Source organism: Pinus tabuliformis, chromosome 8 (genome assembly GCF_031772625.1).
Source record: "Pinus tabuliformis cultivar Carrire ecotype Pingquan chromosome 8, CPIR1, whole genome shotgun sequence".
NCBI lineage: Eukaryota > Viridiplantae > Streptophyta > Pinopsida > Pinales > Pinaceae > Pinus > Pinus tabuliformis.
In genome coordinates, this window is record NC_142294.1 from 1,777,993,325 (window position 1) to 1,778,065,413 (window position 72,089).

Consider the following 72,089-nt stretch of genomic DNA (forward strand, 5'->3'; position numbering starts at 1 on the left):
GCAAACGCAATTAATGGCCATTCAAAAATGATTCAAGGAATCTGACACCCAGTTCATTAGGAAATAGGTGGCCACCTCCCTGTGAGGCGTTACCCAGTGATGATGACGCAGAACAGAGGAATTCAAATCGACAGAGGTAAGGAACCAGAAGGTCGGGAAGTGGAAACAAACAGTCAAAAGAACAGACTGGCTTTAAAGCCATGACTTGACAGAAGTAGGGATGCAACACAAGAAGGCAGATAGCTAAGAGCAAAAAATAGAGAGTAGAAGCCGAGCTGACCTGAAGGCAACATCGAGACAGATAGAGCAAGAGAGGCTCAAAGAGTCTGTGTACTCCATAGAAGGCTTGAGAGGTTCAAGAAAACTCCTCAGCATAGGCCTGTCATACTACTGTGACCATCAGAGGTCAAATTTCAGTAAGGAGAGTCTGTGCACTCCATTCCTACTAACTTTTATCTATTTAGTGAGACTCGAATTGAGCTCACTGTTGTAAAAAATCTGCTTGAAAACATAATAGAGAGGCCACCACTGAGAGTTGGACCAGGAGACGTAGCCCAAGAGCGTTGGGTGAACTCCTTATTAAACTTGTTGTCTTACATGTTTTCCTGTTATGTTTTCTCTAACTACCTCAGTGTCTGTGTGTTTTGCAATCTTATCAATCCATTACATAAAGTAACATAGGCACATCCATGCACATGAGTCGGTAATAGCTTTAATTCTTTGTCCTGGATAAATTCTAGATCAAGTGATATCAGAGCTCTAGGTTACTAAGGTTAGACAAGCTTGTGTTGGATTTTGTTGTTGAATGCTAACTAGATCAAAGCTTAAATTAGGAGAAGGAGAGTTGGTTGAAACTAACCCAGAAATTGGAAGAGTCTATTCTCGGAGGAAAATGTCAGAAGTAAGTCCCTTGGAATCCGACCCCCAGTTCATGGATAGTTTTATGACCATGAGATCCATGGTGGAGGAAATGTATAGGGAATTTAAGAAAAATAGAGATGAAGATTCATCAAACTCCAAACAAGACAAAGGAGTAGAAGAATCTCTCCTCCATGACCACTCTAAAGGCAAAGGGAAAGAAGAAAAATTTATCACACCTCCTAATAGCCCTAAAAATAAAAAGAAGACATCTTTGATTAAATTAGATGTTAAATTTGATTTACCAATATATGATGGAGAGTTGAATGCAGAGAAGCTGGATAATTGGATCAGACAGATTGATGTTTATTGCAGAGTGCAGAGCATTGATTCAGACAAGAGTAAGATTCAGCTGGCCAGCCTACGCCTTGGAGGCACTGCCTTGGTATGGTGGGAAGGTAGGACACAAGCTGACATGAAGAAACATGGTAAGATTCTTTTTGTCTGGAGTGAATTTGTTTCTGCAATTAAAAAGCAATTCTATCCACTAGCCTACATGCAGCAAGCCATGATGAGCTGGCAAACTCTTCGACAACTAAAAGGGCAAAGTGTACAAGTTTACACCGAAGAATTTAGGAAAAGAAAATTGATTCTAGGAATTTCTTTAGACTCACCTGAGACTCTACTGAAGTATATAGGTGGTCTACACAGCTACATGAAGCATGCTATCCTCATGTTTAATCCCACTAGCATAGATGAGGTATCCGTTTAGGCTACGCATCTAGAAGCTAGAGGTAAGAATGGGAACCTAGAAGTTGGGGGATCATCCAAACCCATTGCAAGCAAAAATAAAGAGAAAAGAAAATAGAAATGAAAAGAGAGGAAGACAAAAACTGTACAGAAAAGCAAGTCTTCATGCACTCACTATAAGAAGGATGGGCATGATGATGAACACTGCTGGATTCTGCATTTGGAGCTGAAACCTAAGAAGTTCGAGGGCAAGAAGAAGAAGACTGTTGTAGCTATTCAAAAGGATTTGGGATCAGACTCAGGAGATGAAGCAACAATCACAACCACAGGTATAAAAGGTAAGAATTCTGAAGCATCTACTAGTAATTTTGCACATAATGAAGAAAATGAGAGGAAAAGGCATCAGCTTTTTCATATTCGAGTTATTTCCAATCATCAAAAGATTGATACTTTGTTTGATAGTGGCTCACAAGTAAATTTAATTTTTGAAGAAATTGTAAAGAAGTTGGGATTACTAACCACACCTCACAAGAAACCATATTCATTAGGTTGGTTATGTGATAAAGCAAAGCTACAAGTGACTAGACAATGTAAACTTAAGTTTTCTTTTGGGTCAGCATTTGTAGATGAGGTTGAGTGAGATATAGTTCCTTTGGATATATGTGGAATTGTTTTAGGAAGTCCTTACTTGTATGATAGAAAAGCTATTTTCTATAGAGTTGAGAACAAGTATCTACTTGTTAAAGATGGAATCAAATATATTGTAAGAGGTCATAAGCTCAAGAATAATTATACTCTCATAAACTCAGGGCAGATGAAACGAATTGTAAATTCATGCAAACAATTTTTACTGATGGTTGTAAAGGAAAAGAAACTTGATAAAACTAATGTATTTGAAGGTTGTGATGCTAAACAGCAAGCTGATTTAGAAAAAGTTGTTTCAGAATATGATATATTGTTTCAAGAACCTAAAGGTCTGCCGCCCAAAAAGGAAATAGTGCATGATATTAATTTGCAGTAAGATGCTCCATTGCCTAACATTGGAATGTATAGGTTGTCCACTTTAGAGAATGAAGAAATCAAGAAGCAGGTACAAGAGCTGCTCAAGAAGGGGTTCATCAGGCCTAGCACATCACCATGTGGGTCTCCAATTGTTTTGGTGAGAAAGAAAGATGGCTCATGGAGAATGTGTATTGATTACCGAGCACTGAATAAGATAACGATAAAAAATCGTTATCCCCTTCCTCACATAGATGATCTATTAGATCAGTTGAGAGAAACTGTTTATTTTTCCAAGTTAGACTTGCATAGTGGCTATCATCAGGTCAGAGTTGCAGAGCAAGATGCATGGAAGACTGCTTTCAAAACAAAGCAGGGATTGCATGAATGGCTGGTTATGCCTTTTGGCTTAACTAATGCTCCTGCTACTTTCATGAGAGTAATGAATGATGTACTCAAACCTTTTCTTGATGATTTTGTTATTGTATATTTGGATGACATTCTTATATTCAACAAAATGTGGGAAGAAAATTTAAAGCATGTTAAGCAGACTCTAGATGTTTTGAAAAGAGAAAATATTTATGTTAAACTCTCAAAATGTGAATTTGGCAAAACATCTTTGAATTATTTGGGACATATAGTAGGGGGTGGTGAATTGAAGATAGATCCCTCTAAGGTCGCAGTCATTGTAAACTGGCCTAAACCCAAATCTGCTATAGAAGTTAGAAGCTTCTTAGGAGCAGCACAATATTGGAGAAAGTTTATTTCTAACTTTTCCTTAATTGTAGCTCCCTTACGTGCTTTAACAGGATTGAACAAGGTGTTTCAGTGGCGAGGCAAACAACAAAAAGCCTTCGACACGTTGAAAGAAAAGACTAGTACAACACTAGTACTAGCACTGCCCGATCTTCAAAGACCATTTGAGATTGAAACAGATGCCAATGACTATGCCATGGGAGCAGTGTTGATGTAGCATGGTAAACCCATATGTTATCATTCTGAGACATTTAATTCTGTAGTAGTTAACTATCCCACATATGATAAAGAATTGTATGCATTAGTACAGAGTGTGAAAAATTGGAAACATTACTTAATGGGTAAAGAGACAGTTATACACACTGATCATCAACCACTTCAATATCTACACTCCCAAACTAAGTTGCAGCAATCAAGACACTATAGATGGATGGGTTTTCTACAACAGTTTCATTTAGTCATCAGATATAAAAAGGGCATACACAATAAAGTTGCAGATATGTTGTCTAGACCAATTATAAATGCATCTACGATACTTAAGCATAATTCAGTATTGCATGAGAGCTACATTGAACAATGTGCTCAAGATATAGATTTTAAAGATGTATATGCAACTTTAAGTCAAGGCAAACAGGTAGAAGAATTGGAATATCATGTTAAGGACCAACTCTTGTATCATTTTGGGAAGCTATGCATTCCACAAACTGAAAGAGTAAAGATAATTCGAGAAGCACAAACTTCTCTAATATCAGGTCACTTTGGTGTAAGTAAAACAGTTGCAAAGATTTTGTTATTGGCCAAAAATGAAGGTGTACCATGTGTGCTAAAAGTAAGCCCAGCAATAGAAAACTAGGCTTGTACACTCCACTACCATTTCCTTCTCATCCTTGGGAAAGTGTTTCCATGGACTTTGTTGGAGGACTGCCTAAATCTAGGAAAGGTCATGACTATTTATATGTTGCTGTGGATAGGTTCAGCAAAATGTGTATTTTAATACCTTGTAACAAACACATTACAGCTGAACAAACTGCAAAGTTGTTTTTTCAGCATGTATGGGTTCATTTTGGATTACCCACTTCCATAATATCTTATCGAGATACCTGATTTGTTGAGAAATTTTGGTCAAGTTTGTGGGAATTGATGGACACCAGGCTGAAGAAGAGCACAACTTTTCACCCGCAAACAGATGGCCAAACAGAAGTTGTCAACATGAAATTGATCCAGTTGCTCAGAGGCTATTGCAGCAAGCATTCCAAACTTTGGGATGAACATTTATGTTATGTGCAGCATGCTTACAACCGAGCTAAACTTTCTTCTACACAGAGATCTCCTTTTGAGATCTGTTTTGGTTTCACACCAAGGTCTCCCTTGGATTTTGTCTTTGGTAAAGAAATAACAGTTGATGGACGCAATGATGTGGACAATGCAACCACATTGAACAAATCCCAGAGATTCATTAGGCAGTACAAGAACAGCTGGAAAAGAACCAAGCCAAGTACAAGGCAAGGCATGACAAGCATCGGATGGAGCATAGTTTCCAAGTTGGCAATCAAGTCTGGCTATATATCAGCAAAGATAGAATGCAAGGTGAAGGTAAGAAGCTAAAGCCAATAACATATGGACCTTTCAAGATACTTGAGAAAATTGGTGAGAATGCTTTTCGCCTTGATCTACCAGCTTATATGCACATCTACTCAGTTGTTAATGCAGACAACTTGAGACTATTTGAACCTTCATTAATTGAAGATCCCGAAGAGCAGAGTCAATTTCCTTCTATTGATGATCTGTTTCCTGAATATCTTAATGAATTGTAGGAAGATACAGTTCTGGATAGGAAGGTAAGAACTAAGTGCAGAGGGGATGTTGAATACCTCAGGATTGGACTCAAAGGTTCAAAGCCAGGTAGTACGAAATGGATAGAAATTGAGCAAGCGAGGAATCAATACCCTCACTTGATTGATGCTTAAAAGAAAACCAACTTTTGGTGGTCCAAAAGCTTTTTCAGTGGGAAGGCTGTGATCCGAATCGGATCCTAAACACTCTCTAAGTTTTCATGATTGTTTCAAATTATGCCAAAAGATTCAAGTCTTAGAAAGATCAAAGCTATCAAAAGGAATCCTCATAACAGTTACAGTTATGGCCAGAGCAGAGAAACGAGGACCCTCGGTTGAGCGTGTAGATCGTTGGCCCATGGTAACGCGCATTGGCACAAACTGGCAAAACCGGAGGCCAAATCAAGAAATGGGGGTGGTTTCTGATATGCGATTAGCACTAATCGTGTATCGCAGGGCATCCCCCTTAGTGAAGGAAAGCCCCGAAGCACCCGGACCTGAAAACGCTATGAAATGCGAAAAAGTAATGCATTTGGTTCCGTAGCACGGGATTTCACAAACCGGCAGGATATCGGAAGGCCTTTAGGCGGTAAGCAGTTTTGATTGAGTCCCACCCGATGCCACACATCGAGCAACATGCATTCGGTGGATGAGAGAGAAAACCACCCGCATCAGACAAGTAAACGTCATGCAACTTGCTTTCCCGATATGAAGGACGACCGTAGGATCTGGGGGGCCCAGATCAACGGCGGAGGTACGTCCCGATAAATGACCGGATTTGACAAGTCAAAAAGCAAGATTACAGGGGATTTGAAGTTTGACGTGGATGATGATTTGGCAAACGATTCATGTTTCGCGGGCAATCTTGAAGCAAACGGAATTAACAGCCATTCAAAAATGATTCAAGGAATTTGACACCCAATGATGATGATGCAGAGCAAAGGAATTCGAACAGACAGAGGTAAGGAAACCAGAAGGTTGGGAAGTGGAAACGAATAGTTAAAAGAACAGACTGGCCTTAAAGCCATGACCTGATAGAAGCAGGGCAGCAACACAAGAAGGCAGATAGCTAAGAGCAGAAAGCAGAGAGTAGAATCTGAGCTGACCTGAAGGCAGCATCGAGCGAGACAAAGCCAGATAGGGTCAGAGAGCCTGTGTACTCCATAGAAGGCTTGAGAGGTTCAAGCAAACTCCTTGGCATAGGCCTATCATACTACTGTGACCATCAGAGGTCGAATTTCAGTAAGGAGAGTCTGTGCACTCCATTCCTACTGAATTTTATCTATTTAGTGAGACTCGAATTGAGCTCACTATTGTAAAAACTCTACTTGAAAACATAATAGAGAGGCCACCACTGAGAGCTGGACCAGGAGACGTAGCCCAGGAGCATTGGGTGAAATCCTTATTAAAATTGTTGTCTTACATGTTTTCCTGTTATGTTTTCTCTAATTGCCTTAGTGTCTGTCTATTTTGCAATCTTATCGATCCATTGCATAAAGTAACATAGGAACATCCATGCACATGAGTATTTAATACCTTTAATTCTTTGTCCTGGATAAATTCTAGATCATCGACCCTGTAAGCCTTTTAGACCATCTTCTCCATAACTAGAAAGTTGTTTTTAATTTGGTTTGTTTGCTTGTTGATTTGTCATCTTTCCACTTGATTTCTTGGGTCATTGGATGGTTAGTGGCACTAGGGCATCTAGATTGTCATCCATTCATCTAATTATGAACTCAGCTAGTCGATTTGTTGGTGCATTTACTCCTTGCTTTCCGTTTATGGTCCTTCTACGACTTTGACCTCCATTACACAAGTTTGAAAAGTTTTCGTTTGCTTGTCTAAATGTTTCTTTTCTGTCATGGATCACATTGCTTGTCTTGTTTTTGGTAAATTCATTGTTTCATTAGTTTGAAAGAGATTCTCTTTTCATTTTTTTCATTTTCTTGAAGAGCTAATTGTCTCAAAAACTTTTCCATTGAAGTGTTTTATGAGAAAATTCATTTCGTCATTTCGTGAAAAGTATAAAATTCTAGTTTGTTGCATCAGTATGCTACGGTAGTTAGCATCATTGAAGACTAGGATTGCATTGGCATTTGAAAAGAAAAAGAACTCTCTTTGTTTTTTAAAGTACTGTTAAGAATGTACTTGTCAGGAAATTAGGAATTGGAATGTATTTTTCATTAGTTTATTTTCTCAAAAAGTGAAGTAGTGAAAAATCATTTTTCTTTTGGTTGCTTGGTTGTTTGCATTCAATTGTGTGTTTTCTACCCTCTCTAGTGTAGACAATTCATCGAATTGAAAGGGTCTTGTCTCATTTAGTTGCATTTAGGGTTTTTCGAGTCACATCGCTAAGGCCTGAAAACTGAGACATAACTCAAGATAAACTTTAAAATGAACTCAATTAACCTAAGGCATATTTGAAATCTAACGATCACATTGATCCAGGTGGATATTGGTGGCCACCTGCCAGGTCCACCTGGACCCCCACCATTGTCTTTCTCAGCATTTTCAGTTTCCTTAATTGTAGCACAGTTTACTATTTTTAGCAGTTTTTCGGGTCCTGAACTTCCGGAGCCGTTTTGAGGCCCTAAACGACGTTTTTTTGGAATTCTGGGGCGACTAAGCCCTATTGTTGCCTCCCAAAGTGGTAGTACTCGGATAGATCTTTCTAACGAGCTATCGTACGCGTCAAACGGAGATCGTATGCCAAAGTTACGACCCCGGGAAATTGATGTACCAATTTACCCAAACGGGGCCCACAATTTGGCGTTTCATCTTCTAGGGTTAGGTTTCGGTATGTGAAGGGTTTTCCATTGTTTCTCAACAATAAATAGGCCTTCGAGCCTCATTGTAATACAGTTCAGAACAGTTCAGAGGCATGTAGCCATCACATCTCTTCTCAGAGATAAGCTACCATCGCCCTAGCTAGTTTATTGCCATTTCTGTTTGTAAGCATATGTCAGTATTTTCCATTAATGAAATGAAGTATTATTTCCGCTGCATCTTTGTGTATATGGTTATCTCTGTAATTTGTTGCGTTCCTGTTTAAATCTGGATCAGTGGTATCAGAGCGGTCTGCTTTTTCTCTGTTTTTCTTTGCATGTCCCCAACAAGGTCGGGATATAAGGAGTTAGGGCTTGAACTGGTTGAACCTTTGCAAGACCAGCCTCGCAAATCCCGACGGCCTCCCATGGCGGACGAGAAGAAAGACGAGGGGGCAGGAGATCCCATCAAAATCTTGCTCGAAGAAGCGCTCGAGCGACAACGGAACGCGATGATGGACAGCTTTGCGCAGATCCTTCAGCGGCTACCCAGAAGCGGCGCATCGGCTTCCAGCAGCTCCTCTGGAAACGCCACACCCTTTAAGGTACAAGTTAATTTTGAAATCCCCATATTCGAGGGTCAGATAGACGCCGATGCCGTAGATAAATGGTTAAATCTGCTAGAGGGTTATTTTTCTGTTCATGAATTTTCGAGTCGGGAAAAGATTGTTTTTGCTCTTCTCAAAGCAGCCCCCCACGTCAAGGACTGGTGGGAAACCTACTGCGAGCAGAAGGATGAAAGTACTGGCTCACTATTTTCAGCCGCACCCACCTGGGATTCGTTCCGGGATGCCATCAAGGAGCAGTACTACCCTGTCGGAAGCTATGAGGATGAATACATAAAGTGGACCACGCTGCGGCAGGGAAGGGACCAAGATGTGCCGGAGTTCACCAATCTTTTCCATACCCTTCGCACAAAGTTGGGTATCAAGGATTCGGAGCAACATTTGATACTCAAATACCGTGGCTGCCTGCACAAGTACATCCAGGAAGAAATACAGTTCCTAAACATCCCCTCGCTCGGCGCAGCATACCGGTATGCCGTCAAAGTCGAGCAGAAGTTTAAACAAAAGAAGCGAGACTTTGGATCTGCGAATCCAAAGCAGGGGAAAGGTGCCCCTAAACCACAGAACAAAGGACAAAGCCAAGGCGGGACAGCCCAAGACAACCAGCTGAAGCTGCAAGCAAAGAGCAACGCCGCGAAGCCGAGAAAGGACACTGGAAAATGGTGCGAGTTCCATAAGAGCTCCACTCACAACACAAGTGAGTGTCGGGCCAAACAGTCACTGGTGGCTGAGCTAAAGGTTTCAGAATCAGATGCATGTTCCGACTCTGAGTCAGAACCCGATAAGGGGTATGAAAAAGGGAAGCAGATCATTGATGCGGATCCCAGCGCCACTGTTGCTACCGCAAAGATCCAGAAAAATGAACCCGAAGATCCAGAGGAGGAGGAGCGTCTCTTCCACTCCCAGATGTGGGTCAAGGGCTCCCCGATACAGTTCATTGTTGATAGCGGGAGTCAAAAGAACCTCATTTCGGCAGAGGTCGTGAAGCGGTTGGGCTTACCGACCACAGCACATCCACAACCATACACCATTGGGTGGCTTTACCAAGGGCGAGATCTTCGCGTGAGCCAGCAGTGTCGCCTTCCATACAACATCAAGCCCTTCACGGATGAGGTATTGTGTGACATTGCTCCCCTTGAAGTTTGTGATGTATTACTAGGACAACCATACTTGTGGAAGCGACATGCTGTGTATGAATCAAGGCCCCGTGCTGTTATTATTACATTGGGAAATAAGTTGTTCAGGATACCAGAGGTAGCACCACCTGCCGCCATCTCTTTGATTACTGCAAAACAATGCAGTAAGATCATTTCCAAAACCAGGAAATTTGTTTTCCTGATGATACGCCCTCAAGGGAAGAAGAAGACAGTGGCCGCGGCCTCCAAACGAGGTCCCTCTGCACGGCAGCTACAAATGGACAAGATTGTGGAGGAGTACAAAGACATCTTCACCTCCCCGGCAGGGGTTCCTCTGCACTGTCAAGTCAAGCACTCCATTGATCTGACCCCAGGTGCGCCGCTACCCAATGGACCAATTTATCGGCGCTCCGTTCTGGAGAACAATGAAATCAAGAGGCAGATTCAGGAGCTCCTACAGAAAGGTCACATCCGTCCGAGTTCTTCGCCCTGTGGGAGCCCGATAGTGTTGGTACAGAAGAAGGATGGGACGTGGAGACTCTGTATTGACTATCGGGCGCTGAACAAGATCACTGTCCGTAATAGGTACCCGATCCCGCGGATTGATGACCTCCTAGACCAACTAAAGGGGGCGAAATATTTCAGCAAGATCGATCTGAAGTCAGGATATCACCAGGTACCAATTGAACCCTCAGATGTGTGGAAGACTGCCTTCAAATCCAAGGAGGGCCTCTTCGAATGGTTGGTCATGCCTTTCGGATTGACGAATGCTCCTGCAACCTTTATGAGGCTAATGGATGACATCTTGCGGCCATTCACCAACTCCTTTGTAGTAGTATACTTGGATGACATTCTGATCTTCAGCCAGAGTTGGGAAGAGCACCTCCACCACATCCGACAGGTTCTCCAAACACTGCGGCAACACAAGCTATGTGCCAATTTGGAGAAATGCACTTTTGGCATGACCGAGGTCCAGTATCTGGGATACATCATTGATGAACAGGGGGTGCATGTCGATCCAGCCAAGGTCCAAGTCATTCGGGATTGGCCCTCTCCAACCACTCTAACAGAGCTCCGCAGCTTTCTAGGTCTTGCCAACTTCTACCGCAGGTTTGTGTTGGGATTTTCTCATATTTCTTGGCCCTTGAGTCAAGTCACCAAGGGCGGGGCGAAAGCAAAATTCTTTTGGTCTGAATCTCAACAGAAGGCATTCAGGGAGTTGAAGGATCGCCTCTGCACGGCACCAGTGCTCGCGTTACCAGATTTACAACAACCATTTGAGGTCGAGACAGATGCCTCTGACTATGCTATTGGGGCAGTCCTTACTCAACATGGACATCCAGTGGCATATCACAGTGAAACACTTTCAGACACAGTCCGGAAGTACCCCACTTATGATAAAGAGATGTATTCCATTGTACAGGCCTGCCGACAATGGAAGCATTACATTTTGGGGAAGGAAACGGTCATCCACACAGACCACCGACCTCTGCAATTCATACAGACCCAAGGGAAATTGCAGAATGATCGCCATCAGAAGTGGTCTACATACCTGCAACAGTTTCACTTGAATATCAAGTATAAAAAGGGCAGCACCAATAATGTTGCAGATTGCCTCAGTCGACCACCGATCATGGCGCTAACCACCGTGCTCAACTCTTGCGGGCACGAGACTTCTGATTGGCCACTTCTCTACAAAAGCGACCCAGAATTCGGCCACACATACCAGACACTCTTGGAGGGTCGGCAGGTTGCAGATTTTCACCTCCAGGATGCCCTATTATGCCACCTCGGTCACCTTTGTGTTCCTTCAAGCGAGCGTGCCAAGATGATTTGGGAAGCACACTACAGTCGGGCTGCTGGGCATTTCGGGGTCGAGAAAACAGTGGCAGTACTGCAAAACTATTTCTATTGGCCGAATCTTCGACAGGATGTTGGGAAGTACATCCGATCATGTACTGCCTGTGCCATTGCCAAACCGACCATTAAGAAGCAAGGCCTCTATACCCCGTTGCCTACCCCTAGTCGACCTTGGGAATCCATCTCCATGGATTACATGTCAGGCCTTCCTTCCACTAAGCATGGAAATGACTGTGTTTTTGTGGTCGTCGACAGGTTCTCAAAGATGGCCATTATGATGGCCTGCAAGAAGAATATCACAGCAGAAGCCACTGCTAAACTCTTCTTTGAACGAGTGTGGGTGCACTTTGGGATCCCACAGTCTATCATCTCAGATCGGGACAGTCGGTTTCTCAGCACATTTTGGTCCAGTCTCTGGTCAATGCTGGACACCAAACTCACGAAGTCCACAGCCTTCCATCCTCAAACTGATGGCCAGACAGAGGTTGTCAACAGGATGATTGTGCACATTCTGCGCATGTATAACTCAAAGCATCCACGCACATGGGACGAGAGCCTCCCCTATGTTCAGCACAGCTACAACCGAGCTCTTCACAGCTCCACTGGCCATAGCCCTTTTCAGGTGGGTTTAGGATTCCAGCCACTATGCCCCATTGATGTGGCCATGCCACTTGCAGCTACTCACATGAATTCAGCTCATGTCCAGTCCGAAACAGATAAGGCCACCAGCTTCATTGAGCGCATCCAACATATTCGCCAGCAGGTCCATGACATTCTTGAGAAATCAAATGCCAAGTACAAGCAGCGACATGATCAACACCGGGTGCCACACAAGTTTCAGGTGGGCGACAAAGTCTGGTTGCATTTGCAAAAGGAACGCCTTACTGGAGCCTATCGGAAATTGAGACCACTTCGATATGGTCCTTACACCATTACTAAGGCTATGGGAGACAATGCATTTGAGCTCAGCATTCCCCCATTCCTTGGCCTGCACCCAGTGTTCAATGTGGACCGCCTTCGGCCATACTTTCCACCATTGCTAGACACATCCGACATTGCAGAACAGCTCAAACCCACAGAATTAAATCCAGATTGCATGGAACAAGCTGCAACTGATCGGATCATGGACACACAGATCAAGAACACTCGCCAACAGCATATCCAACTGTATCGAGTTGTCAAAGCAGGCCAACTCCTTCAGCAGGGCAAGTGGCTCACCAGGGAACAAGTTCAGCAGAGGTTTCCTCATCTCATGGAGGAGCTCAACGCAATGGGGACCATTGCTTCCTAAGGGGGGAGGAATGATCCAGGTGGATATTGGTGGCCACCTGCCAGGTCCACCTGGACCCCCACCATTGTCTTTCTCAGCATTTTCAGTTTCCTTAATTGTAGCACAGTTTACTATTTTTAGCAGTTTTTCGGGTCCTGAACTTCCGGAGCCGTTTTGAGGCCCTAAACGACGTTTTTTTGGAATTCTGGGGCGACCGAGCCCTATTGTTGCCTCCCAAAGTGGTAGTACTCGGATAGATCTTTCTAACGAGCTATCGTACGCGTCAAACGGAGATCGTATGCCAAAGTTACGACCCCGGGAAATTGATGTACCAATTTACCCAAACGGGGCCCACAATTTGGCGTTTCATCTTCTAGGGTTAGGTTTCGGTATGTGAAGGGTTTTCCATTGTTTCTCAACAATAAATAGGCCTTCGAGCCTCATTGTAATACAGTTCAGAACAGTTCAGAGGCATGTAGCCATCACATCTCTTCTCAGAGATAAGCTACCATCGCCCTAGCTAGTTTATTGCCATTTCTGTTTGTAAGCATATGTCAGTATTTTCCATTAATGAAATGAAGTATTATTTCCGCTGCATCTTTGTGTATATGGTTATCTCTGTAATTTGTTGCGTTCCTGTTTAAATCTGGATCAGTGGTATCAGAGCGGTCTGCTTTTTCTCTGTTTTTCTTTGCATGTCCCCAACAAGGTCGGGATATAAGGAGTTAGGGCTTGAACTGGTTGAACCTTTGCAAGACCAGCCTCGCAAATCCCGACGGCCTCCCATGGCGGACGAGAAGAAAGACGAGGGGGCAGGAGATCCCATCAAAATCTTGCTCGAAGAAGCGCTCGAGCGACAACGGAACGCGATGATGGACAGCTTTGCGCAGATCCTTCAGCGGCTACCCAGAAGCGGCGCATCGGCTTCCAGCAGCTCCTCTGGAAACGCCACACCCTTTAAGGTACAAGTTAATTTTGAAATCCCCATATTCGAGGGTCAGATAGACGCCGATGCCGTAGATAAATGGTTAAATCTGCTAGAGGGTTATTTTTCTGTTCATGAATTTTCGAGTCGGGAAAAGATTGTTTTTGCTCTTCTCAAAGCAGCCCCCCACGTCAAGGACTGGTGGGAAACCTACTGCGAGCAGAAGGATGAAAGTACTGGCTCACTATTTTCAGCCGCACCCACCTGGGATTCGTTCCGGGATGCCATCAAGGAGCAGTACTACCCTGTCGGAAGCTATGAGGATGAATACATAAAGTGGACCACGCTGCGGCAGGGAAGGGACCAAGATGTGCCGGAGTTCACCAATCTTTTCCATACCCTTCGCACAAAGTTGGGTATCAAGGATTCGGAGCAACATTTGATACTCAAATACCGTGGCTGCCTGCACAAGTACATCCAGGAAGAAATACAGTTCCTAAACATCCCCTCGCTCGGCGCAGCATACCGGTATGCCGTCAAAGTCGAGCAGAAGTTTAAACAAAAGAAGCGAGACTTTGGATCTGCGAATCCAAAGCAGGGGAAAGGTGCCCCTAAACCACAGAACAAAGGACAAAGCCAAGGCGGGACAGCCCAAGACAACCAGCTGAAGCTGCAAGCAAAGAGCAACGCCGCGAAGCCGAGAAAGGACACTGGAAAATGGTGCGAGTTCCATAAGAGCTCCACTCACAACACAAGTGAGTGTCGGGCCAAACAGTCACTGGTGGCTGAGCTAAAGGTTTCAGAATCAGATGCATGTTCCGACTCTGAGTCAGAACCCGATAAGGGGTATGAAAAAGGGAAGCAGATCATTGATGCGGATCCCAGCGCCACTGTTGCTACCGCAAAGATCCAGAAAAATGAACCCGAAGATCCAGAGGAGGAGGAGCGTCTCTTCCACTCCCAGATGTGGGTCAAGGGCTCCCCGATACAGTTCATTGTTGATAGCGGGAGTCAAAAGAACCTCATTTCGGCAGAGGTCGTGAAGCGGTTGGGCTTACCGACCACAGCACATCCACAACCATACACCATTGGGTGGCTTTACCAAGGGCGAGATCTTCGCGTGAGCCAGCAGTGTCGCCTTCCATACAACATCAAGCCCTTCACGGATGAGGTATTGTGTGACATTGCTCCCCTTGAAGTTTGTGATGTATTACTAGGACAACCATACTTGTGGAAGCGACATGCTGTGTATGAATCAAGGCCCCGTGCTGTTATTATTACATTGGGAAATAAGTTGTTCAGGATACCAGAGGTAGCACCACCTGCCGCCATCTCTTTGATTACTGCAAAACAATGCAGTAAGATCATTTCCAAAACCAGGAAATTTGTTTTCCTGATGATACGCCCTCAAGGGAAGAAGAAGACAGTGGCCGCGGCCTCCAAACGAGGTCCCTCTGCACGGCAGCTACAAATGGACAAGATTGTGGAGGAGTACAAAGACATCTTCACCTCCCCGGCAGGGGTTCCTCTGCACTGTCAAGTCAAGCACTCCATTGATCTGACCCCAGGTGCGCCGCTACCCAATGGACCAATTTATCGGCGCTCCGTTCTGGAGAACAATGAAATCAAGAGGCAGATTCAGGAGCTCCTACAGAAAGGTCACATCCGTCCGAGTTCTTCGCCCTGTGGGAGCCCGATAGTGTTGGTACAGAAGAAGGATGGGACGTGGAGACTCTGTATTGACTATCGGGCGCTGAACAAGATCACTGTCCGTAATAGGTACCCGATCCCGCGGATTGATGACCTCCTAGACCAACTAAAGGGGGCGAAATATTTCAGCAAGATCGATCTGAAGTCAGGATATCACCAGGTACCAATTGAACCCTCAGATGTGTGGAAGACTGCCTTCAAATCCAAGGAGGGCCTCTTCGAATGGTTGGTCATGCCTTTCGGATTGACGAATGCTCCTGCAACCTTTATGAGGCTAATGGATGACATCTTGCGGCCATTCACCAACTCCTTTGTAGTAGTATACTTGGATGACATTCTGATCTTCAGCCAGAGTTGGGAAGAGCACCTCCACCACATCCGACAGGTTCTCCAAACACTGCGGCAACACAAGCTATGTGCCAATTTGGAGAAATGCACTTTTGGCATGACCGAGGTCCAGTATCTGGGATACATCATTGATGAACAGGGGGTGCATGTCGATCCAGCCAAGGTCCAAGTCATTCGGGATTGGCCCTCTCCAACCACTCTAACAGAGCTCCGCAGCTTTCTAGGTCTTGCCAACTTCTACCGCAGGTTTGTGTTGGGATTTTCTCATATTTCTTGGCCCTTGAGTCAAGTCACCAAGGGCGGGGCGAAAGCAAAATTCTTTTGGTCTGAATCTCAACAGAAGGCATTCAGGGAGTTGAAGGATCGCCTCTGCACGGCACCAGTGCTCGCGTTACCAGATTTACAACAACCATTTGAGGTCGAGACAGATGCCTCTGACTATGCTATTGGGGCAGTCCTTACTCAACATGGACATCCAGTGGCATATCACAGTGAAACACTTTCAGACACAGTCCGGAAGTACCCCACTTATGATAAAGAGATGTATTCCATTGTACAGGCCTGCCGACAATGGAAGCATTACATTTTGGGGAAGGAAACGGTCATCCACACAGACCACCGACCTCTGCAATTCATACAGACCCAAGGGAAATTGCAGAATGATCGCCATCAGAAGTGGTCTACATACCTGCAACAGTTTCACTTGAATATCAAGTATAAAAAGGGCAGCACCAATAATGTTGCAGATTGCCTCAGTCGACCACCGATCATGGCGCTAACCACCGTGCTCAACTCTTGCGGGCACGAGACTTCTGATTGGCCACTTCTCTACAAAAGCGACCCAGAATTCGGCCACACATACCAGACACTCTTGGAGGGTCGGCAGGTTGCAGATTTTCACCTCCAGGATGCCCTATTATGCCACCTCGGTCACCTTTGTGTTCCTTCAAGCGAGCGTGCCAAGATGATTTGGGAAGCACACTACAGTCGGGCTGCTGGGCATTTCGGGGTCGAGAAAACAGTGGCAGTACTGCAAAACTATTTCTATTGGCCGAATCTTCGACAGGATGTTGGGAAGTACATCCGATCATGTACTGCCTGTGCCATTGCCAAACCGACCATTAAGAAGCAAGGCCTCTATACCCCGTTGCCTACCCCTAGTCGACCTTGGGAATCCATCTCCATGGATTACATGTCAGGCCTTCCTTCCACTAAGCATGGAAATGACTGTGTTTTTGTGGTCGTCGACAGGTTCTCAAAGATGGCCATTATGATGGCCTGCAAGAAGAATATCACAGCAGAAGCCACTGCTAAACTCTTCTTTGAACGAGTGTGGGTGCACTTTGGGATCCCACAGTCTATCATCTCAGATCGGGACAGTCGGTTTCTCAGCACATTTTGGTCCAGTCTCTGGTCAATGCTGGACACCAAACTCACGAAGTCCACAGCCTTCCATCCTCAAACTGATGGCCAGACAGAGGTTGTCAACAGGATGATTGTGCACATTCTGCGCATGTATAACTCAAAGCATCCACGCACATGGGACGAGAGCCTCCCCTATGTTCAGCACAGCTACAACCGAGCTCTTCACAGCTCCACTGGCCATAGCCCTTTTCAGGTGGGTTTAGGATTCCAGCCACTATGCCCCATTGATGTGGCCATGCCACTTGCAGCTACTCACATGAATTCAGCTCATGTCCAGTCCGAAACAGATAAGGCCACCAGCTTCATTGAGCGCATCCAACATATTCGCCAGCAGGTCCATGACATTCTTGAGAAATCAAATGCCAAGTACAAGCAGCGACATGATCAACACCGGGTGCCACACAAGTTTCAGGTGGGCGACAAAGTCTGGTTGCATTTGCAAAAGGAACGCCTTACTGGAGCCTATCGGAAATTGAGACCACTTCGATATGGTCCTTACACCATTACTAAGGCTATGGGAGACAATGCATTTGAGCTCAGCATTCCCCCATTCCTTGGCCTGCACCCAGTGTTCAATGTGGACCGCCTTCGGCCATACTTTCCACCATTGCTAGACACATCCGACATTGCAGAACAGCTCAAACCCACAGAATTAAATCCAGATTGCATGGAACAAGCTGCAACTGATCGGATCATGGACACACAGATCAAGAACACTCGCCAACAGCATATCCAACTGTATCGAGTTGTCAAAGCAGGCCAACTCCTTCAGCAGGGCAAGTGGCTCACCAGGGAACAAGTTCAGCAGAGGTTTCCTCATCTCATGGAGGAGCTCAACGCAATGGGGACCATTGCTTCCTAAGGGGGGAGGAATGATCCAGGTGGATATTGGTGGCCACCTGCCAGGTCCACCTGGACCCCCACCATTGTCTTTCTCAGCATTTTCAGTTTCCTTAATTGTAGCACAGTTTACTATTTTTAGCAGTTTTTCGGGTCCTGAACTTCCGGAGCCGTTTTGAGGCCCTAAACGACGTTTTTTTGGAATTCTGGGGCGACCGAGCCCTATGTTGCCTCCCAAAGTGGTAGTACTCGGATAGATCTTTCTAACGAGCTATCGTACGCGTCAAACGGAGATCGTATGCCAAAGTTACGACCCCGGGAAATTGATGTACCAATTTACCCAAACGGGGCCCACAATTTGGCGTTTCATCTTCTAGGGTTAGGTTTCGGTATGTGAAGGGTTTTCCATTGTTTCTCAACAATAAATAGGCCTTCGAGCCTCATTGTAATACAGTTCAGAACAGTTCAGAGGCATGTAGCCATCACATCTCTTCTCAGAGATAAGCTACCATCGCCCTAGCTAGTTTATTGCCATTTCTGTTTGTAAGCATATGTCAGTATTTTCCATTAATGAAATGAAGTATTATTTCCGCTGCATCTTTGTGTATATGGTTATCTCTGTAATTTGTTGCGTTCCTGTTTAAATCTGGATCAGTGGTATCAGAGCGGTCTGCTTTTTCTCTGTTTTTCTTTGCATGTCCCCAACAAGGTCGGGATATAAGGAGTTAGGGCTTGAACTGGTTGAACCTTTGCAAGACCAGCCTCGCAAATCCCGACGGCCTCCCATGGCGGACGAGAAGAAAGACGAGGGGGCAGGAGATCCCATCAAAATCTTGCTCGAAGAAGCGCTCGAGCGACAACGGAACGCGATGATGGACAGCTTTGCGCAGATCCTTCAGCGGCTACCCAGAAGCGGCGCATCGGCTTCCAGCAGCTCCTCTGGAAACGCCACACCCTTTAAGGTACAAGTTAATTTTGAAATCCCCATATTCGAGGGTCAGATAGACGCCGATGCCGTAGATAAATGGTTAAATCTGCTAGAGGGTTATTTTTCTGTTCATGAATTTTCGAGTCGGGAAAAGATTGTTTTTGCTCTTCTCAAAGCAGCCCCCCACGTCAAGGACTGGTGGGAAACCTACTGCGAGCAGAAGGATGAAAGTACTGGCTCACTATTTTCAGCCGCACCCACCTGGGATTCGTTCCGGGATGCCATCAAGGAGCAGTACTACCCTGTCGGAAGCTATGAGGATGAATACATAAAGTGGACCACGCTGCGGCAGGGAAGGGACCAAGATGTGCCGGAGTTCACCAATCTTTTCCATACCCTTCGCACAAAGTTGGGTATCAAGGATTCGGAGCAACATTTGATACTCAAATACCGTGGCTGCCTGCACAAGTACATCCAGGAAGAAATACAGTTCCTAAACATCCCCTCGCTCGGCGCAGCATACCGGTATGCCGTCAAAGTCGAGCAGAAGTTTAAACAAAAGAAGCGAGACTTTGGATCTGCGAATCCAAAGCAGGGGAAAGGTGCCCCTAAACCACAGAACAAAGGACAAAGCCAAGGCGGGACAGCCCAAGACAACCAGCTGAAGCTGCAAGCAAAGAGCAACGCCGCGAAGCCGAGAAAGGACACTGGAAAATGGTGCGAGTTCCATAAGAGCTCCACTCACAACACAAGTGAGTGTCGGGCCAAACAGTCACTGGTGGCTGAGCTAAAGGTTTCAGAATCAGATGCATGTTCCGACTCTGAGTCAGAACCCGATAAGGGGTATGAAAAAGGGAAGCAGATCATTGATGCGGATCCCAGCGCCACTGTTGCTACCGCAAAGATCCAGAAAAATGAACCCGAAGATCCAGAGGAGGAGGAGCGTCTCTTCCACTCCCAGATGTGGGTCAAGGGCTCCCCGATACAGTTCATTGTTGATAGCGGGAGTCAAAAGAACCTCATTTCGGCAGAGGTCGTGAAGCGGTTGGGCTTACCGACCACAGCACATCCACAACCATACACCATTGGGTGGCTTTACCAAGGGCGAGATCTTCGCGTGAGCCAGCAGTGTCGCCTTCCATACAACATCAAGCCCTTCACGGATGAGGTATTGTGTGACATTGCTCCCCTTGAAGTTTGTGATGTATTACTAGGACAACCATACTTGTGGAAGCGACATGCTGTGTATGAATCAAGGCCCCGTGCTGTTATTATTACATTGGGAAATAAGTTGTTCAGGATACCAGAGGTAGCACCACCTGCCGCCATCTCTTTGATTACTGCAAAACAATGCAGTAAGATCATTTCCAAAACCAGGAAATTTGTTTTCCTGATGATACGCCCTCAAGGGAAGAAGAAGACAGTGGCCGCGGCCTCCAAACGAGGTCCCTCTGCACGGCAGCTACAAATGGACAAGATTGTGGAGGAGTACAAAGACATCTTCACCTCCCCGGCAGGGGTTCCTCTGCACTGTCAAGTCAAGCACTCCATTGATCTGACCCCAGGTGCGCCGCTACCCAATGGACCAATTTATCGGCGCTCCGTTCTGGAGAACAATGAAATCAAGAGGCAGATTCAGGAGCTCCTACAGAAAGGTCACATCCGTCCGAGTTCTTCGCCCTGTGGGAGCCCGATAGTGTTGGTACAGAAGAAGGATGGGACGTGGAGACTCTGTATTGACTATCGGGCGCTGAACAAGATCACTGTCCGTAATAGGTACCCGATCCCGCGGATTGATGACCTCCTAGACCAACTAAAGGGGGCGAAATATTTCAGCAAGATCGATCTGAAGTCAGGATATCACCAGGTACCAATTGAACCCTCAGATGTGTGGAAGACTGCCTTCAAATCCAAGGAGGGCCTCTTCGAATGGTTGGTCATGCCTTTCGGATTGACGAATGCTCCTGCAACCTTTATGAGGCTAATGGATGACATCTTGCGGCCATTCACCAACTCCTTTGTAGTAGTATACTTGGATGACATTCTGATCTTCAGCCAGAGTTGGGAAGAGCACCTCCACCACATCCGACAGGTTCTCCAAACACTGCGGCAACACAAGCTATGTGCCAATTTGGAGAAATGCACTTTTGGCATGACCGAGGTCCAGTATCTGGGATACATCATTGATGAACAGGGGGTGCATGTCGATCCAGCCAAGGTCCAAGTCATTCGGGATTGGCCCTCTCCAACCACTCTAACAGAGCTCCGCAGCTTTCTAGGTCTTGCCAACTTCTACCGCAGGTTTGTGTTGGGATTTTCTCATATTTCTTGGCCCTTGAGTCAAGTCACCAAGGGCGGGGCGAAAGCAAAATTCTTTTGGTCTGAATCTCAACAGAAGGCATTCAGGGAGTTGAAGGATCGCCTCTGCACGGCACCAGTGCTCGCGTTACCAGATTTACAACAACCATTTGAGGTCGAGACAGATGCCTCTGACTATGCTATTGGGGCAGTCCTTACTCAACATGGACATCCAGTGGCATATCACAGTGAAACACTTTCAGACACAGTCCGGAAGTACCCCACTTATGATAAAGAGATGTATTCCATTGTACAGGCCTGCCGACAATGGAAGCATTACATTTTGGGGAAGGAAACGGTCATCCACACAGACCACCGACCTCTGCAATTCATACAGACCCAAGGGAAATTGCAGAATGATCGCCATCAGAAGTGGTCTACATACCTGCAACAGTTTCACTTGAATATCAAGTATAAAAAGGGCAGCACCAATAATGTTGCAGATTGCCTCAGTCGACCACCGATCATGGCGCTAACCACCGTGCTCAACTCTTGCGGGCACGAGACTTCTGATTGGCCACTTCTCTACAAAAGCGACCCAGAATTCGGCCACACATACCAGACACTCTTGGAGGGTCGGCAGGTTGCAGATTTTCACCTCCAGGATGCCCTATTATGCCACCTCGGTCACCTTTGTGTTCCTTCAAGCGAGCGTGCCAAGATGATTTGGGAAGCACACTACAGTCGGGCTGCTGGGCATTTCGGGGTCGAGAAAACAGTGGCAGTACTGCAAAACTATTTCTATTGGCCGAATCTTCGACAGGATGTTGGGAAGTACATCCGATCATGTACTGCCTGTGCCATTGCCAAACCGACCATTAAGAAGCAAGGCCTCTATACCCCGTTGCCTACCCCTAGTCGACCTTGGGAATCCATCTCCATGGATTACATGTCAGGCCTTCCTTCCACTAAGCATGGAAATGACTGTGTTTTTGTGGTCGTCGACAGGTTCTCAAAGATGGCCATTATGATGGCCTGCAAGAAGAATATCACAGCAGAAGCCACTGCTAAACTCTTCTTTGAACGAGTGTGGGTGCACTTTGGGATCCCACAGTCTATCATCTCAGATCGGGACAGTCGGTTTCTCAGCACATTTTGGTCCAGTCTCTGGTCAATGCTGGACACCAAACTCACGAAGTCCACAGCCTTCCATCCTCAAACTGATGGCCAGACAGAGGTTGTCAACAGGATGATTGTGCACATTCTGCGCATGTATAACTCAAAGCATCCACGCACATGGGACGAGAGCCTCCCCTATGTTCAGCACAGCTACAACCGAGCTCTTCACAGCTCCACTGGCCATAGCCCTTTTCAGGTGGGTTTAGGATTCCAGCCACTATGCCCCATTGATGTGGCCATGCCACTTGCAGCTACTCACATGAATTCAGCTCATGTCCAGTCCGAAACAGATAAGGCCACCAGCTTCATTGAGCGCATCCAACATATTCGCCAGCAGGTCCATGACATTCTTGAGAAATCAAATGCCAAGTACAAGCAGCGACATGATCAACACCGGGTGCCACACAAGTTTCAGGTGGGCGACAAAGTCTGGTTGCATTTGCAAAAGGAACGCCTTACTGGAGCCTATCGGAAATTGAGACCACTTCGATATGGTCCTTACACCATTACTAAGGCTATGGGAGACAATGCATTTGAGCTCAGCATTCCCCCATTCCTTGGCCTGCACCCAGTGTTCAATGTGGACCGCCTTCGGCCATACTTTCCACCATTGCTAGACACATCCGACATTGCAGAACAGCTCAAACCCACAGAATTAAATCCAGATTGCATGGAACAAGCTGCAACTGATCGGATCATGGACACACAGATCAAGAACACTCGCCAACAGCATATCCAACTGTATCGAGTTGTCAAAGCAGGCCAACTCCTTCAGCAGGGCAAGTGGCTCACCAGGGAACAAGTTCAGCAGAGGTTTCCTCATCTCATGGAGGAGCTCAACGCAATGGGGACCATTGCTTCCTAAGGGGGGAGGAATGATCCAGGTGGATATTGGTGGCCACCTGCCAGGTCCACCTGGACCCCCACCATTGTCTTTCTCAGCATTTTCAGTTTCCTTAATTGTAGCACAGTTTACTATTTTTAGCAGTTTTTCGGGTCCTGAACTTCCGGAGCCGTTTTGAGGCCCTAAACGACGTTTTTTTGGAATTCTGGGGCGACCGAGCCTTATTGTTGCCTCCCTCCCAAAGTGGTAGTACTCGGATAGATCTTTCTAACGAGCTATCGTACGCGTCAAACGGAGATCGTATGCCAAAGTTACGACCCCGGGAAATTGATGTACCAATTTACCCAAACGGGGCCCACAATTTGGCGTTTCATCTTCTAGGGTTAGGTTTCGGTATGTGAAGGGTTTTCCATTGTTTCTCAACAATAAATAGGCCTTCGAGCCTCATTGTAATACAGTTCAGAACATTTCAGAGGCATGTAGCCATCACATCTCTTCTCAGAGATAAGCTACCATCGCCCTAGCTAGTTTATTGCCATTTCTGTTTGTAAGCATATGTCAGTATTTTCCATTAATGAAATGAAGTATTATTTCCGCTGCATCTTTGTGTATATGGTTATCTCTGTAATTTGTTGCGTTCCTGTTTAAATCTGGATCACACATATAAAAGGTCTAGGCTAGAGATGTGTTCTGAAATCCTTAAACCTAGCAGTTGTCGTTAGCTTCGACACTAGACAACACTAGTACGGATTTGTGCTCCCCGTACCCTCGAGTATATAATGGGAGACCCCTCTAGCCTGCAATCCTTTATCCATAGGAAGCCGAATCGGCCGCCTTGCAAATGTGATACACCGAACACAACATTCAGGGAGATTGCCTACTCGTACTTCTCGGTTTGTTGGGAGGTATTCTACACTTCACGGTTGCCTTGTAATGCTTTTTACCTAGATCATCCAGAGTAGTCATTTGATCTTTTTGACTCATTAAACTTAAAAGATCATTTGAGCGCTTGCCCTTCTGAGCTAGTTTCTAGTCAAAAGTGATAGAGTCATCTTTGATTCTTTCTCGACTCTTAAAACATGAAAGAGCACCAGTCTATTTATGCGTCTTAAAAAATTTATTACCTACGATCTTATAACATCCTATTAGTCTTTTCTAGACCAAATCATGAGTTTCCCTGAAGAACATTTTAAAGCCTTGAAGTTTATCTCTCTTTTTCCTGTTAACTAAGACAAGGTCATCGTGGTTGAACCATCTGGTTCACCTAGTTCCTCTTCCTCTCCTTCGTCTGAAAGATTATCTGAAGAGCCTTTTCCTGAATTACCAGAGTCACTCGAGGACCAAGGTGTTGAACTCGAAATCGTTCTAAGCATTCAACCTTTGTCATCTCGTCCTCCGCCTACTTTAGTTACTGGGTCATTTGCTGATTTTGGCCTCGAATCTCTGGACAATCCCGTCCAAACTCCCGAGAGTTCGCTGACTACTGATGGTCAACTTGGACTGGTTATCTATCCTCTATATCCTTTATTCGACCGTATTGTGATATCACCGCAGTGTCCATACAGTTCGTACGATCAACCGGGTGTTCCTTTGGAATTATCCCCTCGTACCTCTACAATTGTTTGTCGTTGTTTGTTCCCAGCTATGGAACCCAAAGGCGATGCTCTAGTCACCTCTCCAAATGAGTCAGAAGTTTCTACCCCACACACTATCGAGGAGGAAGAACATCCATTTCTTCCTGAAGGTTTCCCCTATACAAGAAGCATTTCCATCAGTGTGTATCGGGAATTTCTGCCTAATTATGTGTCTTTGGCACAATTGGTTTCAGGTACAACTAGAGCCTCATCACTTTACCATAACCCTGTTTGGGCATCTTGATCCATTCCTACTATAGGTCCATTCATTGCAAACACGACCTCCCAACAAGTCGTTACTTCAGTTCTAGTGCAACCCACTATTCCGAACCCTCTTGTATCTTCTGTCCTAGTCACCATCCGGTTCAACCGATGGTCTTAAAGAATGTTACTGTCAATTCTTCGTTCCCTCTAGTAAGTGGCCAGGCTATGCCACCACCTGGGGGGAAGAATCTGAGTGTTTCTATGGTGTTAGGCACCATCGATGTGAGTAGCTCATAGGCTCACATGGTTGGTATGAACCAGCCTTCTTCTGGCATTATTCAAAGCCCTGCTGCTCCTGCTGGATCAAGTAGTGTTCAGTACCAACAGGTTCAAAATCCCGTTGGTCCGTCTGGGTCAAGCAATTTCCAGTATAAATAGCCTTATGAGGCTCAAGTTCAGTACCAAAATCCTTACGTTCCATATGGTTCTCAAGGAATGGTCAATCTGCCTTACGTCCTTCAGTTTGGGTAGTACGTTCAGCCTGGCTCATCCACTTTTCAGGGTGGCTATGGCCAAATTCAGTTCAGAAATTTTCCGGGCACTATTCAAGTACCCTTGCAACAACAAGGACAACCTCTACAACAACAAGGGAAACCTTTGTTGTAGCAAGGGCCATCCACGCAACAACAAGGTCAGATGATACCGCAGTAAGGTCATTTGCAACAACCGCAAGGGCAACCCTCGCAACAGTTGCAGCAATCCATGCAGCAGCAGATGCAGTATGCTCCGCAAACCTCCCAGCCTATGTCTTTGCAAGGACAACCTCTGCAGACCCATGGGCAGCTTTTGCAGGCGCAAGGTCAACCCTTGCAGCAGCAGAACCAACCCGGGCAACAATAGCGCTTATATACATATCAATAGGGTCAACCCTTGCAAGGACAAAGCCAGGGACAAGTCCTGCAGTAGCAGGCCCAAAATCCTAATGTCCTAGGTCTGCAAGTACAAAATCCTTTTGCTCAAGGGCAACAAGTACAAAATCCCTATGTCCAAGGGCAACAAGTGTACAATCCTTATGTCCAAGGACATCAAGTCCAAAATCCTCTTGTTTAGGGGCAAAAGGTTCTTAACCAGTATGCTCAGGGACAATAGGTACAATATCCATATGTCCAAGGTCAACAGGATAAACAGCCTCTTAACCCGTATGTTGCTCATCAGCAACCTATGACCGAATAGTTCCAAGGTGTTCAAGGTCAAAATTCTCCCTATGGCCAAGGTAACCCACAATGGGGATAGAATCAAATGCCATATGGCCAAAATCACCCACTATGGGGCCAAAATCCTTACCAGTAGGGATGGGCTCCTCCAATTAGACCCGCTTATCGACCTCCAATGCCTTTTAACATTCAATTTCCATTCTTTGCCACACTAGAGTTGCCGGATGTGTCTTGCCTTACGAATGATCCAATCCTTTATTCACCATACTAGCCTCCGGTTCCATCCAAGATCCCGAGCAATTATCCTAAATTCGATGGGAAAGCGAAAGACGATCCTCAAGCCCATGTGATGACATATCACCTTTGGTGCTCTTCGAATTCTTACATTGATGATTCTATTCGTCTCCATCTTTTCCAACGAACCCTCACAAGTGCTGCAACCAAGTGGTACATCAAGCTTCTTCGAAGTACTTACCATGCCTTTAACTCTTTAGCCATGGCTTTCCTCACGCATTTCCAGTTGCCGGTTCGTTATGAAGCTGGCACCTATTTACTCACGTCGCTTAAGAAAGATACTGCGACGCACATCTCCGATCACATCCATTATGGAGACATAGATGTTACATGATCAAATTCGAGATTGTTGATCAATTGCTCACTGAATGGTTCACTAAGTCATTCGTAGCTCCAATTGCTCGCAAAATAGCTATGGGTGGATGTGTTACTGAAAAACAACCCATTGCTCATGCCCAGTACTTAGATCTTGTTTATTCTCAGTCTGGCACTTTATATGAGTTATTACCCGATGCTCCGTGGCCATCATCCGATCCCACGACATCGAAGTCATAGGCTACACCTCTTGTTGATGGAGTAATTGGTTTAGTGTCCCAGACCCCTGCTAAATCTTCTTCTAAATAGAAGTCGGTCTCAAACACTGCTTCCAATAGTTCCTCCCAGAATCCACCTGGCCCTAGTAAAACCTCAGAGGTCCATACTGTCCAGTCTACCACAACGGACAAATCCTCGAAAGGTAAGAAGAAAGGAAAAGGCAAAGGTAAACTTGATGCCCAAAAACAAGGTCCTTCTAAGTCGTCTGCTGGTGATTCTTCAAAATGGAAGCCTAAGTATCCGTGCCTCATTTGTGAGGAGGATCACTATACCAAGGATTGTCCCCAATGATCTGAAGTTAGTTGTTTGCTCAAAGGGACCCTAGATATCCTAAAAGAGTCGTTTCCATCTTAGTAGACTCAAATGGTAGACCAACCTCAATCATCCACTTCCTCAGGATCTCAATTTTTCATGATGAGCACACCTATTAATGTGGCTACTAGATCAAAAGATTACCAAAATCCTGCCCCGACAACCAAGAAAGAGAAAGAGGCCACCCCTTCTTCTTCTTCCCCGAGTTCTGGCCCTCTTCATATCAAGTGCCCTAACCCTGATTCTGCTATACGGCCACCTTCTTAAGGTGTGCTAAGGAAATCCTCGTACAATCCCAATGCTCGAGCCGCTCAACACTACAATATTGTTGAAGATTTGGCTTAAGTGTCGTTAGCTATGTTGGCTCTCGAGGTGCTCCAAATCTGTTCATCTCAATGGAAATCTTTGTTGTCAACTATTGGGGGAGTTGATCCTACAGATTCCAATTTAATATGTTTTGATCTAGAGAACCATGTTCTGCACCTACCTCATCATATTTCCTTTCTCATTCAGGTAATCATATATGAGAAGACCATCCACAGGACTGTCATCGATGAAGGTGCTTCTACTTGCATCATTTCAATTGCATGCTGGAAGGTCCCCTACTTTGAACCAATCCCCAAACACTTTGGAAGCTTTCGACGGGCATGATTCGCGACCCTTCGGTGTCTTACCTAACCTTGCCATTACTTTGGAGGGAAAAATAGTACAATTCGAGGTAGAGATTGTTGACGCTAATCTCAATTATAATCTTCTACTCGGACGGAGCTAGACCCATGCCATGCATGTTGTAGCCTCCTCCATGTTCCGCGTGATTCATTTTCCCCATCAAGGGAAGATCGTCACTGTCGACCAGATCTCCTTCTTTGCCTCTTCCTCCTCGGATGGCAATGTTCCACATGTCAAGCACACTGGTGCTCCCTATGAAAGTGTGGGGGCAAGTCTTGTTAAAGATTCTACCTTGATGGGAATTTTTTCGCTGCCACCTCCTCATGTTGCCTTTGTCAACATGATCTCAGTCAAATCTGATCCTTGGGTCATACCTTCACCAGATATTATTGATACTTGGGGCGAGGTTATGCCACTTAATCCTACCAAAATCAATTACGTGGAGATTGTTTCAGCCTCAAGTTCCATATCCTCTGATTCTCTTGTTTCAAGGACTTCTCTTGATACGTATTATCAATCCCCATGGCTTGGTGCTTTGGAATCTCTTGATCCCTTAGCCGAGACTTTTCTTGCTGATGAAAATATCATGGAAGTAATGTCTCTCGAGGAACCACCTTGGAACGATACTCATCATCGTTCCTCGTTCCTGCCTCGCTTGGCGGTCATGTCTACCGGTCTCAAAGAGTTCTCTTCTCAGTTTCCTTCCCCCCTGCTTCTAACACCGATCCTGACTCATGAAGTATGGTCGGAAGGAAATTTGGGTAATATTACCCAAATGATGTCAATTGATATTTCTATCAAACCTGGTATCGTTGAACATCTCCATATCGGGGTAACTTGTTCTCCGAATGAGATCAAGACCTATACTCGTCTATTTCAAGAATTTTGTGATGTGTTTGCATGGTCATATGAAGAAATGCCTAGCATTGATCCTAGCATTGTTGTGCACAAAATACCAACTTATCCTCACGTGAAGCTCGTTCGCCAATGGCTCCACCCAGTGCATCCTTGGAAAGTCGCCGCTATTAAGGGTGAAGTTGAAAAACTTCTGAAAGTTGGATTCATCTATCTGATCCCTCTTACAAATTGGGTGTCAAATATTGTCCCGGTGACAAAGAAATAAGGCATGATCTGTGTTTGCATTGATTACCGTGATCTCAACCGTGCCTGTCCTAAGGATAACTACCCTACTCCCTTCATTGATCAGATCATTGATGAATGTGTTGGGAGAAATTTTTTTTTCCTTTATGGACATTTTTTTTTGTTTACAACCAAATTAACATTGCACCGGTTGATCAAGAAAAGACAACTTTTATTTGTCCATGGGGTATGTTCATGTACAAAAAGCTCCCTTTCAACCTCAAAAATGTCGGGGCTACATTTCAAAGGGCGATGTCCTATGCGTTTCACGATATTCACAACATCGTTTAGCCTTACTTGGATGACCTTCCCGATCATTCTCATAGGCGCCACGATCACCTTGACCATCTTCAGTAGATTTTTCTTCACTGTAAACACTACAACATTCGGTTAAACCTACATAAAGTGTTTTCTACGTAGAATCCGGATGACTCCTTGGATTTATCGTTTCCAAGGATGGTACTCACCTTGATCCACTTAAAGTCGAGGCCATTGTAAATTTACCCCCTCCATATTCATTGCACCAACTCCAGAGCCTTCAAGGAAAGGCAAATTTCCTTCGTCGTTTCATACCCAATTACGTTGGGCTAGCCACAGGATTTACCTGGTTGCTCAAACAAGGAACGCCCTTTTCTTGGGATGAGGTTCCCCAAAAGTCTTTCGATAACCTCAAGGTTGTCCTCGTAAATGCTCCTTTGTTGCATCCCCCAGATTATCATCGGGATTACTTCCTTTACCGAGTTGGAGCCCCTAGCACTATTGCTATGGTCTTGGTCCAAGATGATGATGAAGGAAACAAACATGTTATCTACTACCTTAGCCATAATCTCCTCGACATCGAAACACGTTATGCCCATGTCGAGAAGTTGGCTTTTGTTGTCATCCAGGCTGATCAACACTTTCGGCACTACATCCTCTTACGCACTACTACTGTAATTTCTGAATGCAACCCCATTACCTACATCCTAACTCGTTAGTTACTGGGGGGCAAGTATTCTAAATGGATTGTCATCATGTAAGAATTCGCTTTGGTATTTACTACTGCCAGATCTAAGAAGTCACTAGTTTTCGTCGAGTTGATTTGTTCCCTTCCTTCTACGTCTCTCCCCACTGGTGCAGATGAACAACTTTCGGACAAGACTCTTTTCCTGATTAGCACCCTTGACCCATGGTATAGTGATATCATCATGTATCTCTAGACATCCACGTTCCAGTCCGCATTGACTAAGGATGATCACCGACAGATTCGGCATCACTCCCAACCCTACCGTATTATTGGCGATACTTTATACCGTGTCGGTGTCGATTCAATTCTTCACCGATGCCTTACTCTTGAGGAGGCTGAGAGAGTTCTTAATGACTGCCATTCTGGGGCATGTGGCAGTCATATGTCTGGCTATGCTACCGCTCAAAAAATCCTTCGCGCTGGTTATTTATAGCCATCCATTTTCAAGGACTGCATCCTTGCTATTCGCAAGTGCCATGAATGCCAAATTTACCAACGCAAGATGCACGCCCCACCCGCTCACCTACACCCCATCATTGTAGGTTTTAACCCCATACATAAATTACCTACATATGAATTCTAAAACACAGAAAATAAACAATGCAAGAGCATAACACATAAAACACATATACATAGAGATTTTCTCCTGGATCGCAAAATTGGGACTACCAGCTTGATTTTTCGTTATATTCCTTTCAATGTTACAATACATATTTATACATGCCGAAGCATCCAATACCATGGACTGACAACCATCGCGTCCAAAACCATGAATCGAAAACCATAGGTAGGTCCGCCACCTAATATAGTGTCTAAAAAAAAATTTCCTGGGGCGTTGCCTCGAACCCCGTAGAGGGGGGTTACCCACCCCCCTCAAACCCCCCTATGAGACCCCCACTTTGCAATCGGCGCAACGAAGGGGGGGCTCCGCCCCCCCTCTAACACCCCGGTTCACTACGTTAGTTAGTCGTGGAAAGAATATAACATGACCCAACATTCTCCCACTTGTTGTTTTCTTTCCACAGGGGGCCACAGGAGAGCTTAGTCATCTTTCCAGCCCTGAAATGCCCATTGTTTCTCTACACCAGGAGAACTTCTCAGAGCTCACAAATTTTTTCAATGCATCTGCAGTATTCTTCAAAGTGTCCACCTTTACCAACAACACCATTTTGTCTTCTATCATATCCCTCACAAAGTGATACTGAACATCAATGTGCTTTGTCTTTGAATGCTAAGCAGGGTTCTTTGCCAAGAAAATTGCACTTTCGCTGTCACAGTCTATCCTTATGGCTCCATGTACTAACCCCATACTTGAACACAATCTCTGCAACCAAACTGCTTCCTTGATTGCATGAGTGGTTGCCATGTATTCTGCCTCTGTAGTTGACAGTGCCACTATATATTGTTTCTTACTCATCCAACTGAATGCACCTCCAAATATGTTAAACACATACCCACTTGTACATCTTCTCTGATCCAAATCTCCAGCCCACTTTGCATCAACAAAGCCACGGATATCCAAAACTCTGTCCAATCCTAGTATTCCTTGGTAGCACAAACCATAATCACTAGTGCCACATAAATACTTGAAAGCCCACTTCACTGTTGTCCAATGCTCCTTCCCTAGTTTTGACATAAACCTGCTCAATACTCCCACTGCATGTGCAACACGGGACATGTTCTCTTCCTCTTCTTGTGTCTTGGCACACTATTCAGCAGATAAATTTACACCTACAGGAATAGGAACCTTCACCGGTTTACTATCCTGCATATTAAACCTCTGTAGTATTGTCTCGACATACTTCCTTTGATTTAACCTGAGCTTCCTCTTTGCCCGATCTCTTTTAATTTCCATGCCCAAAATATAGTTTGCAACACCAAGATCTTTCATGTCAAATTTGGAGGACAATTGGGTCTTCAAATCCTGGATAATTTCTTTGTCATTTCTAACCAGCAAAATATCATCCACATACAAGACCAGATAAATAACATAGTCACCAATTAATTTAAAATACACACAATGATTTGCTTTGCTTCTGGTGAAGCCAAGTCCCCATATAAATGTATCAAATTTTTGATACCACATCCTTGGTGATTGTTTTAACCCATACAAAGACTTCCTTAACTTGCATACCAGTTCTTTCTTACCCTTCACCGCAAAGCCTTCAGGTTGCTTCATGTAGATCTCCTCTTCCAGATCCCTGTGAAGAAATGTTGTCTTCACATCCATCTGTTCTACCTCAAAATCAAAAGCGGCAGCAACAGATAAAAGTAATCTAATAGAAGTTACCTTGGCAACAGGAGAAAAAATATCACCAAAATCAATTCCCGACACCTGGGAATAACCTTTTGCTACCAACCGAGATTTGTATTTCTCCACTTTTCACCTCTGCATTTGTCTTCTTCTTGAACACCCATTTGCTACTAATGGGTTTCCTTCCATCCGACATCCCAAGCCTCATTTTTGTGCAAAGATGCCATTTCATCAACCATGGCCTCTTTCTAGAGTTTTCCATCCTTTGAATCTACTGCTTCCTTCACAGTTCTAGGATCATCATTAGTAATAGATAAAGAAAAATTTGAACAGAAAGCAAATAGACTATACCTTTATGGTTGCCTTCTTTCTCGAACTAATCTTCTTACACCTGGGATTTGTGGCTCTTCATCTTCTGATTCCTCCTCTGCTGTAGAGTCTGCTTCTTCCTCCTTTAGCTCAAACTCTATGTTCTCAAGTTCCTTTGGTTGGACTTCATGTTTAATAACATCTTTCACCTCTCTGAACACCACATCTCGGTTGTCCACAACCTTCCTTATAGCTGAGTTCCAAAGCTTATAACCCTTTAAACCATCCTTATACCCAATAAAGATGCACTTTTCAGATTTACTATCCAACTTGGTTCATTTCTCCTTTGGAACATGTACATATGCATCGCATCCAAATACCCTTAAATGTGAAAGAGAGGGTTTCTTACCAGTCCATACCTCTTGTGGAGTCTTATCATCCAACACTGATGAAGGTGATCTGTTGACTAGGTAACATGCTGTCTCCACCACCTTTGCCCAGAATTCTTGTCCTAACCCAGCACGACTGAGCATGCTTCTTGCCCTTTCCATCAACGTCTTGTTCATTCTTTCTGCATCTCCATTTTGCTGAGGTGTATATGGAGTAGTCTTCTGTCGTGCTATACCACACTTCTTACATAATTCTTCAAATTCCTTACTGCAAAACTCTCCACCATTATCTGTCCTCAACACCTTTATCTTCTTCTCTATCTGGTTTTCCACCAGAGCCTTAAATTCCTTAAACATGTCAAAGACTTCAAATTTCTTCTTAAGGAAATATATCCATGTATCCCTTGAGAAGTCATCTATAAATGATACATAGTACACAAACTTACCCAGTGATGTAACCTTCACAGGTCCAAACACATCACTGTGCACAAGCTCTAATATTTGTTTCGCCCTCTTACCACCAGAGGGGAAACTCACCCGATTCTACTTCCCATATACAGAATTTTCACAGAAATCAAAATCCAGAGAGCTATTACTCATACCTTCTACCATACCTTTACCATGAAGTATTCGAAGGCCCTTCTCTCCAATATGTCCAAGTATTTGATGCCACAACATGGTCTTCTCTCCAGAGACCACTAGATTTTATGCTCCACTTTCAGGAACCACAAAAATGTTGCACCCATCAACAACAGTGCTACCTTGCAGCTTGTATAGAGTTCCAGTCTGAACTCCTCTCATCAATACCCATGCTCCTCGAACCATCTTGCAGGTATCCTTATCGAACACTGTTTTTACACCTGCATAATCCAACTTGCTTATAGAAATCAAATTTCTGGCTAATGTAGGAATATTCAGACCCAGAAGTGTTCTAACCCTTCCACCTTGCAACTTCAACTTTACTTTTCCGCGACCAACGATTCTAGCCTTCCTATCATCCCCTAAGAAGACATCACCACCATCGTATTTATCATACTTGTAGAACCACTCTCTATGGGGAGTGAAGTGAAAGGATTCACCTGAGTCAATCAACCATGCCTCATGATCTACATGTGTACTTGAAGAAGCCAAGTACACATCCCCACCTTCATATGAGGTGGTTTTCGCCTCTACAAAAGAAGCATCATCAGATCCCTTTCCTTTTTCAGGAGCTTTAGATTTACATTCGCTTTTGTAGTGCCCTTCCTTTCCGCATTTCCAGCACACCACCTTTACAAGTTTTCCTGGAGATTTAGATCGCCCTCTAGATTTAGATCTCCCACTTGATGACTTATTTTTGTTTCTGTTCTCGAACCATCCTCATACAGACAAGGAATCACCATTCTGTCTCTCCATATGTTTCCGTCTCATCTCCTCCGTTAGCAAGGATGAGACTATTTCATCAAACTGCAAGGCAGTGGCATTGCTACCTATTGCAATAACCAGACTATCCCATGAATCTAGTAGAGAACACAAAAAACTAATGCACTTATCTTCATCTGAAATTTTAATATCAACAGATAATAACTGACTTACCACTATATTAAATGTGTTAAGATGCTCTATCACCGAGTCTCCATCTTTCATCCTTAGGTTATACAACTTTTTCCATAGGAACAGTTTATTCACCAGAGACTTAGATTGGTGCAAAGTCCCTAACTTGTCCCACAAAGCCTTCATCGTAGCTTCCCTTGATACATTCAACAATACTGAATCTGAGACACACAATCGTATTATTCTCTTAGCCTTCTGATCCAACTTCTTCCATTCTTCATTAGACACTCCCATTGGTTTAGTACCTAAATCTACCACAATCCACTGATCTTTATCCACCAACAAATCCTCCATTTTGAGTTTCCATAGCTCAAAACTCAGATCATTAAATTTCTCAATCTCTATCTTTCCACTGCTTGCCATTTTCTTTCACCACTAGAATTGATCCCGCAGATCTCCCACTGAACAGGGTCTACCACGAGCCCAAGAGAAACTCCTCAGCAACAAAGGCGTCCCCTTGAAGCCAAAACAACTCTGATACTAAATGTAGGTTTTAACCCCGTACAGAAATTACCTGCATACAAATTCTAAAACACAGAAAATAAACAATGCGAGGGCATAACACATAAAACACATATACACAGAGATTTTCCCCTGGATCCCAAAACCAAGACTACCAGCTTGATTTTTCATTATATTCCTTTCAATGTTACAATACATATTTATACATGCAAAAGCATCCAATACCATGGACCGAAAAACATCGCGTCCAAAACCATGGACCGAAAACCATAGGTAGGTCTGCCCAACCTAATATAGGGTCCAAAAAAAAATTTATTAGGGCGCTGCCCCAGACCCCATAGAGGGAGGCTACCCACCCCCTTCAAACCCCCCTGTGACCTCCCCACTGCACAATCGGCAGAACGAAGGAGGGTCTCTGCCCTCCTTCTGACCCCCTGGTTCACTACGTCGGTTAGTCGTGGAAAGAATATAACACAACCCAACAATCATTACCGTTGGTCCTTTTTCCAAATGGGGCATCGACTATATGACATGTAACCCTCGTCCTGCTGGTGGGCATGGTTATATTATCGTCTTTGTGGATTATTTCACCAGATGCCCCGAAGCGATGCCTACATTCTCTGCAGACGGTAAAACAATGGCCCAATTCCTTTTCAATCACGTTATCTCCAGGTTTGGCGTACCTCAATCCATTATCACATACCATGGCTCCCATTTCCGAGATTACATGATGGATGAGCTAACCTCTACATTGGGTTTGCAACACGATGGCTCAACCCCATATTACCCTCAGGCCAATGGTCAAGTTGAAGCAGTGAACAAAGTTTTGGTTACAATGCTTCAGTGTGCTATTGGGATGCACAAGTCAAATTGGCATCTCATGCTCTTCTCAGCTCTGTGGTCTTACCGAACCTTGACCAAAGACACAACTGGTTTCACACCATTCTAGCTTGTCTACAGTCTGGAAGCAACGTTATCGATTGAATGCGAGATTCCTTCACTCAAGCTAGTTGTCGAACTTCTCCCCGAAACATTGCCTCAAAAAGAGCGCCTCTTATATTTAAAACAGCTGGATGAGACTCGTCGTCTCACTGCTTTGGTTATCGAAGCACAAAATAAACGAGTCAAGTCCCGTTTCTATCGGTCAGTCTCCCCTCGCACGTTATATAAGGGTGATTTGGTTTTACTATATGATCAAGCTAATGATAAGCTGGGGCAGGAAAGTTTGATCCCATGTGGCATGGGCCCTACATTATAAATTTTTTTTTGCAAAAGGGGGCCTATGAGCTTATTGATTATGAAGGAAATCCTTTGGACAAGCCCCAAAACGAGATTTATCTCAAGAAGCAGTATGCTTAGGTCATCTCACATGGTTACTTCTATACATTAGTGTGTCATTCATTTTTGTACAATGTGGTTTGGAGTGTTAGTTTTCAAAAAGCTTTCATGTTTACTATGTTTTCCCTGCTTTGTGAATGTTTGTGACTCCTCACATCAGTTTCGCTTATGGTGCTTGTTGTAGTACCCAAAACCTATCATCCGTAGCATGGGCTATTTATGACCCTCACGGTGATTTGATTGATCTTCAAGGTATTTGTTTAGGTCGCACAACTAACAACATTGCTAAATACAGTGCAGTCTGCGAACTGTTGTCAGAAGCCATGCTCTTGACATTCGAGAGTTGGTTGTCAACCTGGATTCACAACTTGTTGTCCTTCAACTCAACGGGCAATATTCCATCAGAAACCCTCAGATATTGAGAATGTATCTCTGTATTCGTCTACTAGAAAGGAATTTTGATTACATTACATATCATCATATTCCTAGATGCATGAATACATTGACAGATGCATTAGCAAATTATGTGTTGGATAGACATTTGTGAAACATGTGAAAAAACAAAACAAATAATTTGTACCATACTAAGGAAGAAAATACAACAGATATATATATATATATGTATATATATGGTGATAATGTTTGATACATCAAAACCCCAAAAAATAATATGTGTGTAGATCCAATCTAACACGATGCATGCAATACGAGTCAGCAATTAGTAGATCCAATATGATACTCCCACCGTGTGTCTCTAGTACTGCCGAGGAATGTCTCCCACCCGAGCATACTCTGGAATACCACGAGTCAACCTCTCAAGTTTCCTCGTTGTCACTCCCCTCCTGATAAGGAGCGATGACATCAAACTGGTGAGCGACGTGCCTAGCTATTGGGGATATCCCAGTAGCACGCTATAGTCCAACATCTGCATTGACAAAACGAAATGTTATGAACACATATATATCAAAAACAACTAAAAAATCACAAAACTAAAAAATTGATTTTTTACCTTTGTCATCAAAATCATCTCCTTCTGGCAGTGGCATGTCTAGATCTCCATGGAAGTCAGTGCCACTATATGGCCAGTCCTCCACGATGATCAATTGTCGTCGTAGCCATGAAAAGAAGGCGGGCATGTAAGAAATATGCTAGCCCCCAGTGATCCTAGGCATCAAACAACTCCAGCGGTTCATCCGCAAGTTGCGTGGCATCAAAGGATCTACCTCAGTCAACTGGTACTAGAACAGCGACACCCATTCCAAGTAAAAGGTCACTAGTACAGATCCGAAGCAAAATTTCTTCAGATTCCCTACCTTAGCTTTTGTCAGCTGGTGTTTTATGTTGATCTTCATGGCTTCCACCCAATTGAAGATCGTCAGTGTTGTATAGTCAATGGCATATAGGAATTTCGACTTGTTAGTCTCATGCACTGCCTGGGACCCTGCCACTCTGTTGATAGTCAATAGTAGCACTCTCAGTGTCAGATCTTGCATGGTGGCAATCTCAATCTTGCTACTCTTGGATTTGAGGGCTTCAAGGCAATGTTTGGCAAGCAACATGGATATGCTTGCCCCAATCGGTCATGACCCATATAGGTTGACTGGTTCCCCTCTCTGGACAATCCTGTGATGAAATATATGTCTGAAGTTTCTAACTCCAGCTCCTGGTCACCAATGATGAATATTTCATGATTTATGTCCCAGAGACTAATCAGGTATCGAAGCAGCTCAGGTTGGGCCCACATCCCTGGTGTGAGAAAGAACTTGAGGAGCCCATAGTTCCTCAAAGTGTTCAAGAAATTTGGATTATTCAATGCCTGAGTGTCCACATCTTTGTGCTCACGTTCTTTCCAGTCTACCATTTTCGACGATTCTTTCATGCAAAAAACATATATTTAAGTCAATAATCATTTTTGGCCAATAAAATTCAGATTCCAACGGTGGTTTTGAAGGGAAACTGAATTTTTCCCTATTCACGATGCCGACGCACCTGTTTTAAAAGCAGTTGTGCCGACAGCACGGTAGGCCATTTTAAACACCCTCAACCGGTATGATTCCATGAATGGAAGTCACGTCAATCGAGGGTGATTTTTTTTGGAAAAACCTCCCTCAAAAATCCCCAAAATGGATAAAAATAGGAATAAATGGTATGAAAATGGGGCTTAAGGGTCCATAACAATTACGGAAAAGGTGGGTGAAAAGTATTTCACAACAATTTGCTCCATAACAATTAGGGAAAAAGTGGGTGAAAAGTATTTCACAACAAGGTAAAATAGTAAATGGTAAAAAATATTTACTTTCCCTCCCTTTTATTCAATTTTTCATGTAATATTAGGTTTTGTAAATGTTTTGACCTATTTTGCCTCAAGAATTGGATAATGCACTTTACCTTTTTGCAGTGACAAGTGATGGATGTTCAAAGATGATGCCGAGTCACGTTTCAGCTCTTTTCTTGACTCATAAAAGTCATTTGAAAATTTTGCCGAGTATTTTTCCCTTTTGACTCGTAAAAGAGAATAAAATGGGGGGTCTATTGTCAAGCTCTTTTCCGACCCTTTAAAAATGAAAAGATATCTGAGCCATTTTTGTTTCGAACTCGTTAACAGATGCAAAATGTCATGCGCCCAGCATAAATTTACCCTTTTCTTACGCTGGGATGCACTATTTACAAAAGAGGTGCTCCTTGATTGAAATGGTCAAGCGGTTCTCTCAAGTATTGTTTCTACCTTTTTGGGCTCGAGAGACACAACTGTACAAAAAGGGACCATGTGGATTTTTCTTTTCCGTGTCTTTTTCAAACTTTCTAAACATGAAAAAGATACTGAGTTACACCTTTGTCAAACTCGTTAAAATATTAAACGACATCAAATTCATCACTATGGATAACATGAGCTTCTCCTTCCTAGGGCTCGCTAAACTTACTAGGTCGGATTTGTCCAAAGGATGAACTTACAGTTCAATCATATGCTATCCCCTTCAAGCTTGCAATTACAAATAATTTGGTGCCTGCCAGAGATGGTGGGGGCAAAATTTGGAAATCTAATCAGTTGTGTCGTCAGCTCACTCTTGAACATGACACTTTCTACTTCGTGTCGGGACAGGATATCCTCCTTTGTATTGTTGACCTCACTGGGTTGGGCCATTTATTCTTGCCTTCCATTTTATCCCTGCCACGTCATCATGACCACCAATCCTATGGATCCAAAAGCTGCCAAACTTCCTGCCTTGTCACCGATATGTTCAAGAGTTGTCCTTCTGTAGTTGTATTTACCTCTGATTCTCTGTATCATTCAAAATCATTTTGCATCCCTTTGTCTCGTGTCGATGATGTGGGATACATTATGGCCCTCCTTCAACATGGTCACTTCTTGTTGACTTCAACTAATTATCTGAGAAGTTGACCGAGATAATACCTTCCAGTACCTTAGAGCTTGCATGCCCTAATGGCAATTTCTTCGCACTCGATGACAAGTTCACATCATTGGCTTTCGATCGAGTGATTTCACAGGTGTTCGACTTCGGTTCCTCTATTCACCTTCTGTGGATTGTGCTTATAGTACCTTGAGGACCATTGTCATTATTGGTGGTTTCTCTCGCGCTTGTTAATAGTTTACATCATTGACTGGTAATCAAGCAATTTTCTAGCATGTTCGATGTCAACACATCTATTCACATGTCGGAATTTGTACTTTGATCGGGTCGTGTTGGAGCGCAAGACCTTTGGCTTAGATCACAAAAGTACAGGTTGCGAAGTGATGTGACATGGTTATGTTGATATACATGTCTCTTTCAGATGGATGGCTACGACCATACCATGAGTTATTATATGTGATCCTTCTCATTATTGGATGGCTGCGACCATACCTTGGTTTCGATATGATCTTCTTTATAGGATGGTTGCGCCCATGCCTAGATCCGTTTACATGATCATTCTTTGGATGGTTGTGTCCATCCCACGATTCATGTATCATTTGAAAGGGTTTTCAATTATGTATATGTATTTGTACTTTCTTGCAGGTTTTCCGACGACAAATCCTAGTTCCCCGCAATGATTCATAAATCATTTCATCCCTCACTCTAGTTCGGCCTTCACGCTTTAGGGGTTATCTGTTACACAAAATTTTGTCACTATCCCTATACTCCCCATTCCTTGTTCCTGGAGGCTTTCTACAATGAAACCTACATGCTTTCCCTTCATGAAGAAATTCCCATTGTGTCACTCTTCATGAGTAGAACAATTCCCTTTTGCACCATTTCCCCAAAATATTTTATTTTTCCCAGTTTACAAGGTCGACGCTAATGACCCTTGTCCTCCTTGTGCCGATATGCAGGGATTAACATTTTCCCTAGTGCTGACCGGAGCAACTGAGATTTGTTCCAGTCACGTCGATCCTCTTATGGAAAGTTTTTGAAATAAGGAGTCGAAGCTTCCAGCTCTAGAAAGATTCGTAATGAAAGTCTGGTAAATGGTTTGGCCGGATGGAGTCAAGTATGTTAGTTTGGGATCCTTTCCCCTATAAGGGTGGAACTACCTCAAGAGATAAGACTTGAGAAGAGGAACTATCTCTCATCCATTCATGCTATATAAACCTCCATTTTTCCCAAGCACAAGCTAGTGTTAATGTTGGTGTGCTAGTGCTAATTAAGTTTGGAGTAAACAACAAGCTATTCATAGTTGTAGCTCTCTAGTTGCATGAGGGAGAAGTGTGAATTTGGTTTAGTGTGACTCCTAAAGGGGAGAGCCTTAAAAATATCATTATTGAGGCCATCATGGAATGCTAACAGAAGTGTGAGGGAACCTGGTTTTGTTAGAGGAAAATAGCAACGTCAAGACAATGGTAGTAATCTCTTCTTGATTCAATATATATGAAACTATCGATTGATTTCCTACATAATGTGTCATCTTACATGTTTATGGCTTAATGTTTCTTGACTTGTTAAGTAGGTTGAATTACAATTTGTTTATTATCACGGTTGTTGTTTACTTGTTTTAGTTGTTGAAAGAAGGAAACAAGAGATAGTTGGAGCAAGCAAGCGAGGTCATCATCAAACGAGATAAGCGTACTAAGAGGTAGGCCCTCTTAATTGGTTCTAACCTAAGGAAATATTCCATAGAATGTACCAGTTGCGGCTAGACCCATTATCGGGCTAGAGGAATTGTTTGTGTCTGCCTCATAATTTTACTTCACCACACCTCTATCCCAAGTTGTTTCTGACTTCTTCAATTAGCCCCTTTGATCTCTGTATTAAGTCCTCCTGTTCAAAGATTATTTCAATTGAAGGCCAGATTTCTATGATGGCCTCATTGATTTCAATCCATATACTTTCTTTGGCCTATGCCAGTGTTTGAGCCATTACAGACTCATTTTCCAGTTGTTGAATCTTTTGGGTTAGCCTGTGAGATTTCTGTAGCTCTGCTATATATGAATTATCTGTGTTCAATTTCTGCTCCTGTAAGGTTTTAAGTTGGGCCTTTAATTTTTCAATTTCTTGCCCTCTGATAGACAGGTCTTCCATAGCTTTAACCAACTCATTTGAGGAATCTGTGGTTTGTGCTTCTGTTGTTGTCGATGTAGATGCTCCTACTGTGGTTGCAACTGAAATAGGGATTATTGTCAGTGGAACTATTTCTAGTTGTGAAGTCTGCTCCTTTTCCTTCAGCAGTCTTTCCATTTCAACCTCCATGTCCTTAATCTGACCATTTTGTTCAATTATAATTTTGAACATGTCCTCTTTTTCTTTCTCAAGCTCCCCAACTTCCTTAGTCTGTGGGTCTTCTGTAGAGGGAAGCTTGAGCTGCTTCTTGAGTGTTGCAATATCAACATTCTTCCTTTTTACAATCTCTTCTGCTGCTTTCACATCGCTGGGATCATACCCTAGTTTGATTACAAGGTCTTCTAATGATTTAATCTTGGTATCTTTAGCCAGAGATGAAATCTTTTCAAGTTTTAACTGAGATTGTATGTTGTTGATTGAGGCCTACAATTTGGATGTTGTCATGGTAATATTGGTCAGAGTAGAGTATAGCATTTCACCAGTTTGTTTATGCATGTCTATTTGGTTAATGGGGTGAATTTTTTGGGCATCAAAGGAAAATATAGACTTCTTGTAATCAACTGGAGTTTTTGGAAATGGGACCTGCGCTTGAAGGAATGCAATTTGCATTTTCCCCTTTTCTATGTCAAAGGCTAAAAGAAACATGTGTTGTGAAGAATTTTTCTACTTCCAGAATTGGGAGTATGTGGTGGCTTTGAGCAGTTCATTTTTCTTCTTGATTTCTTTGAATTTGGAAAAAATGTTTGGTTCAGCTTGGTCCCAAACCAACTCTATTGTTTGAGTTATATTTGGGGGAACTTGCAAAACTGAGGAAGATTGATATCCCATGAGGATATCTTATTTCCTTGTAGAAGCATGAGGGCCTATTAGGACTATGGTGGACTACTCATGATCCTCCTCCAGAAAAATTGGTGTACGATTAGTCTTTTGTTTCTTCTTGTATATCTAAAACTCTTTGACTCCAATCTTGGTCACTGAAGGGGGAACATCCTGCCTTGGTCTCTTGTCTTGTTTCTCTTTAGGTACTACAGTCTATGAGGTAGTTGTGGATATCACCTGCTCTTCTATCGCTTATAGAGTATTTTCCTCCCACTGACTTGTGGATATCTATGGTCTAGGAGTGTGAGTATAGGGAGTGGTTTTCTGCTCCACTCTCAGTTTGGAAATGATGCCAAAGGGGTCATATGACCAGGTGAAACTCAACTTGAAATTCATTTGCTTAAGAAGAAAATCTGCCTCCTTACCTACTACCCTGGTGTTACATATAAATGGTCCAACATGTGTCTTGATCTTAAACTGAGACTTCTTCTTTGCTGCAACAAAATGGATGTCATCCATATTCATCATATGTCTTATGTATTCTAATGAGAAGATCCTCATGGGAACAAATTTTGGCAGCCTGTATGGTGGAAATTCACACCCATAAACTCTGATCTTGGTATAGTTTTGGTACAAGTACCAATCTCTTGTCTTAGTCTGCTCACTGAGATGCAAAATTCTCTATATTTCTGGTCCTATCCTAGGCTCCACATCACTGTTCAGCAAGCAGGAAACTGTATATAGAAACTGATCTACAAAGTCACTGAAGGTAAACTCATTGGAATGCTTCCTCATCAAGGAAGTCCAATGAATTATTGATTGAGCATTGCCTTGCTCATATAATTTTTGCAATGAAATCTGGAATCTCTCGGCTTGGTGAAATAAAAATAGATAAACTAATATAGATGCATATTTAAACACTTCCTCTGTTGAGAATTTTAGAAATTGATCATGAATTGTATCTATTAGGAACAAACTACAGTTGAAAATGACAGAAGGTTTCTCTCCCGTAGAAAAAACTGACAGAAAACCTAGGATGGGCTCATTAACCCACTGATCAGATTGATAACCTAAAATCCATGATACTAATGAAATAATCTGCTTGGTCATGTCTGGAAACATAGAAGATGGGTAAGGTGGATTATTTTTTGGTAACTGGACATCTTCTAGTAGGAAAATTTCAAAAATTATAGCTCTCTATGGAAAGGTAAGTTTCTTGTAGAGTTCCATGAGGGAATCTACTAAAAATTGGCTTAGAGAGTCATTATTTTGGATTTGCAACATTTGTTTGATTGACTCAGGGGTTATGGTGAAACAAATGTATCCATTCTGGGCCACAACTACCCTTTAACTAGGAATATAACTAAACTGACACCAGGAGACAAATTTAGGGAAATGATGTGTTTGGGGAAAGATGAATTAGAGTAGGAGAGAGTCCCAAAGACTCAGGCCATTGCTCTCGTCTAAGAATTTTTTCTTTAACCAGTTGTGAAGTTCATATAAGTTGAATTAACAACATGTTTTAGCAATTTTATATACCTGGTCCACTAGAGGTTGATGGTCCAACTCTATGACTGGGGGTAACATGGGGTTTTCCTTTGTCTTTTTGGACTTTCCTTTAGGGGCCACGATGAGCAGACAAAAGGAAGAATGGTGTAATTACCTGGGAAAGAAAAATTGGAGATAGCGGCTCAATTCATACGGTTGTGACATGTAATCCTGATGGTTGAAGGTTGTACAACCTCTGCTTCTACTGATTGGGCCGCAAAGGTAGGTAGATTTTGTTGATTGGTTACTGCAGAGGAATCTCTTTTTTTAATTTCGGGAACATAATGTAGAAGGGGGCCACTGAATGGGGTTGCGCGTTTTATTAGCGTGAAAACGACTTACAATTGAATTTGGGTCATTAGGGAATGAATCCATTGACAAAGGGGAACGTTCACATGGTTAACGGGTAGTTAACAGATAGATGTAATGGGTGGGACATATGGTAGGACGGGATTGGAGTATGAGTGGGGGAAGGAGTAATGGTAGGCGAGAGCATGGAAGGTACGTGGAAAAAGGTTAGTGGATGGGATGGGAGACGTGGTGGGGTAATGGTCATATTATCGGCGGGAGTCGGATGGCAACTTTCGAAGGGAGGGTGGGGGAGGGTAGTAAGGGGTTTTAGGAGGGGGGGCGTGCAAAGCACCTCAGAGGCCGCCACATCGTTCAAAGTGAGAAAGTTTTTTTTGCATTTTCGGACCGCCCCCTATGATTAAACATCAGAGGGGCTCTAGGAGGCTGAATGAGAACATCCATTGTTGATCCAGGTGGGTGAGACATTCACCGTCAAATGCCATGTGAAATTTACTCAGAAAACGACAAAAGGTAATGTCGTATTAAAATTTATTCAATCATATACATGTGTGCTTTTCACATGTAAAGCGAGCTTCTTACACTAATTTTATTTTATTGTTAATTAAACCACGATTAAATGGTGTAGTTTAATTAATCAACTTTAAGTAATCTAATCAAATCAAATTTAAACCTTGATTAAACAGTGTGGTTAACACACTATTTCTCTAACTAAACATATTTTATTAACAAGCCTAATCATGCTTAAACGATGTGATTAAACTGACTAACCCTATCTATCTAACTTCAATGTGGCATTTTAACTAGCAGCACATTATTCAAACTTTCTAAGGTATTACTGATGCATTTTTTTTAATTTTTTGAGTGGCATTTAGACTTGCTCACTTATTTTTGGGGTATTTTGATTCTTTTTCAATTTTCTCATATTTTTTTATTTTTCTTTTGTTTCTTCACATATATATTTTTCCTTTTGTATCCCCTTTCTTTTCTTTTCACTTATTCTCTTTTTTTTTCTTTTTCTTTTGGACATAATTTGTAGAAAGGAAAAATATTTACAATAATCATATACATGAAATTTCACAAATAACCAACTTATTATCCTATAGATTATAGGGCCCTAACAGTGGCTCCATTGGGGATGGAATGCTCCTTGTGAGATGTCAAGAATGTTGTAGATCAGTAGCCTTTATCCATTGGGCATGGAGTCGTTATTCTTAAATAGAGGTAACAAATCATCAGGAGCTCGGGGTCTTCTCTTTAGGCTTCAATTTTTTATGTTAGCCACCTTCATGCTTGCATTAAAATAGTAAAACGATATATACAATGATTCTAAATGAAAACTAATTTAATTTTGAGGAAAGAAGTGTTTGAGAAGTCTGCCATTGATAGGTCAACCAGGCAATGCTTCTTCAATCAAGTCCTTCAAGAAAAATGCATTATTTCCTCAGAAGGTTGTAACTTTGTAGGGTCGCTTCCATAAATGATAAAATTTCCCATGTTTTCCTTTGTCCTCATTCCTTGGATCCCATTTCAATACTAGATCCTCTAGTTGAAAATTTTTTCCTTAGTCCTTCTATCATGGATCTTTTTAATCTTATCTTGAATGATTTGAGTTTTAGTATAGACTTCCTCCCTGGGCTATTGCAACTATATGGACTGATTATTTCTTCTCTATAAATCATTAGTTTCTACTTGAGATTCTTGTAACAATTTTAACACAAAAATTCCTAGAGAAGTAGAAAAAACAGCATCAACTCCGTATACTATTTGGAATGGAGACATATCAATAGACTTTTAGGTGCTAATTCGGTCAGCCCACAGGGCATTAATAAACTTTTTTGTTAGGAATTTTTATTCTCCTACAATATCTTTCTGATGATGTTGACTAAACTCTTGTTGTAGGACTCAACTAACCCATTTCCTTATGAGTAATAGGTAGTTGAGTGTCCTAATTTTATATTATACTTATGACAAAACGCTATCATTTTCCTTGATTTAAAGGCTACAATATTGTATGTTATGATCTTGTGTGGGCATCCAAACCTAGACAGAATGTTACCTTTTAAAAATTGTATGATGATTGTGTTTGTAGTCTGCCTGGTTGGAATAGCCTCAATCCACTTGGTAAAATAATTAGTGGTTGTTAAGATCCATCTATGTTGAGTTGAGGAGCTTGGATGGATTTCTCCAATGAAATCTAGGCCCCACTGTTGGAAGGGGACCTTTACTGAAATAGGCTTTAGGGGTAGGGGCAAAAACTTTCTTTTACCTTCAAAAATTTGGCATTGATGGCATATTGAGACTTTCTTGTACACATCTACAAATAAAGTGGGCCAGTAGAAACCAACTCTAAGGATTTTATTGGTTTTGGTTTTCCAATATAAGTGTCCTCCACAGTCTCCTTGATGGAATTCTTGCATGGTCTTATATGATTCATCCTTCATTAAATAGTTTAACAATACCTCAAGCATATTTATAATGCATATTATGATCTAAAATCCAAAATTTCATACCTTTTAACTTAAGAAATATAGCCTTTGTTTTAGTTAAACCAAGAGGAGCTTGTAAATTTTGTAAAACAAAAAAGATACCTGCATACCATGGAGAGGTAGAAAATGCTTCTGAAACCTGTGGAGTCACCTTCTCTTCCTGTTCATTAAGAGTAGTTGTGAAATTTATGTCAAGAATATGGAAATTTGACACAACCATTAGCTTAGCCAATCCCTGCCCTTTAATAAGCTTGGTAGGTTTTATTTCAATATCATACTTTAGGATGAATGCTATCCACTTGCCTCATTTTCCATCAAGATCTGTTTGTGTAAGAATATCTTTTACCATAACACTAGGAACATAAGCAAAGATGTGGGAATGTAAAATGCAAACTCTAAAATATTTTACTACATTTACCAATGCAAAGGCTTGTTTCTCCATGATGTTATATTTTAGGGATGTATCTCTCAAGGCCCTGCTAAAGAAAGCAATGGGTTGCTCAAATCCTTCACTGTTTTTCTGCAAAATAATAGTTGTAATAGTATGTTCATATGCAAAACAAAAAATCATAAAATCATGTGTAATGTCAGGGCTAATTAAACTAGGAGTTGTTGTTAGAGCTGACTTTACTTCATTAAAATATTTTTTGGCTTCTGTGTTCCATTTTATCTCAACATCTTTCTTTTGCATATCAGTGATGGATTTTAAAATCTCGGTCAGGTTTGGAATAAATCTTCTGAGAAAGTTTATTTTGCCTATAAAAGATTGGATTTATTTCTTGTTTCTGTGAGAGAAACTTTCTATATGGATTCGAATCTGTTACAAAAAATATTGTCACCATGACATTTTGCAGTTGGTGTGAGTCTATCACCACTCATATTGTCCTCCTGTGCAAGTCTTAAACCTCAGATATTCATGTCAAGCATTGAAAAATGAGAGAAAGTCCTTGAAAATCTCTAAAACTCTGGTTCCTCACTTTCTCTTAGCATTACTTGCGGTCCCGCGCCTCCTGGTCATGTCCCCTGTGTTATAGACATTTTTGGGCACTGCAACCCCAATCATAAATGTCCATAAACCAAGGGCTCTTAAGTCCCTAAAAGTGTTGTTCCAACGTCTAAAAGAACAAGGTCAACTGATTACATCTTCTCCCAGAAGTTCTCCATGAAAAACTGCTCAGAACTGGTCAAAACTGGACCATCTCACCTGCTCCATGGTCAAAGTGCGTTGCATCCCACCTAAATACACACAGGAGGTGTGATGCATCTTAAAAATCCCTTCTATGGGGTGCGATGGGCGAGAGTGGACAAATGGCAGGGTCAATCTGCAAGGTGGAAGATCATGGAATCTTCCAGAAACTTCTCCTGTGACACTTGCCTCTCTGCATTCGCCCAGGGATGAGTAAGAGATCATGAATCTCCAAGTGGATTCAAGAACTATAAGAGAGAGGACACTAATCAAATCTCAAAAGATGACTCACCCCCTTTGCAAACATCTATATATGGATCCCTCATCCCAGAGATCCAGAGGCTGGAATTTTGTATGTTGTAAGGAAGTGTTGCTGGTTTCTTGGTGTAATATCATAGTGTTGGATGATCTAAGCTTTTCATGAGGTGAAGAAGGGCTTTCTTGCTGAGAGGATGATGCTAGGTCAGAAAAATTGGTTGTAATCCCTTTTGCTATTCTTGATTATTAATAAAGCTATTCAAGTTTTCCTCCACATTCTTGTATGATTGATGATATATGCATTTGTGTGGTCAATATATATCTGGTCCTATATTGCTTATGATAATAGATCTATGTTCTTGGATAGTGTTATGCTGCTTTGATTCTACAGGTGCTCTTTGAAGCCAGGTAGACGAAGAATCGAATGGCAAAGATCTATCAGAAGGGAGAGGAATCAAGCAAGGAACCAAGCGCAAGACAGAGGTTGGTCTCCTTTATTCCCCTCTTATCTATTTCTCATAAAGGAAAACGAAAGTAGTTTTAGTTTGTTTGTTTCTAAGGTAGCTACCAGCCTTAGTGGGACTAGCAGCTCTACATAGACACTAGATTTCCCAATAAAAAAATGGCGACTCCACTGGGGAGCGAATAGATTGTTTGTTTATCTACATTTGTTTACTTTATAGACTTACAGACGGAGCCTGAAGTTAAGCCAACTAGCCTTTGAACTACATTTGCTATGCAAGTGCAAAGTAGATCAATGTTGCTTCAGTCTATCTCCAGGTTTTGTTTATGAACTGAACAATCGATTTACAAGTTCTCTAATTGCCCTTCTGGTGGCTCTAGTAACCTCTTTAGATCTAGCCCTGTGATTGATTTACTGATTACCACTTGCTCGGCCTAAATCCCCGAACTGAGCTGCCAACTGTGACCCGGAACCCAGTTGAAGTCTTGTCCCTGGACCATCACACTGTCTCTTCTTTGGATTCAGGATGCATCGCACTTCCTGAGTGTAGTAGGTGTGCTGCATCTCTTTTTCCTTGTGTTGCAGGTGCGCTGATCAGACAAGGCCTCTTCTTCTCTTAGATTTTGGTTTTTGTGTTCACTCTTTTCAACTCTATTCAGGAGTTTTTCTACCTGTAGTCAGTACACCTCTATTGAAACCCCTTTCCTTGCCATTATTCCGCCTCCATTGTGCAAAGAATTGTAAATTTTTTTATGTATTTTGAGCCATTTTCAGTTCTCTTTTACAAAGAAGTAGCGTAATTGAACTGTCGTTTCTTGATTTGAAAGTGTCGCAAGTGTCGTTTTCAGTCATAGAAGAGAATCTGATTGTTCTTGATAGTCGATTACACTGTTACTCTTGTATTTTATTTGAATTAGTAGTTTTTCAAGTGTCGAAAGAAAGTTTTCAATTCCAAATCGCAAAGTGTCGTCATTGTCTTCATTTTGCCTTGAAAAGAAACTTGTTAGTAATGTCGCTTTGAAAAATAATTCAGATTTGCGCTTGGCTTTCTTTTTATCATTCACACATTAAGAAGGCTAAAAACAAATACATGCATGTGCATTTGCGTTTAGACTGTTTGTTGGTTTGATTTAGGACAGTGCATATAGTGTGTGCTCTCTGCTCTATGTTGAAAGAATATCATCTCTCTTTCCTTAGTAGCTAGGATTTCATTGCAAAAAGAAGATTAAACGATTGTTTATCATCTTAGATTGCATTTTAGGAATTATATATCTACATCACGCGGTGAACCTGAAAGGCAAATTTCTTAAGCAAGATCAACTGTAAAATAAATTTAATGAATCTAAAAACGCTTTGGAACCTAACGCACAACATTTAGAAGTCTAGGCTAGAGACGTATTCCGGCGTCGTAAAGCCTGGTAACTATTGTTTTCATTGATGGTTGGGTGATTCCTCCACTTTGAGATGATAAGTGCCAGTACGGACTTCTGCTCCCACGTACCGTCGAGTATATATTGGGAGACCAAAATAGGCTTTATCCTTTATCCATAGGAAGCCGTGTCTACCACCCTATCGATCGCAATGCACTGAACACAGCATTCGGGAAGATTGACTGCCGTACCGTAAAAAGTATTATGCAGTTTTGCGATTAGTTTGGTAATCCCTCTGTCTAGATTTCTAGAGAAGTCTCTTTCATTCCTTTTCAGACTCCTTAAAGGAAAAGGTACATCTGAGCACTTGTCACTTTAGGCTCATTAAAAATCGAAGGCGACTAGAGTCATCTTTTGTTTTTTCTCGACTCTTAAAAATTGAAAAAACAAGTTGTGTCAAAGCGTCTAATATTCATTTAATTTGGAAACATATTTCCCCTTTATTTTTAGTTGATCGAGTAATTCGCAATTGTGGAAGAAAGTCAATTGAAACCCCGTCGTTCGCAGAGGCTTACGAGTCAACCGTCTTTGTCTCCAGAATCGAAACTGTTACGGACAAAGCGAACTCGTTTAACCGGTTCCAAATCCCTTGGTAAAGTTATAACAAGTGTTCCAACACCTTCGGAGACTCCGGTTACTCCAAACATTTCTGGTATCCCTGCCTTTATAGAAGAAGTTTAGCAGCCACCAAAGGACAGTAGAACTGATCCTAGTGTGAAGGTAAACACTTGTATTACTGAACCAACTCCATCTACAACTGATTTGGAAGGTGTTATTCCCCAAACATCTGTCGTTGCAGATTCTATACCTTCTTCGACACCAGAAATATTTTACGGACCTGACGGTCTACCTCTTCCACCTGGTCTGATTGCTATAGAAGAGATTGTGGAGGATCCTCCATCTAGTACTCCATCGCGATTTGGAGTCGGGATCACTCTATATCCTTCTTCATCAGAAATTAGTCTACCGTCATCGGAAGCTCCTGTAGAATCGCTAGGCAATCTTTTGGATAGACTAGAAATGTCTGAACAACCGTCGACATCTAGGACTGTGTCATCCGACACAACGACGGCAAAACTTCCTGCTGTCACTCCAACAATGTTCACCGGCATACCATCTGTCCCAACTAGCTCTCAATCGCTAGAAGGGGCCCACTCAGGGGCTATTTCGACAGTATGGTCTGTTCCTGTTTGTTCATCCGAAATAGTATCCGGGAACTCTTATGTTGAGTCTCAGCAAATTGATCCTTCATGGTGTCAATTTGGGCAGTATGGTCCTCAAGGACAAACAATTCCTTTGAGTACCGGATTACTGCTGTATGGGGGGAAATATACCCTTTCATTGTCTCCTCCGGGAGGACAACCATACGAGAGTTCACAACAAAATTCAGGTTATGCTGGAATTACATCTATCAGTTGGGTGCCAATACTGCCTCAACAACCAAGAGTTGTATATTCGATGCAACAATGTTTACCTATGTCAAATATACCAACTACACTGGCTATTGTGACGGTGTCGTAAGTACAAGAATTGCCTGTTGTTCAGGTTGTAATGCAACAGCCTCTTGTCCCTACGACTCAACCACAATCGCCAACTAATGGAATGACACAGGCCCAAACGGGTACAATTACCCCTCATCTTGGTCAAATGGCGAATATTGGACAACAACACATGGCTTCACAACCATGGCTGGTGCAATACCAACAACCGCAATTCCAACAAGTATACCAAGGATCTGAGCAACAAATATTTGCAAATAATGGGCAGTCGTATATTCAAAACGGTCAAAATCAACCATTCTACATTGGTTATGCCCATCAACCTTACCAAAATTACCAGCATCAAATGAATTATGCTGGTATGCAAAGACCAACTGCTCAGGCCATTCCATCTTATCCTGGGTATGCTTCACCAAACCTAAATCAACAGTTACCCTTCTTGGCAACTTTAGAGTTACCAGATCTAAATCGGCTAACGAATGATCCAATTGCTTACGCCCCTTGGTGGCCCGCGATTCCGCATAAACTTCCGTCAGATATTCCTAAATTTAATGGAAATCCAGATGAAGACCCGTCGAATCATGTGATGACATTTCATTTGTGGTGTTCATCAAACACCCTAAATGATGATTTGATTAGGATTTGCCTTTTTCAGAGGACGTTAACTGGTCCGGCAGCAAAATGGTATATCGAGTTACCCAAAGCTTCGTTTGACAGCTTCAGTGCCCTAGCCACAACCTTTTTAACCCATTTTCAATTACCGATAAGGTACGAAATAGGAACAGAACTTCTTACCAATTTCAAGCAAATAACGGCTACTCACATATCCGATCATATTCATGAGTGGCGACGTCGTCGTAGAATGGTAAAAACGTATGTTCCTGATCAGCTTTTAGCTGAATGGTTTATTAAGTCATTATTACCTTCCATTATAGAAGATGTGGCAAAGGGAGGAGTCGTCACTAGAGAGCAAGTTATTACTCGTGCGCAATATTTAGACTTGATTTATACTCAGTCTGGCACGCTCTACGATAAAATCCCTGACGCTCCCAGAGCGGAATTTTCCGTCCCTCCTCCTCCTAAATCGAACAATGACTCTCATGCTGGCGATGGCGTGATTGGTACGACAGACAGAAAATCGACAAAGGCTACATCTAAAAAGGCCCGTAAGATTTCAAGTCAAAATGCAAAAGAAGAGCTTCTCGCCTCGGGAGTAAATGTCGTCTCGACTTATAAAGGCAAAGAAACCAAGCAACCAGGAGGCAAGAAGAAAAACAAAGGGAAGAAGAAGAAAGAGGAGGAATCATCACCTGAAAATTCTTCTGCAAACCCTTCTGGAGATAGGAAACCAAAAAGTCCATGCTTAATATGTGATGAGGATCATTGGACAAGAGATTGTCCATATAAAGCTAAGCTTAGAAAATTCTTCAAGAATTCAAAAACCTTGGTGGTATTGACTGATCCGTTTCCAAATCCAAGAACAAATCTAGTTGCTAGTGAAAATGCTTCCCTGTCCCAAGTGCTGATGTTGTCGGTTTCGAAACAGCAAAATGATGCTTTGATATCGACAAGGAATAAAGATTACGGGAATCCACAGCTGTCGAACAACAAGGATAAAGATCAACCTAGTAGTTCGACAACAACTTCGACAGAAGTTGCGCCACCCATCATTCCAGAGCTAACAATAAAACTGCCAAAGGGAGTAGTACACAAGTCAACATTTAATCCTTGTGCCAGAGCAGCACAACATTATAATATAGTGGAAGATCTGGCCCAGTCGCCATCCGCTATGTCGACACTTGAAGTACTACAAAATTGCCCATCCCAAAAGCAGGCTTTATTATTAGCTATAGGTGGGATAAACCCAAAGGATTCTAATATTGTGTTCTTTAATCACAAAGGATATGATCCTCAGTTACCAGCTCAACTAGCTTTCCTCATTCAGGTGAAATCCCTCAACAAAACTGTTCATAGAACAATTATTGATGAGGGGGCATCTACATGTATTATGTCGATGAGTTGCTAGAAAAATTTAGGATCTCCAACCTTGTCATGATCTTCGACGAAATTAAAAGCATTTGATGGACGAACATATACCCCATATGGTATTCTAAGTAACTTGCAAGTTGAACTAGGGGGGAAAGAAGTAGAAATAGATGTCGAAGTAATCGACAAAAACCTCAATTACAACATCCTACTGGGAAGACCATGGATATATGCTATGGCTACGGTTGTGTCGACCTACTTTAGGAAGATTGCATTTCCTTTTCAAGGAGGAATTACAATCGTCGACCAACAAACATTTCTCCCCAATAGTTCCCAAGTTACGGGAAGCATTCCGAAGATCCATGGAAGCCCCCATTCGCTTCAAAATATCGGAGTAGGCCTACTAAAAGAGCCTATATTAATGGGGACTTTTGCCCTACCACCTCCAATCCATCTGGTGGAAGTGGCAACGGTAGGAGCCTGCAATATGATATCTTCTATTCAAAATATCTCAGAAAACGATATTAGCATGGATCATCTGCAGGTATTGCCTCCAAGCTAAATAGAAATATTGTAGCAATCAATGTTTTTGGCATGGGAGGCAAACCAAAATCAACGCTCATCAAGCATTTGGATAGATAGGTCTAAGGAATATGACACCCCTTTAGATCCTTGGTCGCAAGTGCATCACACCGACGAAGGAATTGTTCAGTCAATGATAATTGAAGGGGCGCAATGGGAAGATTACCACCATCGTTCCCATCTTTCAGATTGTCAAGAAGATACTCCTAATGACCTTCACCATCCTTCAGCTTTTGATTTCCTATCAAATATTGTAAACACGGTGGATTCCAAGTGAAACTTGTCCAATATTGAAGAGACTATAGCCATAAATATCTCGACCAAAACGGATGTTGTAGAGAATATTTATGTTGGCAAATGTTGTTCTCCTTCAGAACTGGAAATATATAATGCTCTTTTTCGTGAATTCAGAGATGTCTTTGCTTGGTCATATGATGAGGCATTGACTCGAGTATAGTTCAACACGAAATCAAGATGTATCCAGATGTCAAACCGGTACGACAACGGCTACGGCAGGTGCACCCCAAGAAAGCCACTGCCATCAAGGCAGAAGTTGAGAAACTTCTCCATGCTGGTTTTATTTACCCGGTTCCTCTAACCGATTGGGTATTGAACATTGTTCCTGTAATGAAAAAACAAGGAACAATTAGAGTGTGCGTTCGATTATAGGGATGTAAATCAAGCTTTTCTGAAAGACAACTACCCTACACCCTTTATTGACCAGATAATTGATGAATGCGCCGGATGTGAAATCTTTTCATTTATGGATGGATTCTCTGGGTATAATCAAATAAATATCCACCCACAGGACCAGTCAAAGACTGCATTTATTTGTCTGTGGGGCACATTTGCATATCGCAAATTAACCTTTGGTTTAAAGAACGTAGGGGCAACATTTCAGAGGGAAATAAATTATGCCTTCCATGACATCAAAAATATCGTTCAACCATATCTCGACCACCTTCCGACTCATTCGCGAAAGCGGACCGATCATCCACAGCATTTGAGAGCGATATTTCTATGTTGCCGACACTACAAGATACGACTCAATCCACACAAATGTGTGTTCTGTGTCAGTTCTGGTCGTTTGCTTGGCTTTGTAGTCTCGAAGGACGGGATCCGTCTCGACCCATGTAAGGTTCAGGCAATCATAAATTTTCCTCCACCTTCAAATTTGCTTCAGATTCAGAAACTCCAAGGGAAAGCAAACTTTCTGAGGAGGTTCATTCCAAATTATGCCGAACTTGCTAAAGGTTATACACGTCTATTGAAAAAGGAAGTACCCTTCGTCTGGGATCAGGTCGCGCAAGCTTCCTTTGATGCTTTAAAAGAATCCATAATGAAAGCATCATTAATGTACGCTCTTGATTACCAAAAAGACTTTAACCTGTATCTAGCTGCAGCGAATACAACCATTGCAATGGTTTTAGTTCAAGAAGACAACGGAATTTAACATCCTATATATTATTTGAGTAGGAACTTAAATGATACAGAAAGCAAATATTCCTATGTTGAAAAGCTAGCTCTCGCAACTGTTCAAGCGATATAGAGATTTCGACACTATGTCCTCTTTCGAAAAACTACCATTTTGTCAGATTGCAACCCCATGACTTATATATTGTCGCAACAGTTGCTGGGGGGAAAATATTCAAAATGGATAGCAATTCTCCAAGAGTTTGATATGGAATTATTAAAATCCAAATCAAAGAAATCCCTGGTTTTCGCGGAATTACTATGCGATCTCCCATCATCGTCCAACGATGAAACATCCGAAGAAACCATCGTGGATGAATCTTTGTCTCTGATATCTTCAAGCAATCCGTGGTATGGAGATATAATCATCTATCTCCAAACCCAAAAGTATAGGTCAAATACCTCTCGCTCGGAACAAAAACGTATTCGATACAAATCAAAAGACTACATGATCGTCGGTGATACACTCTACCGTCGTAGTGTCGATACAGTTTTGAGGAGGTGCCTCACCCAGGAGGAGGCCGAAAAAGTCCTGAATGATTGCCATTCAGGCGCGTGTGGGGGGCATCAATCTGGTTACGCTACGATGCAAAATATTTTACGAGCAAGATACTTCTGGCCAACAATGTTCAAAGATTGCATAACCGCAGTCAGAAGTTGCCATGCATGTCAAATTTTCGATAGCAAAACCAGAAAACCACCTGCACCTCTGTAACCGATAGTTGTTGTTGGGCCATTCGCCAAATGGGGCATTGATTTCATGACATGTAACCCCACCTCGACCGGGGGGCATGAGTATATCATAGTCGCAGTAGACTATTTTACCAAATGGGTCGAGGCGATACCTACATTAGATAACACTGGTGAAATAGTTGCCCTTTTCTTTTTCAATCATGTAGTCGCCAGATTTGGCATTCCACAGGCTATAGTCACAGATCATGGTTCGCATTTTCGCAATCACATGATGGTCAAATTGGCTGCCAAATTAGGGTTGTCCCACGATAGCTCTACTCCATATTACCCGCAGGCCAATGGACAAGTTGAAGCAATCAACAAAGTCCTGAAGCGAATGCTGCAAAGGATGATTGCAGTCCACAAAAGGATTTGGCACATGATCCTGTACTCAGCCTTGTGGGCACCGAACATCGATAAGAAATGCAACCGGGTTTACACCTTTTCAATTGGTGTATGGCCTAGAAGCAATCTTACCAGTTCAGTGTGAAATCTTGTCCCTCAAACTCGCAGTCGACCTTCTCCTCGAAACTTCAGAAGAGGAGGCTCATTTCTTGGAACTAATCCAATTGGATGAAACCTGTCGTGATGCCGCTTTGGCTAACGAAGCCCATAAGAAACGAGTCAAGGCGCAGTTTGACAAAAATGTCAAACCCCGTGTCTTCTCAGAAGGTGACTTGGTCTTACTTTACGACCAGGAATCCGATAAATTGGGAGCAGGTAAGTTCAAGTCTTTGTGGATAAGCCCCTATATTGTTAAGCGTGTATTAGCAAAAGGAGCCTATGAGTTAATGGATTACGATGGGATTCCACTGGCACAACCCCGTAACGGGTTGTACCTTAAGCGTTACTACGCATAATTCAGTGTGGTAACCCATATGCTTTTGTTACATTTTTGTTTTCGCTAAGAGTAATTGTTTTGGTCAAGTAATCCACTTTTTACATTTGTCGCAGATGTCGAACCTATTGGAATCTTTTGTTGGATATGCCGACGGAGCGAGTCGTAGTTCGCGGAACCTATCTTCTGTGGCCTAGGCCATTTTTGATCCAAGCGACGAGTTAGTAAGTTTCAGAGGGGTATGTATTGGTCAGTCAACAAATAACATCGTTGAATATAGCGCGTTGATAGAACTTCTCTCTGATGCCATCACACATGGCATAAGCCGACTTGTCGTCAGGCTAGACTCACAACTCGTCATACTACAACTCACTGGTATCTACTCCGTCTGAAATCCAGCTATCTATCGCATGTTCCTAAGGGTCAAGATTTTGGAAAGACAATTTGATTTTATTCAATATCAGCATATTTCCAGAAACTTAAACACATTAACATATTCATTGGCAAATTATGTGTTAGATAGACATTTGCAACATTTATAAAAAGAAGCATTTCATCAGTATTTTCATCAGGATCATGTAACTTAACCAAAATAAAACTCCGAAAATCAAAAATATATATATAACTGTTTATGGTTTACACATAATGTTCTGTAACTAAGACAAAATTGGTCAAATGACCCAAAACTCAAAACGTTAGGGGGAACCCTAGTCTAATGATGTTGGTGATAAAAAATCATCGCCTGTGCAATCATGCATAAAAGCCTAGTCCACCGATTCGATACGCCGGTAGTATGTTGTTGCAACCTCAGGGGTAGCTCGTCGATCCTCACGTCCAGAATACCAAGAGTGAGGCCTTCGACCTGATCCTACAATGCTGAAAGATTCTCGACCACATCAAGGTCGCGAAGTATAGCCCTTCCCACACCCTCTCCTGCTGGAGCGACAACTTGCACTCTCAGGCATACTACTGGCCGAACTGGTCCAACATCTGCATGAGAACATGAGTTTTGATTAGTCTTAATAGAAGAAAGCACAAGAACATTATAAAGAGAAACAATAAACAGAGATATGGTCAGAGAATTTACCGATGACACCCCACTGCTCGCCAGCACGCAGTACCAAATGCAGATCACCGCGGAAATCCATACCAGCATATGGATACTCGGAAAAAACCATCTCCTGACAGTTGAACCACTCGAAAAAGGTATCAGAAAAGGAAACCTGGGACTGACCAGCATGTCTGGCCATAAGGTCGACCCATCTCTGCATCTGTGGCTCAGTCGGTGGAGGTAAACCAAGTGAAACATACTGCGGCTGCATCAGCGGGATCTTTTCCAAGGCGAAAGCTGTCAAGATAGAACCATATCCAAAGTTCTTCAATCTTCCATTTTTCACCTTGGTTAGTTGTTCTTTCATCACAGAGAGTACTGCATCACACCAGTTGAACACCTTTGGTTCAAGGCATTCCAAGGCGTACTGCATATAAGACCTGTTGGCCACATGAAGAGCCGCACTACCAGCCAGTCTAGCAAAAGTAAACAGAATGGTCCTCAGGTACCTGTCAGTGACGTCTCGTATAATGATCTTTCCGTCCTTACTCGGCTGAGATCCCTCTCTGCAATACCTGCGAATGTAATCTCTCACAGATTCACCCCCACGGGCCGAACATGATAATGAGATAGGGGCACCCCACCTCGATAAGCCGATCAAAAAATAGATGTCCACGATAGTCAATGGGATGGACTTGTCCCTAATCTAGAACACCTGGGTGGTAGGATCCCATGCGTCAAGAAAATATTGCAACAGGTTGATTTGTTGCCTCATGCAAAAGATGCGGAAAAACTTGAACAAGCCACAGTTCCGCAGTGCATTTATCGTAACTGGATCATGTAAAGCAAACATGTCCTCTTCTTCATGCTCACATTCTCGCCATGTAATAGGAATTTTGCTCCAATGAATCTCTGAAACAAACAAGAGAAGAGTCAAGATCCTGATTTGGTGAAAAACAGGCAAAAATTTCTATGAAAAACTGTGCATAAATTGCCCTCTTTGCTCCCATCGCACCTCCAGCAGTGTTCTAGGTGGGATGCATGCTGACTGGCCAATGGCCAAGCCAACATGCATTGCACCTTTCGATGCATAAGAGGTGCAATGGAGCCAGGGCGAGTTTTTCAAACCCCAGAGGCTCAGAAAAACTGCAAAACATGCTCAGAATTCAAAAAGGAAAGGATGAAACTAAATAGCTCAGGTTTAGCTCCTACCTGGTCCAGACGGTGCCGATAATCGTCCACAGAATCTCCCGAAATCAGCTAGTGAAAATCAAGGGGGAAAGCACCTCCAAAGCTCCAACAAACCAAAGTTCAAATGAAATGGTAAAATGAGAGGTAAAAAGCACTTTTAAATTAATTTTCACGTAATTCAAGTAAAATATTAGTGTTTTAACTCATTTTTCAAACATGTATTGTTCGTTTCTAACTAGTTTAATGAAGCAATTGAGCAGGTAGTACAACCTTTGAAGGAACAAAGTTGTCAATGATAAAGCCAAAATAATCAATGACCATTATATCGAGCAGTTTTAACTCGGAATTCAAGCTCGTTAAAAAATAAACATAAGCAACGAGAAAATGTTCCCCCAGAGTTTAAGCTCATTCAAAAATGAACCATTTTCCGGTAAATAACCATCGTGAATGTATTATCATCAGCCTTTGAAGCCTTGGTCGTGTTCTCATCATCACCTCCACTCTGTATTGGCCGATCATTCACCCCCATTTGATTGTTTACCCTTTTTGAGGAACAGCTGCAAAGAGTGATCCCGTTAGCCATCCTTATGACACTGCCGTGATTGGAAAATTCCAAACCTTACCTGGAATTAGCTGCTACCCGAATTTATCACTCGTTCCTCAAACAACAAGTCTCCTTTAATCTCTTTTCAGTAGAGTCGTAAAATATGAAAAGATTGCCGAGCGATTGGCCTCTCCAGCTCGTTAAAGTGACCGGAAGTGCTATCCCTCCTTTAGATTTTAATCTTTTTGGACTTGAGGGATCATTACACAAAAAGATCGAGCGCTTGTTTTGTTCGGCTCGTTAAAAGTACCGAAAATTCATCCCTTTTGTATTGTTTTATACTTTTTCGGACTTAAGGGATTAAATGACGAAAAAGGATTATTGGAGTTTTCTTTACGTCCCTTTTTCAGACTCTCTAAAATTGAAAAGGACCGAGTTATCCTTGTCGTTAAACTCGTTAAAACCGAAAAGCGACAAACTTGTCCATACAGACAAGAACGAGTTTCACTATCACTAGGCTCGTTAAAACATAGCGATGGGTTTGCCCGAAGGGAAAATTATAGAACAAGCATATGTTATCCTCCTCAAGCTTAACAAAAACAAAGAGGTACTGGTCAGCAATGATTGGGGAAATTTTGGGAAGATAACTTGAAGAAACTTTATTGGTAGCAAGTCGCTCTTGAACATGACACTTTCACTCCGCATCCGAGTCGGGTTGGGTTGTTCCGTTCACTGGTCATATCACCATGGGTCCATCACACCATCCATATTTGGGGTTAACGCTACCAATCCATCATTTCAGTGTCACCGATATGTTCAAGAGAAGTCGCTCAGAGAATTCACCTGTGTCTCACCCACTGCAATACATTTACACTCCATTCATTCATGACCGCCACCCTGAACCTTATATCACTAGATCGTTTTCACCTCCATTAAAATCATTTGATCTGTTCCATGTCATTGATGTGGATTCACTAAGGCCCTCCTATGACGGATCGCTTCTTGTCGACATCAGCTCATTATCCAAGAGGTCGATCTAGGAACAACCCTTTCAGTACTTTGAAGCTTGCATGCCTCAATGGCAAGTTTCTCACTTCCGGCAACAGGTTTACATCAATGGCCTTTGACCGAAAGATTTTGCGTGGTGTTCGACGCCAAATCCCTTATTCACACCACATGAATTGTACTGCAGTACCTTGAGGGTCATCATCATTATCGGTGATTCCTCTCATGCCTGTTAACAGCTTACATCATTGGCTGGTAATCAGGCGATGCCTTTCCATGTTCGACTCCAGAACATCTCTCACATGGATCGACTTGTACTTTGAGTGAAGATCGAACGAGATTGAAGACCCCGGATCTAGTTTCATCCATCCGGGATGCGATATATATTCAAGAAAATAAAGACATCAAATGTACATCATTACTTCACAGATAATCATCCAACCTAAGGGATGATGGCTCTACCAGAATCATTAGTCTACACTCAGACGATTGTATGTCTTATGTACATGAAAATGAATTTATAAAGCTGAGCATGGGAATGCCCGCCTCGGCTAGATCATGAAAATATTATGAAGATAATGTATTGTATTGTATCTTATTACAGGTCGCCTTCCAGCTTGAAAAAACTTCAGATCCTCATGATAAAGCATTTCACCCGACATCAATAGATTAACGACCTCATGCTTTAGGGTGAAACTGTTATAGACATTTTTGGGCACTGCAACCCCAATCATAAATGTCCATAAACCAAGGGCTCTTAAGTCCCTAAAAGTGTTGTTCCAACCTCTAAAAGAACAAGGTCAATTGATTACATCTTCTCCCAGAAGTTCTCCATGAAAAACTGCTCAGAACTGGTCAAAACTGGACCATCTCACCTGCTCCATGGTCAAAGTGCGCTGCATCCCACCTAAATACACACGGGAGGTGTGATGCATCTTGAAAAGCCCTTCTATGCGGTGCGTTGGGCGAGAGTGGACAAATGGCAGGGTCAATCTGCAAGGTGGAGGATCATGGAATCTTCCAGAAACTTCTCCTGTGACACTTGCCTCTTTGCATTCGCCCAGGGATGAGTAAGAGATCATGAATCTCCAAGTGGATTCAAGAACTATAAGAGAGAGGACACTAATCAAATCTCAAAAGCTGACTCACCCCCCTTGCAAACATCTATATATGGATCCCTCATCCGAGAGATCCAAAGGCTGGAATTTTGTATCTTGTAAGGAAGTGATGTTGGTTTCTTGGTGTAATATCATAGTGTTGGGTGATCTAAGCTTTTCATGAGGTGAAGAAGGGCTTTCTTGCTCAGAGGATGATGCTGGGTCAGAACAATTGGTTGTAATCCTCTTTGCTATTCTTGATTATTAATAAAGCTATTCAATTTTTCCTCCACATTCTTGTATAATTGATGATATATGCATTTGTGTGGTCAATATATATCTGGTCCTATATTGCTTATGATAATAGATCTATGTTCTTGGATAGTGTTATGTTGCTTTGATTCTATAGGTGCTCTTTGAAGCTGGGTAGACGAGGAAGCGAGTGGCAAAGATCTATCAGAAGGGAGAGGAATCAAGCAAGGAACCAAGCGCAAGACAGAGGTTGGTCTCCTTTATTCCCCTCTTATCTATTTCTCATAAAGGAAAACGAAAGTAGTTTTAGTTTGTTTGTTTCTAAGGTAGCTACCAACCTTAGTGGGACTAGCAGCTCTGCATATACACTAGATTTCCCGATAACACCCTGCAGACCTGCCCGTTCTGTTTCTGTGTAAAGGGTGTGGACCCCTGTAAAAGTCAAAAAGGCACAAGTTTATTCTTAAAAACTCACTTCAGGTTATTTATGGACACTTCTAGAAGGAATCCTGAGGTGGCAAGTTCGCTCCTAGGTGGTTCATGCATCCCATAACTAAAGGAGCTAACCCCTTGATGTGAGGAGCTTATCCCTTTGAAGAAGGACTCTATCCCTTTGAAGGTGGACCTGTAACTTCCTTCCTCTGCACTATAAAATGAGGCATTGGGCTGGTTACTAGGGAGGTTGAAAGCTGAATATTTTTTAGGGTAAATGCTGTTGGAATTTAGACTTCCTAATTGAGCTTGAGAGGAGAGATTACATACCTTTTGATCTCATTGGGAAGAGTGTGAAGCTTATCAAAGTAGAGGAGATTCTTTTTTGGACCCTGGGAGGAGCTTGTACAACATCAAGGCACCAAGGTTGTAAAGTTCTTCTTTGTTTAAAGTTAATACAATCAAGTTTATTTTTCTCAATAAGCTATCTCTTATGGTTTATTTCATGGATTCCTTGATCACCATGATGAATATGATTTATTATATTGGCTATGCAGGTGTTATTTGATGTGTGCTTGTTTGTGTTTGCAGGTTCTCAAAAGGAAACTCATTTGGACGGTCGAAGCATGGCTACCACAAACTAGCGTTGGACTTAAGGTAGGGTCTAAAACACCTCTTGGCTTTTATTTATAAATTGCAATATTTAGAGAAAGGTATAATTTGCTTGTTTTGCTTGTCGCTAGATATCTGTAGATACTAGGGAGATTGGTCTTGTCCGCAAGAACGATTTATCTGGCCGACAAAATGGCGACTCCACTGGGGAACTTGAATTTTGGTTTTTTGCCTTTCCTTTTACTTTGACTTGAGAAACTTTTTCTTTGTTTTTGGTTTTTGCTTGATGTGTGTGGGATTGGGTAGTTTTTAGGATCTGGAGTATATATATATATATATATATATATATATATATATATATATATATATATATATATATATATATATATATATATATATATAGATATTTCCGAAATTTTGAAGAGGATTGCACGTTATGTTTGTAACACAGTGCGGACATCCTCGCACTGTTACTTTACTACACAGAGCGGTACCACATCTCGTTATACCAGAAGCTTGTGGAGCCTGTTAAAATTTTTGAAAAACCTAAATTGTTTTTGTCCAGTTTAGTTTAGTTTTTATTTTCGAATTTTAGTGCCTACCTAGATCTGCATGTGTTCTATCAAAAAGCCTTGTTTATGAGTTTCTTTTAGCAAATTCTTCATCTCATCAATCTCCATTAAGTTAATTGGGTGTTTTGAGTCTCTTTTTTGAGAAATTATTAATTTGATTTCTTCTTTTGTTGAGAATTCTCTTGCATAGATCACATTTGCATAATTAGAATTCTCATTTTCAAAATATGAATGAAAAATGTGCATAGATTACATTTGCATACTTTTTAAGTGAATTGTGCATAGATTACAATTGCATAGTTTACATTCTGAAAAATCAATCGTAGATTTAGATCAGTTTTCTTTGGTTTGAATTTACATATTTTTATGCTCGTTTTAACACGAAAAAAAAAAAAAAACTGTTTTGGAATTGATTTGCATTAATTTTTCTTGATGAAATTAGTGCATTAGAGAATTTGTTATATTTTCTCATAGTGATCAATTTTTTGCATTGTTGGAAGTGAATGGAAACTCTCTCCTTACTTTATTTAGGATTCATCGAATTGAAAAGATTACATTATCATATTCGATTGCATTCAGTTTTGGGTCGGGTCATAACACCATTGGTTTCATATCCATTTACCCTTTTGAGTAACAATAGCCTAAATAACACAGTGCTTAACTAAAATTCATCTAGTAATTTTTTACATTTTTAGGGCTCTTTCCACCAATATAGCTTAGGCTGGTGTCTTGGAATAGGTTTTAGTTAACTCTCCAAGATAGTAAAACAAACAAGTAGTCGATCTTGCGGTAGGAAAAATTCCAATTGTTGCATGTATGCTCTGGGAAGCTCCTCCTAAAGGAGTCAAGCACGAGATCATATCTGAACCAGTGAGGGAATCAATCCTTCCTCATTGGGAACGATAGCAGATATAAAAGTATTAAAACTAGTAAAACTCAGATTGGCCATTGTCGAGGAGCCTGGGGTCACTTGTTGGTAAACCTTGGATTATGTCAAGGAGCCTTCAAGGGGATTGAGCTTTGTTACTTTGCCCTTGTGTGAGTATCGGATCGTAGACTGTTCCCCCAGGTATATTTGTTTCTGTTGGTAACCTTAGTGGCCATATTCTATAGGATTCTTTCCTAAGGTGACGGTGGAGGGAAGATCCCACTGTACCTGGAGTAGACGTCGACTAGACTCACTTGGACTTTCTGGGGGGTTCTCTTCACTCAAGACGGTTTTGTGAAGAAACTTGTGCCAGTTTGTTTCATTAAGCAGGTTTTTGGGGTAACTGTTCCAACCGCCCTTTCTGTATTAAATTTCTACTAAGTTGGATTTCATCACCAACTAGTGTTTTTAGTACGGGAAGTTACTGTTTGTGTGTGGTTTGACTCCTAGATTTGATAGCGCGTGTTAATTTGTTTGTTTTTGCTTCTAGAGACCATAGGTATGAATTGTGAATTTTAATTGTTAGGTGTGAATTGTGAATTGTTAATTTTAGTTTTAAATTGTTAATAAAATTCACTGAAGTTGAATATAATGTCAACTGTTCTGGAATTTACCAACCAAGGAACCCCTCTTAACAAGAATCCTACTACTTTTCCTTGCTTTGGAAATGTTGGTCCTCCTTATATGGCTACTTTTTCATTACCTGGATTTACAATAGGTTTACCAATATGGTTATTTTCAACTTCGTTGGCCCAAAATACTCCAATTGTTCCACCTCAACCGAATGCTTCACCTCAACAGAGTTCACCATCTCAACATCACCAACCTTCTGTTGACACTATACCTTCTTTGCCTAATATTTCTTCCTCCATTTCTTCCTCTTCACTTAGTAAAAGTCTTGATGCTAGTAACCAGGTGGCTAAGAAGAAGAAGAAGAAGAAGCAAGATAAGAAAGAAGTCAACCAACCAACCATGGCTGTAAGTGTTAGTTGTGTTGAGGAAACCTCCAACATGCACCGTAAACCCAAATACCCTTGCAGGCTTTGTAAGGGTGACCAATTCCTTATCAATTGTCCTGGTATTCCAAAGGTCTTGGAAGTATGGTCAGAAAAATCTCATCAACTTTCCATTGATCCATCAACCAGTGATAGTTAGGTTCCTGGGAAAAAGGGTAAAGTTAGGTTTCCTTGTAAGTTATGCAAAGGGAGTCATCAAACTCACATTTGCCCTCACATGGATGAAGCCTCAAAATTGTTGGAAAACCTTACTGTTCCACATCAAGAATTTCCAACTGGTTACCGTAAACTTTCTCCCAACCTACCGTCAACTGACGGAGTGATTGATCTAATTTCAAGTACAGTCGATCCCACTCTTCCATTGGAGAGTGAAACTCATATCACTCAGGTTGATGATTTGATCAAGTGGTTGATTCAATTTCACATTCGGTCGATCCCACTCTCCCTTTAGAGACTGAACTTCATACCACTCAGGTTCTTCTTATTACATCATATTCTTCTATGCCGGGGGTCATTTCACCTGTTTCTACATAACCCCCTCCAAGTACTGAGGTCTTTTCCTTTGATTGGAATAGACTAATAGAACCTCGTCTTCCTTCATCCATCCCTTTCCAAATCATTGTCAAGGCTGGTGGTAGGGACATACACCGCACACAAATAGATGAAGGTGCTTCTGTTAGTATTTTATCCTCAACTGCTTGGAAAGCTTTGGGTTCCCCTCAGCTTGTGCCTATTATGCAGAATCTGAAAGCTTTTAACAGAACCATTAGTGAACCTTCAGGGATCCTTCCTAAGTTTTCTATTACCTTGGAAGGTAAAACTGTCTATATTGATCTTATGGTAGTTCGAGGTCCCTTGGAATTCAATTTACTCCTTGGGCGCGACTATGTTTATGCAATAAAAGCTGTCGTATCGAAACTCTTTCACGTGATGTCTTTCCCTCACAATGGAACTATTGTGACTGTAGACCAACTTTCATTCCCTAGTCTTGTTTCAACTACCAATAATATGACACCCCTAAATTTTCCTGATTCTAAAGTGGTATCTACCCTGCCATGGGTTAATTATGTGGCAACTAGTCCCATGTTTTCAGTTACCGATATAAGTGAGCCTCTCACTATTTGCTCACCTTTCTTTGATTTAGATTCGGTAATTGACATGGAAAACTCTATGGGATTACTTGAACGCAATTTTCTTATCCCTTTTGAGTCCCTTGACATGTGTTCCTTCCAGAGAATTATTCTTCCTTCTGATGAAGACCTCTTGGAAGCCATGATCGAGGTGTGTCCATTGACATGTCTTTCTTCCAGTTGGAAGCCATAATCAGTTTGCGAGGATAGTTCTTTTCCTGTGTCAACCTCGTTAAAAAATGAAACAGGGTGTTGTGAGGATAGTTTTTTCATGTATCAACCTCGTTAAAAAATGAAACAGGTTGTCATGAGGACAGTTCTTTTCCTGTCTCAACCTCGTTAAAAAATGAATTAGTTAGTCGAGGAAAGTTCCTTTTACTGTGTCGACCTCGTTAAAAAATGAATCAGTGAGTATGAGGACAATTCTTTTCCTGTGTCAACCTCGTTAAAAAATGAATCAGTTGGTCGAAGAAAGTTCCTTTTACTGTGTCTACCTCATTAAAAAATGAATCAGTGAGTATGAGGACAGTTCTTTTCCTGTGTCAACCTCGCTTAACAATGAATCAGTAGGTTATATAGGTAGATTGTAGAGAGTAGACTTGAGCATAGTTCCTTGTCTTGTGTAAAGCTCGTTAAAAAATGAATCAAGGATTTTAGAGCATAGTTCCTTGTCTTGTGTCAAGCTGTTTAAAAAATGAATCAAGGATTTTATAGCATAGTTCCTTGTTAGGTAGATTGTAGAGAGTAGACTTGAGCATAGTTCCTTGTCTTGTGTCAAGCTCACTAAAAAAATGAATCAAGGATTTTATGAGCATATTTCTTCGTCTTGTGTCAAGCTCGTTAAAAAATGAAACAAGGATTCATGAGCATAGTTCCTTATCTTGTGTCAAGCTCGTTTAAAAAATGAAACAAGGGTTTTGAGGATACTTCTTTTCCTGTGTCAACCTCACTAAAAAATGAAACAACTCCCTCAAGTCTTTCTAAGATCTTGAAAGTAAACTTTCATTTCATCCACCTGGTTGAATGCAATGAAGGTTGGGGGGCATGTACCTCATTTTGCATCATTATGCTAGGGGCATGCGAACTTATAACAAGCATAGTTTTTCATTTCAAGCTTGTGTAAACATGAAACCGAATCCTGAAGTGGCAAGTTCCTGAGGTGGCATGGTGACTCCTAGGTGGTTCATGCATCCCATAACTAATGGAGCTAACCCCTTGATGTGAGGAGCTTATCCCTTTGAAGAAGGACTCTATCCCTTTGAAGGTGGACCTGTAACTTCCTTCCTCTGCACTATAAAATGAGGCATTGGGCTGGTTACTAGGGATGTTGAAAGCTGAATATTTTTTAGGGTAAATGTTGTTGGAATTTAGACTTCCTAATTGAGCTTGAGAGGAGAGATTACATACCTTTTGATCTCATTGGGAAGAGTGTGAAGCTTGTCAAAGTAGAGGAGATTCTTTTTTGGACCCTGGGAGGAGCTTGTACAACATCAAGGCACCAAGGTTGTAAAGTTCTTCTTTGTTTAAAGTTAATACAATCAAGTTTATTTTTCTCAATAAGCTTCTCTTATGGTTTATTTCATGGATTCCTTGATCACCATGATGAATATGATTTATTATATTGGCTATGCAAGTGTTATTTGATGTGTGCTTGTTTGTGTTTGCAGGTTTTCAAAAGGAAACTCATTTGGATGGTCGAAGCGTGGCTTCCACAAACTAGTGTTGGACTTAAGGTAGGGTCTAAAACACCTCTTGGCTTTTATTTATAAATCGCAATATTTAGAGAAAGGTAGAATTTGCTTCTTTTGCTTGTCGCTAGATATCTGTAGATACTAGGGAGATTGGTCTTGTCCGCAAGAACGATTTATCCGGCTGACAGACTCTATTAGGATCTATCTTGATACCCTCTTTAGAAATAATATGACCAAGAAGTTTTCCCTCCTTTAAAACGAAAAGAGTTTTCTTAGGGTTTAAGGATATTCCATACTTTCTGCATTTTTCAAAAAATCTTCTTAAATGTAGCAGATGGTCTTCATCTGTTTTCAAAAACACAGTTATATCATCTAGGTAAATTACTATGAACCTGTCTATTTCATCAGCAAATGCATAGTCCATATGTCTCTAAAAGGTGGCCCCAACATTCATGAGGCCAAAGGGAATTTTGACATACATAAAGGTCCCCCAAGGTGTAGCAAAGGTTGTCTTGTGTTTATCATCAGGGTCAACCAGAATCTCGTTGTACCCTGAGAAACCATCCAGCAGATAAATTCTACTAGAACCAACTACTCTTTGTAAAATATGGTCCATTTTAGGGAGAAGATAGTTTTATTTAAGATATACCTTGTTTAAATTCCTAAAATCTACACAATGTCTAATTTTCCTATTTTCTTCCTAGTTGGTAGTAGACTAGAGACCCATTTCGAGAACCTCAAGGGTACATTGATTTTAGCATCAAATAATTTCTTCACTTCTTTCTGTATTAGAGGTAATAAAAATACATTTACCCATATTAATTTCTATTTGAAGGGTTTTTGTTCTTATCTGATGGGGATGATATGATTTATGATACTAGTATCATAATAGTTTAAGTCCTCATAACTCCAAGCAAACACATCAGAGAATTATTTAAAGAATTCAATGTATTTTTTATTTTCTTTAGGAGGCAAGGTTTTAGAAAATTTTACAATTTTAGGATTTTCTTTTGTTCCTATGTTACAATCCTCTACCTCATCTCCTATAGGTTCAATTTTTTGCTTTTTGGCCACATCATTGAAGTCAAAAATCTCTTCCAATGGCACCAATCCTCTTGGTAGCACATTGTCCTTTAATTGCAGAACCTCAAGTTCTTCTTGATTATCATCCGTTTCGTTTAACACTATTTCTTTTTCATTACTATTTACATCATTATCAATATTGGCACACACAAACTCATCTTTCATTTGCAAAAATTTCTCTATTTGCTCCTTATTACCAAAAACTTGCCAATATCTTACATAATCAGGAATAGATGGTTTGTGTTTCACTTCCACCACATATTTCCTATTGGGATGGAAAGGCATTTTGTAAGTACTAACTGAAACAGCCAAGGCATCAACTAAAATATTTTGGCTTCAAGGAACAACAAACAAATCATATTCAGAAAATCATTCCAAAATATATAAGATTGCATTCCTATATGCTCTTAATCTAGGGCGTTTAGCAGAATATTCACCCTTAATTTGACTGATAATTAGCTCAGGATCCCCATGCGCAAAAATTATTTTTGCTCCTAATCTCTTTAAAATTTTTAGCCCTAAGATCAATGCCTCACATTCAACTATGTTATTGGAGAACTGAAAATTAAGTTTGTAACCATGTCCCTTTGTCATATTTTTTGATGAGTTTACAATGAAAACACCTGCCCCTGCTCCATCCTTACTCATAGCCCCATTTAAATTCATAGTCTAAAGAGCTTCTCCCTCTACATACTTTTCTTCAGTATCCAATTTTATTACTTATGTATTACTGATTTCAGCCTCTAAGTGTGAAACTTCATTTTCTACACATTCATTATTATACAATATAAATGAATCCATGTCTGAATGTACTGAATACAAGGGATAATTGTTGGGTTTTTCTTGAATACTAACCATGTACTTCATTATTGTCTCCTTGTATAATCTTCTTGGTTGACCAAACACCAGAATGGTAGCATAAGTCATATCCATTTGTAAAGTGCCTTGTAATTTTTCTCCCCGGGATCTAGAGAGCAACATTCCATACTTAAGAGGTATGTCTACTACTACAATGTCCATCACCAAGCTCTTTGTTGGTATTTGGACTAGAGTAACACATAAATCTTTGATTAATCCTAAGCATCTTACCTTACTTGAATCAAATGAATATAAATCTTTGTATGTCTTGGTTATGTCTAAGCCTAGTTTCTCCATAATAGCCCTAGGCATTAGATTGTGTGAGGCTCCAAAATCAAGCATAACATTGTGTAGAATTTTATCATGAATATTCAAGCTAATGTAGAAAGGGGGTACACTGCCATCCTAAGATTTTCCTTCGACCTCAGTACCAAACAATAACTTAGGTCAGTCATCAGTCAAATTGATTGTGTTAGTCCCTTCCCCTATCTTCAAGGATTTTATGACTTGTGATCTATATGCATTTTTGTTGATTAATTCAGTGAGGGGAATAGAAATTTTTACTTTAGCCAGTTCATTTTCAATGCTAAAAGATGTAGGAGGTTTTTCTATTTCTTTAGTAGTTTCATCCTATTTCTTAGAAGTTTCCTTCTGAGAATCATCTTTAGGCTGACTAGTAGAAGGGGTATCAATTTAGCT